This window comes from Crassostrea angulata, chromosome 2 (genome assembly GCF_025612915.1).
Source record: "Crassostrea angulata isolate pt1a10 chromosome 2, ASM2561291v2, whole genome shotgun sequence".
Taxonomy (NCBI): Eukaryota; Metazoa; Mollusca; class Bivalvia; order Ostreida; family Ostreidae; genus Magallana; species Magallana angulata.
The window spans coordinates 59,734,253-59,806,341 of NC_069112.1; the positions used below are offsets into that span (position 1 = coordinate 59,734,253).

Below are 72,089 nucleotides of genomic sequence, written 5' to 3' on the forward strand. Positions count from 1 at the left end.
GGCGATAAATGTAAACACGATCTGGAAATGAATAATTCCTTTAGGAAGTTATATCGTTTATAGTTAAATCACTCTGAATTATTTTTAATGTTTAAATTCTTAAGCATTTATAGCTAACTAACATTTATTATTTCGATATGTTCAGGTTAATATCGGACAGAAATATGCGTCCTGTTATTGGGCATCGAAGAAATCATATGAAACGTGAAGCAATGTCTGTTTCTTGTATACCAGCTGTATACATGTTTATCTTCTAAAATGCCGAATTGGTCGTTTATAAATTCAAGCTTTTATTACTTTGCAGACTTTAAATGAAGTAAATACAGAAATCTATTTCTGACGTTGTCAAATGTTGCATCGAATATTCTTGCAGTAACTCCGTACTTGTGTGATAAAACTCATCCCATACCATATGTTTATTTTATTAAAAATCATAAATTGCATAAACAATTAACTAAGCTAGGGATAATTCAATATAAGATACTTAAATAGTAACGTCAATTCTTGTGATAAGCTATTTTACACTTACATTACGGTTCAAGTGCTATTTTGTTTATACAGGTCAGCCATATTGGTCCTTATTTCAAAACGTATTTCACTAGGGTTTACCTGATAGGTTTATCACCTGTAATTTTATCCAATAAGGTGTATGGTAACATTTCATGGTTGGCTGATCGTTTCTTTTGTGTACTCACACTATATAAAGGCTTGTTTCGAGTAGTTCGGCGGACTGCTCGCCTTGCGTCCACTGCTTATAGCAGCCTACTTCCCGGGTAAGCTCATCTTCCCGTTCGAAGCACTTTATACCGACTTCGGTATACATTTTGATAAGGCAGTGTTCAATAAAAACTAATTCTTTTCTCTCAGAAGTTTATCTTATTCAGACTAGGCGCCATAGTGTAATTAATATTTTGAATTTCGAGCCCGATATAAATTATCATAAATACGTGTAGGAGTATTTTTTCACGTTTCTTATTTAAACTCTGAAGTGAAATTTGTAATATTTTCATGGTAATTTTTGTCATTTTCATACCTATTTTTCATTGATTTGTTCAACTGGAGGTACCAGTTTATCATCTACATTCACCTGTTATAAAATAAATTTGTTATTAATTTAAAACTTTGATTTTTGTTGACTTCATTTATTTTTGCTGACTACTAATCACCAATTAGGGATAATTGGTAGTCACCCCCGTACCCGACTGTCCCAGGAGCAGGATTTATCCCCCTCTTGGGGTAGCAGTCTTATTACATTTTTGGTGGCCAGTGTGGGGGGTGACACTGTTATTCATTAAAATTTGTGATCAATTTTTTTTTCCTTAAGTCAGCATTTTGTTTTTCAAAAGTTTGTCAAAGAAACATTCAATATGAGTTCCAAAGTGAATTAAAGACTTTTGAGGAGGAGCAGCGTCCTTTATTCCCTCCCCTTGGGATGACCTGTCCAGTGGAGGAGTGTCCAAACAGGACTCACTTCAGGAGATTCGGCCAACTCGTAGACCACTGGATTGATATCCACAAGGAGAAGAGAAAGTTATCCAAATGCAAATCGTGCAAGAAATGCTTTAAAACCAAGGCGTCAGCCAGAAAACACATCAGCGCCACGCATCGTGATAATAATGTCGAAGGTCTATTGGTAGATATCATGGTACAGAACCGTTCCTATATTACACCCGGAAACACACTCCTTCCGAGGAAAATGACCCAGACTGAGGAAAGGTTAAGACAGAGAGAAGAGGAAAAAGAAAACAGGAAACGCTTACTAGAGGAGTGTGAGAGAAATCCACTGTTTGATGAAGAAAGGGTTACCAGAACAAACGCAACTGTGAACCGTGATGAAGTGATGGTATTCGACGAAAATGGAAACGCACAACGTTTGAGGCTGTCCTTGAAGAAGAAATAAGAACATTTAGACAAGTGTTATTACGATGAATTGCTTATGGATTAACTTTTATTATGAGTTTTCCATTATGTTTTGTTTTGACAAAATAAATATATTTTTGTCTTAAGGGGGGAGGAATGTGATAAAACTCATCCCATACCATATGTTTATTTTATTAAAAATCATAAATTGCATAAACAATTAACTAAGCTAGGGATAATTCAATATAAGATACTTAAATAGTAACGTCAATTCTTGTGATAAGCTATTTTACACTTACATTACGGTTCAAGTGCTATTTTTTTTATACAGGTCAGCCATATTGGTCCTTATTTCATAACGTATTTCACTAGGGTTTACCTGATAGGTTTATCACCTGTAATTTTATCCAATAAGGTGTATGGTAACATTTCATGGTTGGCTGATCGTTTCTTTTGTGTACTCACACTATATAAAGGCGTGTTTCGAGTAGTTCGGCGGACTGCTCGCCTTGCGTCCACTGCTTATAGCAGCCTACTTCCCGGGTAAGCTCATCTTCCCGTTCGAAGCACTTTATACCGACTTCGGTATACATTTTGATAAGGCAGTGTTCAATAAAAACTAATTCTTTTCTCTCAGAAGTTTATCTTATTCAGACTAGGCGCCATAGTGTAATTAATATTTTGAATTTCGAGCCCGATATTAATTATCATAAAGACGTGTAGGAGTATTTTTTCACGTTTCTTATTTAATATCTGAAGTGAAATTTGTAATATTTTCATGGTAATTTTTGTCATTTTCATACCTATTTTTCATTGATTTGTTCAACTGGAGGTACCAGTTTATCATCTACATTCACCTGTTATAAAATAAATTTGTTATTAATTTAAAACTTTGATTTTTGTTGACTTCATTTATTTTCGCAGACTACTAATCACCATTTAGGGATAATTGGTAGTCACCCCCGTACCCGACTGTCCCAGGAGCAGGATTTATCCCCCTCTTGGGGTAGCAGTCTTATTACACTTGGGTACGAATTGACAAAGATGTAGCGCCGACATTTTAGCGCGCATCAATGTTATGCATCGCGTTCTTGATATAATAATTATTCTTAAATGGTTTAACTTGTAAAACTTATGACATTGACATTGAAAATACATTGTTACGCCAATTTTCGTTTCGCAAAATAACTCTGAAATTTATACTCGAATCTGATTGGCTACAGGATGCAGGATAGGATAGGATAGGATAGGATAGGATAGAACTTAACTTTTATATTTCTATCATGTATCGTGCATCCTGCATCCTATCCTATCCTATCCTTGTCAACTTTCATGTTAGCAGCACTGTATCTCTGATTTCAGACAGGCAAGATCATATGAGACAGCAGAATGTAACAGATAAGTCAAATCTTTCCTAAAATTTCCTTTTTTGTTATATAACCTATATTTTAAGTACATAGACTCTGAAATTTTCATAGGTCTATTGTATTTAAACCATTTTTACCATATGGGAATAGCCATGGAAATGCCATTTCCGCACAACTTTCCATTTCGTACACTCTTACAGGTTTTTCTGAAATATGAGGTACATTAATAATGCCCTCGTTTCCGATTACAGAAATGTCGTTAGGCATTGTACTATTTATTGGTGTAAGGGTAGCACTTTCCATATCAAAATCTTGAAAATCCATTTCTGTATCTGTCAATAATTCTTCATTTTCTTCAGAAATAGCAATGTGTTCATACAGCAAGTTATTTCTTTTCAACCATAAAAGTGCCTTTTTAACTTTTTTGGGGGAAACAAAATATTTAAATTTTTCAGATTCCACATAACCTTTGTGTTCAAAATTTACAGCAAAAAAACATCCATCATTAATACCTTCGGGTAGTTGATTTGCAATAACTTGCACATTTGTTGGCAAATTTAGAATTAACCCTTTTTCAGCCATTTGACCCCCTGGTTAAATAATGACTGTCATTAATATCTGAATCAGTGCAAATAATCTTTTTTCAATTAATGACAAAGTTCGCAGTTCTGAAGGAATTTCAAAAGCTTCCGTGCATAAATATGGAAATTTTTTTTTCTTTATTAAAGAATGACAAGTTTGACACAACACATCACTTCCATTAGTTATATGTGTGAAGTTTTTTAGCTCTGCATTCTTAAAACTGAGTTTGGTTCTGAAATAAAAATCTGTCACAACAAGCACATGAAAATATTGGACATTCTCTTATTCTACTCTCATAAGCTTGTACACGATTTTCATCATGCAAATAATTAATATCAAGTCTTGTAGGATATGCATCTGAATGATCTGATATTGTAAAAAAAACATGAAACATTATCAAAACTGTTAATACTGCCACCACTGCTATTCAAGTCTTTCAGTATCAAATTGTGCGCAGATCTTTCACTATTTTCAAAAGAGACATTTTCATGAAAGTAATTTTGAGGAACATGAACTTCATGTGCAACTTTCTTTCTCTTTTTTTTCTTTATCGAACAAATTTTTTCGCTTGATTTACAATAAGTATGAAAATTTGTATTACTACTACATGTACTACTAAAACTGGAAAAATCAGTATTTGTTTTGTTACATGCATATCCATATTGCCTTTCTTTTTGCTCTTCACACAAGTTATTCACTTTATCTTCATTTGAGAGAAAAGAACTTCTTGAACTTGTCGCAATTGTACTGCAATCAAAATTGTACCAAGGAAAAAGCAACGGAGTTATTTCATACCTCATATTGCTAAACAACGTTGTTACATATTGGAAAAATTCTTCAAAATTTTCAAACTGAAGCATGACAGCATTCCCATTTTCATAAGGAAAACCTAAAAAATCTCTTTTATGCGAGTCAAAAACATAAACAGTGTTGTCACATATATTACTATAAACTGCCACAGTATTTCCACCAAAAGTAACCAAATGAAAACTTGTTATTCCATTAGCCTCTAAGAAAGCATGTTCAAATGACATTTCACCAGCATCTACATTAACAACGCCATTAACAACGCCATAATATCTGTCAAAAAATACTCTATCTCACCAGGTAACCCGTTCCACGAGTAAAATGTTGGTGGTAAATCTCTGTGAGATAAATATCCATATTCACGACCAGAGGACAAAATATGACCATAAAAATGTGTACCGTTCGCAACAGTTTGATTCAAATCACTGGGAGATAATTCCGATAAATCAGGCATATGTTAAACAAACATGAGCAGAGCAACTAAAGCTATCGCAGTACATTGTACACCATTATAAGGTTGGAATTCGACACAGCCTTGATGGCAATTTGCTTACAAACTTCTCACCATTTTTCCTGCTTGTGGAAACCGCAACCACGTGCGTTGTGAATCGTAAGATCACAGTCTTCCTCCAAAAGTACCACAGGAAGCGCGGGAAAAATTGCCTTGGTGAAAAATAGTGAATACCGATCCCGATACATTGCCTTGAAAACAACGAAAAACTCCGAAAAGTTCCGAATAGATTATAGTCTCGATAAAAAGCAGACAGGCATTATCTACTATACATTTGCGAGAAGAAATATAAAAAAAAAGCCATTTAACATTTACTTTTAATTTATACATGGAAATTTACTTTTAATACAAATAGTAATAAATATAATATTAATTCTAAAAAAAAAAAAAAAAACTATCCCGCAGAAACGCAGTAACACTTTCTAAATGTATATCAAATAACGGACCGCCTCCTGGCGGCCCGTAATAAACCATTCGGAACCACCTGGTGGTACCCGTACAGCTCAAATTTGAGAACTGGAAATAATAGCCCTATCGGTCTCCTGCAATGCCCTGCAATTCGTTTGATGTACATTTTAAAGAAAACAGAGATAACGGCCCACCATTCACTACAATATCGTTGTGAAAAGATAAAAAAGGGACAAATTATAGTGAGCAAATGTACACATTTAGTTATGATAGAAGACCTCAGACGTTTGTTATAAATATATAGAAAGTTGTTTTTCTATTTAACGCGTGTGTTTCGAAGTTCGTGTTATCAAAATCGAGTGGGATATATACCCGTTAAATGAGCCCGAGCTCCGTATCAACGCTTTTATAAATTTTTTCTTTTTATTATATTTGATCAGTGTTTATGATCTAATAAAGATTTACTATAGTCAGGTACTCTTCAGACAATTGCTTAAAAAATAAAGTCTATTCATGATCACAAATACAACACTAGATTTCTACACAAGAGCAGCATCATTTCCCTCCATATGTCGACGAGAGAAGGGACGTAACTGTTACAATCAATTTGTTGCAACGAAAGTGTGTTTTTGTGTGTTTGCTACGGATATGACAAAAACTTTTTACAGCGATTTTTTTTTACAACTTCAGTGTTTATAACTTATATCAAGTAATATCAAAGTCAGATATCTTGGATACATGTACGGGGTAACCTATTTCTATTCTTTTTTACAGCGGTGGTCATTTTTCTACGGGGGCCATTTCTCTTCATGTATAACATGAAGAAAAATAACCCCTGGGTCTTTTTTCATTTGAAAAATCAAATTATTTTATAGCAAGGGGGGATCATTATTTGGCGTCGAAAAATGACCCCTGGTCATTATTCTTCTTTACACCGGCCGTCCATTCTATGTTCAGAACAAAAAAAATCTTGAGACCTCGAGATATAAGAAACAGTAAGTTATCAGGAAATGACACGTTTATAAATGATATACATTTGGCTGAAGATGTGATGAACAGGATTCGTTTTGTCAACTGCTTCAACGCTTCATTATAGAATTTTAATCTAAAGACACTATCCAAAATTTATATAAGAATTTCTTTTCTGGGTAAATGATTACCATGTCGTCTCCACTGTCCTATTTAAAAGAAAACGAGAAAAAAAAAACCAGTTGTTTTTATTGACACAACATTGCTAAAACATAACAAAAACAAACACGAATTGATTCGAACGAATTTTGTAAATGTTGATACATATAAAGGTACATGAAAGATTCACAGTCAGTATATCCAGTGTATGTGGTATAAATGAGATAATAAGATAGAGTCATCACACAACATACCTCTATAACAAATACATGTGAATAATCATTTCATGCATGTCTTTTACAATTATAATTATGCTATGGTTATCATTTAATAATATGCTATGAAATGTGTGTGTTGTGCTATGAATATTTGAAATGAAAGGCTAAATGATACGATATGTTATGGTATAAAATGAAATTTGAATAAAAACCCTCAGTGTACAGAAGAGTTCAAAACATTTGAACTAAAATGATAAGAAGCTAAAGTGTGTCATTGATCTGTAATATAAAAGCGAGTTAAATCATGCTGTATTCTATGCTATGTACTGATATGATGAATTGCAATCATGAGATTATATGTTATGGTATCGGATTCCAAAGCAGTGGTATAACATTTCAGTGCTATGTCACATTGTATGCTGTGGTATATGTTGTAAAAGATACATGTCTGCTTGAACTGACTGAAGGCATAAGTAAGACTTGTCCAGCTGAATAAATAAAAGATACATAATAAACTAGTAGACTAATTGTTCTTGAACAATTAGAGGTCTTTCCACCTCATTGTTTCTTATGATTGAAATAAGATTGCTTCAATAAAATAAAGTATTTTTATGCGTTACTTCATAAAAGTGTGTCAAACGATTAAGTTTGCAATTCTTTATTCTTAACCTTGACCTTTGACCTTTATGTCATTTTGATCTAACAAGGTAGACGCTTCAATACCAAGTGGTCCGATGTATCTATGATTTTTGATTCAAAAGGTATTTGTGTTTTTATTGAATGTTTGAAACTTTAAGGGGCAATAACTGCTAGAAAGGGACTTTGGACCTTTTCGGTATGAATGAATTGAAGGAGCGTCTAAGTGTTCTGAATACATTAGTAAAAGTTTCAAGTCTCTATCTCTAACGGTTAACGAGGAGTAGCGATAACAAGCATTCTTTACAATAGGGGCAATAACTCTATAATTGTTACATGGTAAGGGTCAAAGGGTTATATTTTGAAATGTCTTAAGATGTCCTAATACATCCATGAAACAGTTTTTCTCTACCACCCTAAACAAAAGATATCTAAAAACGCATTAATTAAGAAATTTTCAGATGACCTTGACCTTTGACCTTTATGTCATTTTGTTCGGCCAAGGTAGACGCTTCTATCCCAAGTGGTCCGAAGTCTCTATGACAAATAATAAAAAAGTTGGAAGTGATTATATAGAAATGTAAATACATTCAGGGGCAATAACTACTAGAAGGGGGGCTCAGATCCTCTCGGTATGAATAGATTGAAGAACCCTCTAAGTGAACTGAAGTCATAGGTAAAAGTTCCAAGTTTCTATGTCTTATGGTTTCAGAGGAGTAGCGATAACAAGCTTTTTGTACACAAGGGCAATAACTTTGTAAGTTCTTGGAGTTATCAAGCAAAGGGTCATTTGGTACCATAACTTTTAATGACCAATAACATAAAGAAAAAATTGTTTCAATATCTTTTGAAATAAAAAAGCTGTCCCTGGAAAAAAAGAGAAGAAAAAAAATAAGAATAATAATAAAAAACATAAGAAAAACAAAAGGTCTTTCACCTGAAAGGTGGAAAGACCTAATAATAAAAAACATAAGAAAAACAAAAGGTCTTTCACCTGAAAGGTGGAAAGACCTAATAAAAAACATAAGAAATACAAAAGGTCTTTCACCTGAAAGGTGGAAAGACCTAATAAAAAACATAAGAAATACAAAAGGTCTTTCACCTGAAAGGTGGAAAGACCTAATTATTCGGGATGCACAAACAAATGCATGTATTTCTATACGGTAACTTTTCATCTATAACACGAAATTATTTGGTGATAAGACGGGGACACCAAACACGTCAACTTCACAAAGAGTGAGGGCCTCAGTTATCTTGGAGATCTTAACGAATCTTCCCCGTGGTAATGTGGGACAGTCGATGACGACCAGCTGTGACGCGGTACCGGGACCAGCAAAGGAACCACAGGGAGTGTTGACATCAAATTCTGTCAGCCCTACAGTGACGGTAACATCCTGCAGCCGGAATGACACATCTAAATAAAAGTCAAATTATGGTCATTTAGGATATGTACATAACAAAAGAACAAGCTTCTACACCAGTTGCACGGATCAGTTCATTATGCTTTTTGAACAATACGCTTCACTTTTTACACAGTTCTGTTAATAAAATAAAAAGTTTTGTGAATGGTGTGCTTGCTTTTATAATGAGGTGGTCGTGGCCTGAAGCCTTTTACTTTTTGCGATAAAAAGTTTAAAAGTAACATACATGTGCATCATTACAGGCATCTTCGCCAGCCAAGGGTTTTCGGTCCACTTTGCTCCCCATAAACCCTTGGCGGATTTCATTACGAAAACTCGGTGACAAGCTCCGTTTTATGATTGGCTGCAGCTGCGAGTAGCTGATCCAATCGCAGTGCTTGTAAATATAAACTTTAAAAGAAAACACATGTGTGATCTTTGGTAAAACTTTCGGTGCTTTTAACAAGTTGAGGCACAAGTTCTCGAGTACAGTGCCTCCCCAACGATGGTCTAACCAGATCGCTTTAAAAACCTATATATTTTACTGGGATTATACGTAGTTCTGCAAACTTGTCAAGGCTCGCGTAAATGCATGGGAAGTAAACATGGCGAATGTAGAAGTTGCCTATCCTGTTAGTATATTCGTTCCTGCTTATGGTTATTGCTTTTAAAGGTTCAATGAGCTCTGTTTTATCTTATTTGTTTGGTTCACATTATTCACGACAACGATACCTGGTTTTATGACATAAAAGCTTTCATATAAATTGGAGACTTTTTCACTCCCGGTACAGATCCTTACAAAACACTACGAATAAAACATTCCGTGCTTTCCCATGGTTATAACTTAATTCGTATTTAATAGCATCGTTAATTATGCTCCGATATTCGGTAGTCAACATGTTTTCAAGTTATATTAATGCCGTAGTGTATATAAAACCCGTTGTTTAATTCGATTAAAATGTAAATATGCAAGGGGCGCAACTCAAGTTGCTCACTAGATAGCGCCACCACATCACCGAGTTTTCGTAATGAAATCCGCCAAGGGTTTATGGGGAGCAAAGCGGACCGAAAACCCTTGGCTAGCGAAGATGCATTACAGGAGAATATAATAATCTTTGTGAAAAAAAATTGCTTTTCACTCCTAATGTCTGGACAGTTATCGACTGTTATAAAGTTGTTCAACTCATTTTTTTTCTATTCAGGTATTAATTCTATTATCTCAGGCACATGTTTCTATATGCAAGTCTAACCGAACACGCCATCGGATATTTTATCTGAAACGACATCTTGTGTACAGTCAGACATTTCGTTTTCTTTTCAGGCTACGTGTATTTTGCATGTATTCACACATTTCTTTTGATATACACAATTAGTTCATAGCTTTTTTTCATTTTATGGACACGTATTATATCTTTACTGTATGCAATGGATTGAACATGCATTTCAAATTTCTCTAAACCCATTTTTAAGAAAAACTAGCGATTTTTGTACCATATACTCTTGAATAACATACACAGTAACGGTTTTCTGATGTCTGATGGCCAGTGATCGGCCAGATGTAAACATTTTTAATGGCTGTGTGCGCATGGTTTTGCGCATTTTATTTTCAAGAATTCGTAAGTGCAACGTTATAACTTTTTTTCTTGTGTTTTTATTTAAAATTAGCATCATTATTTACGTATATGAGTTGAAAAGTGGTTTTTATTTCTCAAAATTATCATCTGTATTTTTAATGAGTATAAGAGTTGAAAAGGTGATTTTATGGCCTTATATGTAATTGGGTAAAATCAGTATGGTGCTCACGAAAGCATCGTTTCCCAGTATGGTAAACTTCTGCACAATACCGAAACAAAGTTAACATTCAAAGCTGCCATAACTTGTTTTGTTACGAATCTTTGACAGGGCATCAGTGGCAACATTTAAACAGTTTAAATGCTTTATTTGTTTTCAAAAGTTGTATTACCCAATTAAAACTCCAACATGCAAAATAAAGAGAAATGCATCATTGAAAAAAATTATACATTACCTGAACCAAACCAGGAGCTATAGTTCTCCGATGCATACTGTGGAATCATTAATTTTCGTGGGGGCCAATTTTCGTGGATTGCTGAAATTTTATAGGTTCGTGGGGACGTAATTTCGTGTATTTTCTTATACCTACAAAATGAAATATTACTTTATAACCCTTATATATTATTCGTGGAGGATGTAAATTCGTGGATGAGAGGTACCCACGAAATCCACGAAAATTGAGCCACAACGAAATCTAATGATTCTACAGTAATAAATTCGAACTACAATTTCCTTTATTAGCCAACCCGCGTTCTTAGTTTCCCCGTTTCTATTATATGTGTATAACAGTGGAATGGACCTTTTCCGAATGGACATACAATGCAAACATACATGTACTATCGACCAAAGTTTAGGATGTATCAAACAGTGGATTTTAATTTGAATTCTAAATTAATTTATGGGAAAAATGAAATATTTTGATTTTTTTTTAGATATTTGAATTTAAAAGTTCCATGGGATTTTACTTTGGAAAAATATATCCCACAAAAAACCTTCATGCAAACCTCATTTGTTTTCGCGATAAAGCATATATACAGCAGCCCAGATAAAAACTTAACATGCCTAATGCCAATTGTTGTCAAGTACCTGTTCATATATTCTAACAACTACGTAATTTCATTAGTAAGCCTAAATGAATTGTAACCTGCAAATTGCAATGGCAAAATCAATGAGCACTTTTTAGCTCACCTGAGTCAAAGGCTCAAGTGAGCTTTTCTGGTCACAATTTGTCCGTTGTCGTCGTTGTCGTTGTTAACTTTTCACATTTTCATCTTCTTCTCAAGAACCACTGGGCAGATTTCAACCAAATTTGGCACAAAGCACCACTAGGTGAAGGGGATTCAAGTTTGTTCAAATGAAGGGCCACGCCCTCTTTAAAGGGGAGATAATTGAGAATTATTGAAAATTTGTTGGTATTTTTTTTAAAAAATCTTCTTCTCAAAAACTATTTGGCCTGAAAAGCTAAAACTTGTGTGGAGGCATCATCAGGTAGTGTAGATTCAAGTTTGTTCAAATCATGGTCCCCGGGGGTAGGGAAGGGCCACAAGAAGGGGATCAAGTTTTACATAGGAATATATAGAAAAATCTTTAAAAATCTTCTTCTCAAAAACTATTAGGCCAGAAAAGCTCAAATTAGAATGGAAGCATCCACAGGTAGTGTAGATTCAAATTTGTTCAAATCTTGGTCCCCGGGGGTAGGGTGGGGCCACAATTGGAAGATCAAGTTTTACATAGGAATATATAGAGAACATCTTTAAAAATCTTCTTCTCAAAAACTATTTGGCCAGAAAAGCTCAAATTAAAATGGGAGCATCCACAGGTAGTGTAGATTCAAATTTGTTCAAGTCATGGTCCCCGGGGGTAGGGTGGGGCCACAATTGGGGGATCAAGTTTACAAAGGATTATATAGAGAAAATCTTTAAAAATCTTCTTCTCAAAAACTATTAGGCCAGAAAAGCTCAATTTCAATCGGAAACATCTTCAGGTAGTGTAGATTCAAGTTTGTTCAAATCATAGTCCCCGGGGGTAGGATGGGGCCACATTTGGGGGATCAAGTTTTACATACTAGGAATATATAGAGAAAATCTTTAAAAATCTTCTTCTCAAAAACTATTAGGCCAGGAAAGCTCAAATTTGAGTGGAAGCATCCTCAGATAGTGTAGATTCAAGTTTGTTCAGATCATGGTCCCCGGGGGTAGGATGGGGCCACAATAGGGGGATGAATTTTTACAAAGGAATATATAGAGAAAATCTTTAAAAATCTTCTTCTAAAAAACTATTAGGCCAGAAAAGCTCAAATTAAAATTGGAATCTTCTTCAGGTAGTGTAGATTCAAGCTCGTTCAAATCATGGTCCTCTGGGGTAGGGTGGGGCCAAAATCGGGGGATCAAGTTTTACATAGGAATATATAGAGAAAATCTATAAAAATCTTCTTCTCAAAAACAATTAGGCCAGAAAAGATCAAATTAAAATGGAAGCATCCTCAGATAGTGTAGATTCAAGTTTGTTCAAATCATAGTCCCTGGGGGTAGGGTGGGGCCAAAATGGGGGGATCAAGTTTAACATAGGAATATATATATTAAAAATCTTCTTCTCAAAAACTATTAGGCCAGGAAAGCTCAAATTTAAATGAAAGCATCCTCAGGTAGTGTAGATTCAAGTTTGTTCAAATTATGGTCCCTGGGGGTAGGGTGGGGACACAATGGGGGATCAAGTTTTACATTGGAATATATAGAGAAAATCTTTAAAAATCTTCTTCTCAAAAACTATTTGACCAAGAAAGCTCAAATTGGCTGGTAACCATCCTCAGATAATGTAGATTCAAGTTTGTTCAAATCATGGTCCCTGGGGGTAGGGTGGGGCCACAATGGGGATACATTTTTATACATAGAGAAAATCTCTAAAAAAAACTTCTTCTCAAAACTATTAGGCCAGGAAAGCCCAAATCTGAGTGGGAGCATTTCCAAATCGTATAGATTCAAGTTTGTTAAAATAATAGTCCAGTGGTATTGTGAGGCCACAGTGGGGGATGAATTTTTACATAGGAATATATAGAGAAAATCTTTAAAAATCTTCTTTTTAAAGACCATTTGGCCAGAAAAGCTTTTACTTGTGTAGAGGCATCCTCGGGGAGTGAAAATTCAAAATCACAGTCCCTAGTGGTAGGGTGGGGCCGTGATGGCGGTTTGAATTTTTACATATGAATATATAGAGAAAATCTTTAAAAATATTCTGGGAAAGTTAGTGTGAAAGCACAGGTTATGCAGATATAAGTTTGATGAAACCATGATACCCTAGAGAAAAGTGGGGCCACAAAATGGGGGGGGGGGGGGTATATAGTAATAGAGAAAAATCTTTACCAAAAGAAAGAGGTGGATAAAAATTGGCAGATTTTCAATTCTTTTTAGCAAGATCTACTGTACTTAGTTGTCAAGATAGTTTGATACTGTAATGCTTATTTGATCAGAATTAAGGCAATTGTTGCTCAGGTGAGCGATGTGGCCTCTGGGCCTCTTGTTAAGATTGGTCAGCTAGGACAGTATAAGATGTAATGTTGCAAACAAATTATGTGATGGCAATGGAAGTTTTAAAACAACAAAAATATTTCAATCGCAAAACAATTTGGAAAAAATCACAAACAGCAAAATTTGCAATGTCATAATACAGCGTACAAATATGATATGCGGTTCTAGATGACGAACTCGTTCGTGTATTATGAGAGCGAGTTTGACACCCAAAAATCTACAATCCTTCATTTCGTGTATTATACATGTACTTACAGCAATTGGATTCTTTAATGCTTAGGTAATGCTTAGCGAACTGATTCACGACCAAATAATTAGATTATCGGACAACTAGCAACACCAGAAACAATTTAGAAATGCATGATTTAGTCCTAAAGGTGTTACAGAGCATGATGTCCGGAGAATGAAAACTCCCTCAAAAAGTTTTGGATGGAACAATAATGGTGGTTTTGAAAAAATAGTTTGAACAGATAAAGTGCTACTCTACCCGGGTATCATGATTTTAACAAAGTTAAATCTGCACTACTTGAGAATGCTTCTACACAAGTAACAGTATTCTGGCCGATTGGTGTTTGATAAGGTTTTTTAAACAAATTTTCTTTGTATTCCTATATTAAAATTTAACCCCCTCATTGAGGCAGACTCCTACACAGGGAACGTGGCTGGCACGATTTTCATGCGTGTTACTTTTCGTTAGAAAATCATGCAAGAATCCGATGAAAAGTTTCTCATGCGAATAAGTTCCCATGATATTTGCATGAAAATTGTGTAATTTTAATGCGATTTTTTGGGGCATGTTTTACATGCAATAAGATATTTAGTGTCAAAATTATATAAAAGTATGCTAAATTCACATGAAAATTGCATGTTTTTTCATATAAAAATTATGACAAATCAATCCATAACACTTTTAAAACATTCTTTCATTCATATATATTCACATAGTAGTATTTTTTTCAAACAATTATTGTAAAAAGAGTTGACATTAAGGCAATAAAAAATTTAAGGTATAAATCAAACATTAGAATGAAGTTTAAATTTTATAAAAAATATACATGTGTTCAATACTTTTTTATGTCTTTGTTCATGTAAACATGTAAAACTTTGCCATTACATGAGTTATGCCCCCATTTTTAGAGGGTCAGTAAACATGAGGATTTATTATATGTATGGTACATACTGATTGGATTGGTAATCATTGTAGATACATACTTTAAGTCTTAAGTATTTTAAGTACAATTAAAGAGTTTGCGTGTACATGTATCACACCTGTCAAATGCAGTTTCTGAATTCTATATAGTTAACTGTACATCTATGTTTAGAAATGCTTTTATATCTATGCTAGACAATGAAAATTGGCTTAAAACTCTTAACAATGTGATACACGTTTTCCATGATTCCAAATGAGAAATGCACAGAGCTGTCATACTATTTCAGAAGGAAGGAGATTAACATCAGCAGTACTTAACTTGTTGGCATCATTAGTATTATAACCATAAACCTGTGTTAACTTTTAGAAAAATCATTGTTAAAGTACATATGTATTGTCATTTTAAAAACAAAAGCGATTACATACGAATCACCGCTGTAAAATTAATTTTCTGTTCCTGACTAAACCCCCTTACATTTTATATAACGTGTGTGTCGGGTGTATTCCTCATACTCATTAGTACAGTATATAATAAAGGGGGTTAGAGCCAAAGGATTCTCGAATTCCTTATAACATGTTATAAAAACTGTATCTTTAATGTTGTGATTTTGAAAATACGTACGAGCGTATTCAAAATCTCATTCAATCCTATCCAAATATTCTGACTCTATAAACTGAGGTGATATATTGTCCCATTCATGTATGTCATCAGGTAATTGTTCACGCAATTATTTCTTTATCGTGTTACTTTATTGCAAAATAATACCAATTATACATTTTCTATTTGCAGAGAATACAAAAAAACAACACCCAGATCGACAATCATTTTATTTTGGGAAGGGGGGGGGGGGGGGTTAACCATTTTAATTTCACTTATTTGATCAAAGGTTTGGACATAAAAACCAAAATCAAAACTTCAGTATTCTCTTGATTTACTATATTTCGATTCAATTTACAATGCTTTTACTTTTTACACTTACCTCCGTATTGATCAATTCCTCTGTTGAGTATTCTGACAGATGTGATGTAATACACCGCCTGTAGATCCACCCTCCACCAGGGATTGGTGTCGCCATCACCTGTGTTTGTACACTTGTCTAAAACATTATTTGTTCCTCTGTTGCCATCCACTGCATACAAGGCGATATAGTCAGCTTTTGTTGATGACTGGTCGGCAGGTTTATCTAATGCCATATTCGTGAGAACTGTCAACGATATTACAAGAAATAATACATTTTTGATAATGATAAGAAAATTTTATTCACTATAATAATTGTTAGAAAAGTTTCCTTTAAAAGATAGAGCTGTAATTGAAAATATGCAATTTCAGTTGAAACCCAATTGACTTGTATTCAACACTTTTCAGCATCAAGATGTTATGTCATGGTGCTTCCTATGACGTATCAACAAGTTAAAAATTCTGAAAAATGGATTTATTTAATTTGAAGGAACAAGTATAACAGGAATATTTTTGTAAATTCACATTTTAAATCGTCCTACTTTTGTTATAGCATTTTTCACACAACAAACATTTAGTTAGTTTTGAAAAAGCGAAATGTTTCTTTTTATGGTAATAAAAATAATTGAATCATTTTCGAAAAAAAAGGTGTTCAATTGCGTCAGTGTTGAACATTGTAAACTGGTTATGAATACAAAAAGTAAGGTTTGAATTAAAACAAAACAAAATAATAAAAATATGCATACCTGATAATACACTTTATATATTCACGGTAGAAATCCTGTTTCCTTTAAACTAAGCTATAGCGTCATCGAACGTTGTAGAGCCTAAAGGCCCCGCCTACATTTGTGTACTGTTTATTATCTGCATTTGACTCCTATTTACAATTTCGCAACAAAGTAAAGGTGACAGGAGGATATTTTTTCATACAATTCACTGTATCTAGGGAATGTGAGTTTTCTGTACATGTAACTAGAATTCCCACGTTTTCATTCAGCACAGATACCTTTTACTTCTTGTACGGCCAATCACTATTTTTCTGTGAAAATTAATAGCCAGTGCATTTATCAGCAAAGTGGTTTCTCTGAGATTCAACACTTTTATTTGCCAATTTCTCTTGATTTTCAGCTTTTTAGACCTCCCAAAACTTATTTCTCTGTAAATGGTTTACCTTCCATACCGAGCGTATATTGCAACATCACACGTCAGAAGCTTACTGGTTTATAGTCTACTATGCCCCATCCACCTACTCTTTGTATTATTTAACTCCCTTCTGTTACTTGCAATTTCATTGTGTAAAGTCAACACAGCAGTCATAGTCGCAAGTTTCGTATTTTGCTTTCTGATTCTCATGTACATTACATTAATGGCTTTTAAATTGCATATCAATTTTACAACTATTATAATTTGAGAGAGAGAGAGAGAGAGAGAGAGAGAGAGAGAGAGAGAGAGAGAGAGAGAGAGAGAGAGAGAAAGAGTGAGTTTACCTTCATTACAGAGTTCCCCTGTGAATCCACCTGCGCATGTACACGTGAAAGATCCATCGTTGTTACTGCATCTTCCTCCGTTGTGACATAGATCGTCCAGACACTCATTAATATCTTCAAAAGTTTATGAGGTAAAATATAATAACTTATAGTTTCATAAGTCGGACATTAAAAGAAACATGGTATTAAATAAGGAGAATGTATATTACTGTCTTACAAAGCGCATCCTAATCATTGTTTAAGGAGAAATTATAATGTTAGGCTATGTGTTTGAATATACTAGCATCATAAATATAATTCAAATCTAAACAATACTAGCAATGCTCTAATGTATATTTTGAACTAGTCTGTTAAGAAGGTGTTTTTACTTCGCATAATTCGTTATTAGTCCTCTACCGGTTTCACCGGAGGGGACTATAGCTTTCCTCTGCGTCCGTCCGTCTGTCCGTCTGTCTGTCCGTCCGTCTGTCTGTCCCACTTCAGTTTTCCACACTTTTTTTCTTTATGCATTTGAGGAATAATATGAAACTTGCTGAGCAGCTTCAAAATGTCAAACTACAGATCAAGTTTACACTTTTGTAGCGTCTGATTGACATATTTTCGAGAAAATTAATTTTTTATATTCCATTTTTTTAATTTTCGGGTTCGTTATCGGGTTCGGTGTGTACCTGAATAAACGAGGTCAGTATGTAGTCAGTAATAATATCGTGCGTTACTTGTACCATTCCTTTTCCTGTACCATTCCTTTTATCATTTCTAACAAACAAATAAATTCTATAAAATAGTGTCAAACATTGTGTTGTAAATTTAATCGGCAGGGTTTTTTTGTAGTATTATTACAATCGGGTTCGTTGTCGGGTTGGGCTGTTTAACAGTTTCGTTTGATTCGGGGTACAGAAGACGGTAAGAAATGATATTGTGCATAACAGTGCATTGTTTTCACAAATTTTTACCAGCGAATACAGAATAGACTTGGCGAAATTACAGGAGATGAAATAAAGAGTATTATTTTACCTATTTCCTATTTAATTTCTATATCAACTATATAGTTTTAATTTCCTCTGTTCTTTTATCTCTGATTAAAGCATGACATCTCGTTTACAATAGCTCTGAAATAGTTGTGTGCTTGGAACCTTTCATAGAATAATACAAACCGGTAGGGGACGTGTATTGCTTATGCAATACTCTCAGAATGCTTGTTTTTCTTGATGTACGTAACTTTGCAATAGAATATCTTCAGCTGAATAATTTTGGCAAAAAAGCCCCCCTTCCCAACAGAATAAATATAGTTAACCGTAGATACACATTTACATATATCCTATTTTACAGCGAGAAATTTCACAAGAAAATCTGTTTTAATTTTCCCTTTAAGGATTTACTTAAGCGTCTACTTAAAAGAGAAAGAACATATAAATGTACCAAATTTTGTTGACAATCTCGACATTTTAAAACATATGTTTCCACATTTAAAATGTAGGACGTAACACAATTTCTAGTTCCTTACCTTCATTACAAACTTTCCCCCTCCATCCGGCGTTACATGTACAGGTGAATGAGCCAGGTGTGTTTGTGCACTCGGCTCCATTGAGGCAAGGGTCTTTCTGGCACTCATCAACATCTTGAAATATTTAGGTGATATTTAAATGATTACAATGATTTAATTAACTGCAAATTTTCTTATTGGAAACGCGGACGTGTCCTACATGCGTTGACAGGACAGCTGATGCCTAACTTTGTCGTTTAAGTATAACATAACATACTAGAGCCGGAGTATCAATTGTTGTCTTCTTTAACCATATGGTTACCTTGACAATATTTTGCATCTCACGTTTTAAAGCTGATTGAACAGAAATAAAAATTGATCTTTAAAAAAAAACAACCACCAAAATAGAACTACAAGAACAAACATTTTAGGCTTTCAGTGCATTGTTTTTTTATTGATAATCATGTTAACATCAAACATTCTTTACCTTCATCACAAACTATCCCGGTCCAACCGGCGTCACATGTACAGGTGAATGAGCCGGGTGTGTTTGTGCACTTGGCTCCATTGAGGCAAGGGTCTTCCTGGCACTCATCAACATCTTGCATGAGATATTTAAATGGTTACAATGAATCAATCAACTGCTAATTTTCTTAATGGGAACGTGGATGTTCGCTACATGCATTTACATGACAGCCGATGCCTAACTTTACCGTCTAAGTAAAACATAACATACTACAGTAAACAAAATTGTTTTCAAAAATCATACCTGTAGAAATGAATGCATTGTTTTTTCCATGGTTTACGTATTTCATTTTGAAAAGATATGTCCTTTAAAGATGTTATACATTCTTTAGTACGTAATTTTTTGCTCAGTTGTACGTGTTTTATTTCATGTTTTTTGGAACATTTCAATTGCCTATCATTTTATTTGCAAAATATAACTATGCATAATAACTCTTTCACTGCGTTATTCTAAACCGTTGGCATTGCTGGTGCCATGAACGTGGCTCAGTACTCGTGATATCGAAAAAATTAGTAAACCCGTTTCATTTTACATTGTGTGTTCTTGAAACCAAAAAAAAAATCAATTCATGGTTTCATTTACATGCATTTAAAATACCATTTATCATTCAAAACTAAAGCATGAATAATTTACTTCCTCCCGTATCATTTTAGCATATTCACCTTCACAGACAATGTTGTATTTCCACTCTCCGTTTGACTGACAGTTCAGACGCCCTGAACCAGACTGGGAGTATCCGTCAGCACACGAGCCGTGTATCCTCCTGTGTAGGCCAATGGCGTCCTCACGTTTTATTGAACTCAAACTTATTCCGTTTTGATCGGGTATTCCACAATCTTATGTATAAAGGCAAATAAAAAACAATGTAATCTTACACTGAAATTAATATGATTAATACCTAAGATAAGAGGCTACATTTTACTTTTACAAAAAAGGCACGACAATGTTGTTAATTTTTCTAGTCTATTGTGATATTTTCCTCAACTTACAGTTAGTTTGATAAATATTTATATCTATTAATTTATACTCCTGGAAGTATTATAGTATATTGTGTTAAATTAAAACATAAACATAATACATGATACGTATTTTGTTAAAAAAAATTTAGCTCTCTTTGACACTTGAGGTTTTGTCAATATGCCTAAGGAAAACCAATTATGTAAATGTAACACATGTTTATTTTTAATGGATACCATTAACACATGTTTATTTTTAATGGATACCTTTAAAGCAAGGTACCGGATGATTTTACCTGACAAAACACATTCAAAGAATTTATCCTCAGAATATCTCTTGTGTTTACATGTCTGGTTGATTTCACAGGTTGAGTTCGAACAAGCTCCAGCCAGCTCCTACCAAAATAAAACATTGATGAACACGAGAGTTTACTGTAAGTGTAATTTATTTAAACTACTTCAATTTTTGAAGTGTTTATCTAAATGTACTGTATATATGTTTGTTTGCTTGCTTATTAAAAAATTGTATGCAACGGAGTTTTGAACGTTTAAAAGTGGTCCGCTCAGATGACAAATTTTGAACCGCCTGCCAATTGATATGATACTCATTCTAAATCTTCGAAGTGTGTGACAGAAGTCGTAATCGGTTACACTTATTCCTCCATCAAATATTTTATCAGTCTATGTATTTATAACATGAAGGGATGCTCTTTGTACTAAGTACATGTACAATATGTTTTATTAGGGTCTTCCTTTTCCAACGGAAGAGTCTATTGTTTTCGTTAGGTTTCTTTTTCTCTATTTTTCACTAAATTATTTCTTAAGTTTTTTCATAAAACTTGAATATCTCGAATATGCTACAACGAATTTTTATGAAATTGTCACGAATAATACAAAATTTCAAGGTTATTTATAACGCACATTTTTGTTGATGACGTCATTTCCGGTCGGCTGTTATATTTGTTTTTATTTTGTAAAAAGTTATTTTGTTCTCCCTATTTCTCAAAAATGATTGAAGATAGAAAATTGAAAGTTTCAGGAATGATAGATTTTTGAATTCCTAGGGCCGATAAGGTAAAACCACGATCGTCCGTCACTTCCAGTCCGCTAAAACAGCATTTATGGAAAATACTGTTTTATAAATTTTTCAAATTTATAATTTACATTTTTTTCCATCGGAATATGTTTTAAACTTATCATATTTTAATAAAAGCAGGCCGTTCGTCAGTTCTTGTCGTCGCCGAAAGTGTTTCCAAAATTCCAATGTTTGGAATTTTAAAGCATATACGTTTTGTAGACATGTTTGTACTGAATACAAAAATAAAAACCGTTTTAAAATCGGACAACGCATTGCAGAGATATTGAAATTCAAAAATGACCTTATTCCTGAAATCTTAATTTTGCATTGTGGGACCAACACATTTTTAAATAGGAAATGAATATAGTAACTCGTACCAAATGTTAACGTTTCAATTCAACCCTATTATTAACTAATAATCAAACGGAAGACCCACTCGTCGTCGCAACAATATCGTATCTTGTTATACATGTATACTATTCACATGATGACACTCTGCCATACAGTCAACTGAATGGTCTGGCAATGTGACTGAATGGCACATATATGCCAAGCAGTCACATTTCAGTTCCCGTTCAATTGACGGAATGGTAGAGATTCATCCGGTGATTTTTTGAATATATCCAGAATATTTAAATAGCGAATTCACATATCCTATTTCATGGTCAAATGGGTCGAGACTACCATTTAAAAAATATCTATTTCAATTGTTGGGTTATTAGACGGATGCTAGAAGAAATGAAAAAATCTGGCTTAATTTTCAGGTTTGTGTGCGTTTTCGATGTAAACAAAATGTCTTGCATAAAAGACATTTTATGTTTCATATCACGTAGCCAATCCACACAATTTATTCACTTTTGTTAAACTGGTCGACAAAATTTATTGATTTCAGTTAAACATGCTTTACTGCGTCAACAGTTTTTAATCATCAATTTCATTTATGCATCAATCATCTTGGTATCGATATTATAAAGAGATTACAAAGTTGTTTTTTATTCTGCTCGACTGCTCACAGTACTTTGATGATTTGACAAATTTTCTGCCAGCTGCTTCGACCTGCGTGGCTGCAATAAATGGCTGCTTAATCAATTTTTTTCAATGTGACAGCAGTTTTTTTTTTATGCTGAAAACCGCATTAATGGTAAATAATTAAAGTGTCTGAACGTTACACTTTAAGGTAACTCCGTACCTACAAAATCATGGGTTCAAAGTTAAAAACATAACTTTTTTTTAACTTAGTGGACTTGAATTTCATCAAAAAATCAATAAAATATATATTTATCCATACTATTTAAGATGTAAGGTAATAAAAACCAAAGGCTGAAATTATCATCTGAAAATCACACTTTTTTTGTTTAAAAATTAAATACAAGTGGATGGATACTTGTTTGTATATTTAAATTTAATTGCTTACTTTGCTAAAAAACTAAAATTAATTTAAAAAAAAAGAAAAAAATTGTTTACATTAGAAAAATTATAGCATTTAGATATATCACTCAGAGAAAAGAAGAAAAGAGTTATTTCCCTTTGTCATTATTGAATTATGTCGAATACAAGGATGAAAAACGCTTATTAAATATCTCCAAGTAAACAATGATTTGAGTTTTTGATGTGCACCTATCATAACATAGAAATTACAAATCTACTTGCAAGAATTTTAATGAATTCATGGTTTATGTAAAATGTATGACGTCACAGGAGGGTGGACTTTAAACAGAATTATTACTCGCGAAGCGGTTATAAAATTGTGCTGATTTTTGGTCTTACGTCGTCCAAATCGGTTCTCACTAATTCAATCGATACCTGAAGTGTTCATGAGCTGAGACCAGTGTACGCAAGCTGAGAAAGGGGATATAAGCTAAGAAAAGTGTATATAAGTTTATATAAGTAGTTAAAATCGGAGACAACGTATACTGTGGAATCATTAGATTTCGTGGTGGCTCAATTTTCGTTGAATTCGTGGGTACCTCTCATCAACGAATGAACATCCTCCACGAATTTATAAATTAGGGTAATAAAGTCATATTTCCTCTGTATGTTTGAGAGAATACACGAAATTACGTCCCCACGAAGCTGTAAAATTTAAGCAATCCACGAAAATTGGCCCCAACGAAAGTTAATGATTCCACAGCATAGGCTGAAACATAGGTGCTGAAAAAGTCTGTATCTGGAATGGTATTGACACTGGAAGCCAGAGGAAGGAAGTTTTTTTTTGAGTTGTCCGCCCTTTGGGAAATTAAAAAAAAACATTTTTTGAAAATATGTATGGTAAATTATGAATTTCTTTAGCATATTCGAAGAAAGGGAAAGCTTTTGCAACTTTTTACCAAGAGAAATGTGAGAAAAGTACTTGAACTAAAAAAATATATTTAAAAAATGTAATTTTCCCCATAGACTTCTATGTTAACTTCAACATATGGTAAATTTGTTAATATTCATTTTTTTTTTATAAATGTCATAGGTGAATTATTATAATATCAAAATCACACTAAAAATTTAATGATCAAACTTGTAATTTATTAGATATGAAATGTGATGGTTATGGATAGACTCCCTTGACGTGTATAATGATATTAACATGTACTGATTGTTTGACTAGGTATATTAGTTAGTACGTTGACGTCATGGAGCGACGCGTTTCTTTGAACAACGCATGCAGCTGATGTTACGCGCAATACAGTAAAATTTAAATATATTCTTATTCAATCAATTGTTTAGAAAATTGCCTATTTAATATACTTTGTTGCTAAGATAGAGCGGTCAAAGCCCAATACGATAAAATCATCGGGTGTGCTCCGAATTGGCTACTTTTCTTACCGGGCGATAATTAGGGCACATGCCTAACACTCGCCGTATTTTTCACATTTATTCCATTTGGTATAAATAGTTATTCTCAACTTTGTACTCATTAAAAGGGTAACTCGTCAATTAACTATTATAACTAAATGTTTACCTACAGTACTGATCAGACCCAACTAAACACCAGAGTAAACCCCAACAAAACTCCGGATTCACTTTTTGGGTTTACTTTGGGTTTACTGTCGGTCCACTCTAGTAAGCCCGAAGTAAACCCAGTGTTTAATTGTGGTTTACTTTCTGCTACGTCGGGTCTGGTCGGTAATGTACATATGAGAGTGAGGAAAAACGTACCATTTGATTAATTTGGTATTCTATTTCTTTGTTGCAGTGAAAACGTTTCAGAAACATTTAGTTACATTCTATTACATCACATTCAGGAAGAATGTACAAAATATACATAAATGTGTACATTATTTAAAAACATAACTTTAACTAGAGACGAGCTCGTTGCAAGCAACGATTAGGTTTTCCGTCGTAGCTGCGTCATACTTGTGACGTATTACAAAAAATTGATAGCTGACCATAGTACAATATTAGATGTGTAAACACTGAGAAACAAAGTATTATATTTCTGTGACCGCGTAGATTTTACGGTGATAGAGAATTCGTCTGGATCTGCATCGGTCGTGTGCAGTACGAACCGGGTGAGGGAATGTTGGCGTAAAGTGTATAAGGTAAAAGGTTGGGGCGCGCTGTGGGCCGTAAGCTAAAACGTAGGGTGGGTTTGCCATATTCCCGAAGGTCCACCAGTATACAGTTCCAGAGAAATTGATGCAATTGATGCAGGATTCCACATTATTGGACGAGACTCAACGATGGCAACATTATAACAATTTAACAGACAGACATGTTACAAACAAGTCGGATATGGCCAGAAGTGGCCTCCGGACTCAAGACTCTGGGAGAGTCGGACGTGGCCAGGGCTGGCCGCCGTATTCCAGACTGCGCATTGACAATTGTACATAACTATTTATAAGAATCTTAACAATGAGTATAAATTGCAATTGACAGGTAATGATATAAGTAAGCTGAGTGAAAGGTTCACAGATATAAAATAAGTAAATAAACTCAATGAGTCTTTGATGTCCAAGAAATGAAAATCTGATAATTGCACAATGTTGTTTTAAGAGATTAACAGTCCTTGAGACATGACACTCTGTCTCTTTGAAATCACATATAAAGTCTAAAATTATAAGTGTCAGTCACTAAATAAAAAAATAACTTTGTAAGAAATAAACTGTGAGAAAAAATTACAAATTTTACAAGTAAAGTAAAAAAAAAATTATAATTGAACAGTGCATTTTGCACGATGATACTACATGTTTATAAGCAAATACAGATCTTAACACGTTGTCTCTAGTTTGATTCGCCGCATTTTATTCACAGAGTGGGACTGTGGTTATGCCCGGTACGAAGGTAAAAAGACCATTGGCAAACGTTTTACACGCATTTTTATCGAACGCAAGCGCCAATGAATCTCTTAGTATATATGCGGAGATCCTGGAAATTTTACAAGGGGTTTTGAAGAATAATTTTGTATTTCGAGGAGGGGGAACATGCGCGGATCAGAAAATTTTTCCGGGGAGGGGGTTGAAAAGTCAGACGGTTATTTGAGTTTGCCAAAGGATGTCCGAGGCATATTTGGTAAGTTTATAAGGTACACGTAATTGACAGAAATTTCGTCGGGGGGGGGGGGGGGGGTCTGGAACCCTTCCCCTTCCAGATCCGTGCACGGAGAAGACCGATGCCGGTAATTTTACTATAATTTTAACAATTTTTATTTAATTATTCATGTTCATAATTATCAGAAGACCAATATTACCTTTCAAAGCAGTTAAAACTTAAGATAAGAACCATTTAGTTTCGGTGAGTATTGCGTCCGCGTACGAAAATAAGGACAATTTTCAAGAAATTCGGATGGACGATCTGTGTCCTAGGTCGTCCATCCGATTCTTTTTCTGACTAAAAGCTACAGACCTGCAGTTAGAGATTGTCAAACTCTTATTGATTATGTCAATTTGTTTGTCTCAAAGAATCATTTTAATCAATAAAGTTTTACCTTAAAAAAAGAAAGAAATCGGGCACAATTTTCAATGTTAGCATTTTACAATTTTATGGTCTAATAAAATTTCAAGAAACAACTCTTCATTGCTTTATCCGAAATATTGCATGAAAAAAAATTTACATCGCATTTTTTAAATTACAAAAGGATATTCAAAATGAACTTGGATTAACCGCTAACAAACAGGCATAAAGAGAGACTGAGAACCAATTTCTTCTCTTTTTTTTTTTACATCAAAAGAAATTCAAAAATAAATCAAAATATATTTTTTCTATGCGTTAATGAAAATGTAGATCAGCAAGGGGTTCTTTGTCGTGCAAGCACCTACTTACATATATAATGTAACAGATTGTTACACGGGTCTACAACGATGACAAATATCGAAAAGGCAATATCGTGGGTGAAGGATGAATGTGTAGTTTGTTTTTTAAGTTTATTTTTGATACATGTAATTGTATTTATCTGGATCGGTTATATTTGTTAGTTTGTTTTGTTTATTAAAGAGGGGAATAAAGAAATGAGTAATTTCCAAGCACGTAGCATCGTGTTTGAAAGTGGGCGGTGGGGGGGGGGGGGGCAAACTCATCCAACAAATCCTGACAAGCAAAAAAAGAATTTTTATTATTTTTTTTAGAATTTTCCAGAATTTTCAAAATTTCACTCATAACTAGTGGGTATTGTTTTTTAACAAAAAACACATGTCTCCCCTTTATTATGTATTTGTAACAAAATGGAAGAACCTGAAATGGACCATCAGTTTTAAGAGATAGGAGGGAAATTTTAAAACAAAACATCTTGCTACATGTACTGATAGATGGTATATTGAGCTGACCCGCCTCTTTCTTGCCCTTCATGGCCAGAGACTTGAGGATATGTGATATATGTCATATGTGATATATGTACGTGTCATATGTGATGTAAAATAAAATTAATTTTTATTTCTATTTAGTATACATACTGTCAGCATTTTAGATTGGATCAATGTGATAATGTAACAGATACACACCATACACATTAAACAGAGCAAAGTTTATATGCAACTGTAATCCAGTGATCGCCTGAAAGTACTGTTGATGAATCTGTTGGAGTTGTGTTGACAATGGCAATCCGAAGATTAGAGTCTTTCCTTGTTTTTCTACCAGAAAGGGAACGACGTAATCCCAGAATGAAGAAATTAATGGGCATGGGTCCATCAATCCATGTAAAAGGCAAAGAACTTGATTCGGCATTGTGGAGATGGGCCAATATTTCGATAATCTGAGTATCCATTAGAAAAGTTGGTTCATGGCCTGGTATACCAATTATAGAATTATACTGATGAATAATGCATTTGTCCAGCGTAGGTTGAATTTCAACTTCTAACCAGTTGTTGGTATTATGAAATATCCATGCAGTGTTTGCTGCCACATAGCCACATGAGACACTGTATTGTTGGGTACCAAGTGTGGGAACAACATTGAAGCCAACAGTCTGTAGCCACTGTACAAGATGAAGTGTGTTGTTGTTCCCACACCACATATCCACTACTCTCGCTGCTAAACCAAGATGTTGGTATAATGTTGTCATAAAAGGTGTATAGGGTAAGGGAAACTGTGGCGTGAAAGAATCGGCTTCAAATCCAACAATTGTTTTCCTTTTGTCTGGTATCTGTTGTTTATCAGTAATAAGCTTTTTGTTTTGAAGGTTTTTATACCTTTTAACAATTGGCTGGACTTTGGTGTTTGCTTTTACACTTGTTTTTTTCTTTTCTGCTTTTACACTTGTTTTTTTCTTTTCTGCTTTTACATGCTGAACTTCACATATGTTAATGGAAATATAAATTGGCAGATGAAACGAAAAATAGGACGATAATACTCCACTTTTGAAAGATGGTATATTGCATATAAAAATGTTGTCGAGAGTTGAGCCGGCAATGGTTGTTGGGGAATGGATTACCTGCTGGAATTCAAGTGATAGAAATGATCTACCTATTTCACCAGTGCTGTTGTTAAAGTCACCAAGCACAACAATCTTAGGAATGTTGTTAGTTTTGCAAATATCAAGCAAACACTGTGGTATATGTAAAAACGATGCAAGAGAGGCATTGCAGTGCCTGTACACAGTAGCAACCATCGTGCTAATTTTGGGATAGAAAATGCAGATCATTTCATAGTCATCCTTAGCATCAGTTTTTACAATATGGAAGGTGGTACCAATTTTTATATAAACAGCAGCTCCAGCCCCTCTGTCCTGAACACTATTTACAGATTCTAGATTGAATCCATCAACATCATAACATGTCTGATTTGAGTCTTCTCCAAGCCATGTTTCTGTAGCACAAAAAACATTAGGCGAGTAGAATTCTAGTATTTTCTTTACATCTGGGAAATGTTTTCTAAGTGACTGTACATTGTGATGTAGAAGTAAGAAATTATCTTCTCTTTCATTGGGCTGTAGGACAGAGTCTGTGAGTGACAAAACCTCCATCTGATCCAAAGATTGTTTTACACTAGAATCAGCATAAATCACAGAAGGGTCATAGTCAAGTAAATGCAGTCCCTCAAGATGTGTGACCCTACTGAGTGCAACGTATGCCATTCCACCCTTGAAAACTCTTTTGAGCGACACTGCTACTTCCTTGAATGTTTGTCCCTGTACTTTATGAATAGTACAAGCCCAAGAGAGTGTAAATGGGAACTGGAATCTTGTTATATATCCAGTTTTATACTGCACTTTCTGGGACAAGATTCTAAATGGTACACATTTGTCATCGCACGGTTGTGTAGTATTACGAATTCTGTAATTATTACCAATGTGCTCATCGTCAAACTGTAATACAATGTATTCTGGAAATCCGTATGGCATACTTCCATTAACAATATCTATTACTGTTCCAAGTGTTCCATTTACTAGGCCATCGGTTGTGTCTATGTTCACTGTCAACATAACTCTAGCACCCATTGCCAGTTTCAGTTCAGATTGTAAGCAGGTATCTAAGTTCTCAAAGGGTGTCTGTCTTTGAAACACTTTACCACTTGATGAATGTAATATGTCAACTGCTGTCATGCTGATTATTGGTTTTCCAAGTTGATGTAGTTTGGAAAGGTTATGATGACGAACTTGTTCATTAGTAGAGAAGATATGAATTGCATCACTTGGACAATTTGAAGTTTCCAAACGACTTCTCAAGAGATTTTCCACATCTTGATTCATGGGATCATCACGATCCTTTGTTCGAATTATGTTTAAAGCTTCTGCAAAAAGTAAATCCTCTTTCTGTCTCATTATCTTTTGTAATTTGTGCACTTTAAACAAAGTCCACAGATCTTGTGGAAGAGCTCCTGCGTCAACGCAAAGAAGACTTTTGCCAAACACGGGTGGTATCTGGTAGAAATCTCCAACACATAGAACAGATATGCCTCCAAATGGTTTTGAATTCTGCTGCAGGGATTTGATTTGGTTTAGTCTTCCCGATATATATGACAAAACCGTTTTGCTGACCATTGATATTTCATCAATAATAAGTAGCTGAATGTTTGAAAGCCTGGCTCGTAGAGTATTTAAATCATTTTCACCAAGAGGTTGATACTGTGTTTTCATGTTCTTCTTCAATGCAAAGGCTGAATGAATAGTCTGACCATTGATGTTCAAAGCTGCTTTTCCAGTGTAAGCAACTTTAAGAATAATGGCATCATCTGGTGTTTCACGTATTTTGTGAAATAATTTGTTTGCCATGTGGTAAATGCAGTGAATGAGCAAAGACTTTCCAGCTCCCGCTCCCCCTGTCAGAAATATGTGAAAATTGTCATGAGAGTTTGAGTGTAACACCTGCAAGCACCACTCTTTTATAAAATTGAGCAGTTCCATTTGTTCTTTATTCAGCAATCTGTACATCTGCAAAAGCTTTTCATCAGTTATGGTATTGGGATTTGGCTCCGTGTACACATTCTGTGAGTATGAATTCTTGTTTGTCTGTGGTGTAGATTTCATTTCAGGAATGTCTACTGCTGAAAGAAATTCTTCATCATCAAGCAATTCCTTTTCTTCTTCATTTTCAATTCTTTCCTGTTCTGAGTTAGGTGCCACTTGAGCCCATGCTTCTTCCAGTGGAGGCATGTCTTTCATTAGGGACCAAGTCTCATCAAGCTGATCAGTTAGTTTTTGGAATTGTTTCATATTTTCATTAACAATATTACAAACTAACGTCAATCCTAATTTTCCTGTTTCATAGTACTGTTGGAAGGAGTTATACTCAGATGGAAGAAATCTATTTTCTCTGTGAGGACAATATAATCTCAACAAATTAAAATAATATTTCTCAGGATCTTTGGATTGTGAAAACTTTGGATATCTAATGACTGCATCCTTTTTGGTCCTTCTTGTAATTGTACCCATGTTGTGAAGCAGCCGTATTTTTTTCCCAGTCTCTGTCTTTGATTCCTCTTCTAAATCTGCCTCTTCTGTATGGGTGGAGTTTGCTATCACTCTATACCTTGATACAAAAGTTGCTAAACACATATTGGCAAATTCATTTGTCAATGGCCTTGCTAGATATCTATCCAAGATGCTTGTCATCCATATGTTGTCATCACCACGAGATGCATTGGATTTTATCACATGCATAGGAAGTGTTATTCTGGTATTTTCTGTATCAGTTGGAATCCATACAACGTCTCGAGAACAATGTTTAAGCTTTAGACCACAAACTCTGTAGACTGCTTCCATAACACTTATCTCCCGATGGGTGAGATATACATTTCCAAGCTTTCGGAGCTCTTGTATTGCCTCTTCATTATTCTGTCTTGCCTCTCTTTGGGCAGCTTTAATGAGCTCTCCCAATTCTTTTTCTGCCTTGGTAATATAGGACATTATGTACATAATACAGCTATACGGGTCTAGTATAAACTGTATATCCATGTTACCATTCCATGCATGTAGAAGAGCAGGATTATAAGGATTCACCCAACAGTCTTTGGCTTCTCTTCTGTGAACCACTGTAGGTCTTTGTGACAATACATTTAGTGCCTCTTGTAGGATCTCTTGGGTAATGTTACCATGGCTCAAAATGTCTGCTGTGCACAAGTCCGACTCAGCGGTAAGTAGATCCCAAAAATTTTTCAGAATGTCTTTAGCAGTGTTTTTTGACATTTTGTTTAAATTATTTGATTGTTTTGGTTCTATGTCTTCATCTTTGGGTGGACTGGCAATAAATGTTTGCAAGGAGCATGGGCGAGGGAAATTAAAACGACAATCTTTTCCTCCTTTTTTGCATGTTTTTGTGTGTGCTTTACTGTGTAGTTGCACTGAGGAAACTATATCAAATAGTTCCTTATTTTCTTCTTCATTTGGTATTTGACAAGAAATGTACTTGTCAATAAAAGCTGTGACTTCACTATCAGGGGATTTTTGCCATTCAGGGGCATTTTCAATCCAAACTAGTCCATGATAATGTGGCCAACCTCTTGCTTGAAACTCAATTCTTCCAAAAATGTCGGTTACCTTACCAATAGGATTGGATGGACTCATAATGACTTGATTAATAAAATCATGAAGTCTTTTATCAAACATCCGTGTAGCAGTTACAATGTTGCTATTCAATATGTTGTAGTACTGCTGCCAATCAGGGTCTTTAGGAACTTCAATGCCTTGCTGGAGACAAATTGCTTCCATAATTTCTGTCCATCTTCTTTCTGCTGCAGAAAAAGTTATGAAAAACGTAGGTATGCCAAGCTGTTTAAGCATGGCAAAAAGATCTCGCATGGTTTTTTCCCAGTATGCTGGGGAACCGCGAACTGCCTGCAAAAAGCGGTAACATTCATCTTTTTTAAGCATCTTTTTCATTTTGGAAGAATCCAAGAAGGTAGATGAGGTCAAATGGCTCAAATCAACTGATTTTCGCATTGCAATAGAAACAGATGAAAAGATTTCCTCAAGTTCTGCTGTATACTGTGCAAAAAATATATATTCTGGATCACTAGCAAATCTATGGTCACTTGAAAACAATCTACTGTTGAAATACCGTTTCATTGAAATTTTCGTATTGCGTTTGTCTGTGTATGTTTTTTTTCCATTTGGGAAATGAATTGGAAATGCCTGTCCTTCAGAATGGATGACTTTTGTAGGTGTGTTTCCTTCTGCCGGGGCAATACAAAATATGGAGTTTGGATTTTGATCAGCATAATACTGTGTTAAGTCTGATGGTTGAAGAGATGTATCAAGTGGTGGTGCAAAGTCATGAGCTTCTTCTGTTGACTCTTCTTCCTCTGTGTCAGGATCTGTTGAAAACAAAAAGGCATTATTTAACTGTTTACTTCTGATGCACCAACAAAGTGCCCCAAGACTTCTGTTAAAACATGGATTTCCAAACAACAGTTCAATAGTTTTTACCATCACATTCAGCATTGATGTTGCTTTCATTGTGGTCATTATTTCCAGGTTCAGATTCCCTCTCCTTATCAGCACCTGTTTTGTAAATAATTTACTTAAGTTTTATCATTGTAATATTTTTTCATATGTGTTCATTCAGTTTATGTTAACAATGTAAAGACATTCTTTAAAACACTTAAAACTTACCACTGCTATCTACAGCTGAGTAGTTTTCACTATCATCTAGATATTCTCCACTTTTAAATATATCATCTTTAATTTCTATATCTGAAAAAAAAGAACATTTGTACCATTTTTCATCATAAAGGAAAAAAGGAATTTCTTCGTACTCCATAAGTTGCTAAAAATGACTAACCTGCAAAGTGTGGGTTTGTTTTCTTTAGAAAATCAAGTGCTTTGAAGATTTTATTTGGACGTACTTCCTGGTAGAGATGATGGCCTTTAAAACACAACTTGCGCTTCAGTTTTACCTTGATGAACGATTCATCAGAAATGTTTCTAGGCAAAGTTGTCGTAACTTTCGTAATATCTGAGCGAACTGAAATTACTGGTCCATGAATTCCTTTTTGTGTATGTTTTGGCAAATTGACTATTTTCATAAATGGAATTACTGGAGATACCAGGTGTCTCTCCAGTTTATTAAGTTCACTTAATTCGGCTCTAACAGTACTTAAATCCATATTGTTAGCTAAGGCCTGTGCTGGAATTTTGCCATTTTTCATGGTCTTGTCACATAAAACACAAATATGTTCCATAGTGGTTGCTGAAAGACTGTTCAGTAAAGTAGATATTTGTGTTTTTTTGTATTTCTTCTTGACAAATTTATGAACCTGCGAACGAAACATAATCCGTCCACATACAACACATGGATAAATCGGATATTCTTTGCATAAGGTTCTAAATTTCTGAAGTGCTCCATCACCATTAGATAGTGATTTAGCTTTCTTTGTGTGATAGTTTTGTAAACTTTGTTCTCTCTTCCTTTTTCTTGTTTCTGGTATCTGATATTTTTGTTTTTCATCTTCTCTTTGTTTTTGTGCCTTTTCCTGAATCTTGTAGTTTTCCCTGGTTCTCTGTTTCTTTTTCTCAGATTTCTCTGGAATACTGTATTTTTCTTTCATACTCTGTTTCTTTTTTTCTGCAATCTTTGGAATACTGTAATTTTCCTTCATACTCTGTTTCTTTTTCTGAGCATTCTCTGGAATACTGTATTTTTCTTTCATACTCTGTTTCTTTTTTTCTGCATTCTCTGGAATACAATATTGTTCTCTCATGTACTGCTTTTTTCTTTTGGCCTTCTCATCATCTTGATACCTATTTCTTTCATACTGTTTTTTCTTTTCTTTATTTTGTTGGTACCAAATTTTCATTTGTTGCTTTCTTGTAAGTCTTTGTTTCTCAAAGTGCTGTTGTTGTGAAAGATAGTTACACAACCAGTCTGGCTTTTCTGCCTAAAGATAAAATTTTAATATGAATCTTTTTCTGTAATAAAGATGTTTTAACATTTACAAAGGAAAATCAAAAGTCTGGTAATTTTTACCTCAAAACTTGAGCTTTTGTCTTGCTCTGCTGCAGTTGATTGTGATTCATAATTTTGGGTGGAAAGACCTGGTGGGAAATAGAATGCCAAATAAAAAAAAATCCATTAATAATACAATAATTTAATGATGCTTAATTTTATATCTCTCTGTACTAATAAAATTGTAAACAAAATAAAATGATATACAGCAATCATTTATGATTTATACCTGCATTTTTCGCCAAATTTTCTGAGCGAATTTTCTTTTTCCTTTCTTTGTCTTTTTTTCTTTTGCTTCTCCCACTCATGATTATTCATCATCATTAGCAATTCTTAAAGTAGCCTGAAAAGAAATTTATTTTTAAAAACTAATGCATGACATTCTTATATGCACATAATGAACAGATTTTCTTTAAATGACACGAATAAAGTACATACATGCATTGATTATCAATATGTATTTTCATAATGAAACTAAATTTCTATGGAACTAAAACATAATGTATTTTCGATGACAGCAATGGGTCTTTAGGGTAAATACTCGCATGCATATACTTAGCAGTTGAATATTTGAATTAGAAGCTAATATCTATGAGTTTGAAATCTATACTAGCTTTTTGATAAATGTTATATTCACATAATTTAATATACATGTAATAACTCTCATAGGAATGTACTTATTTCATGAACAAGCAAGTTGTAAATGTTAAAAAAGCAAATGATAGGAATATATATAAACAAAGATCTAATATTCTTGACGTATCCCCTAAAAATATAGATATACACTGCATTAAAAGTAAAACAGAAGAAACATTTATTTTTTTAAATTTTGACTAATATTTTCTAAAATACAGTATAGCATAACAAAGGTATTTCCTAAAGAAAAAAGTAAAGTTCGACAAACAGAATCTTCGCTGCATACTCTGCACATGAATTAAAGGAAATGTCTGTAAAATTAGTCAGGTTAGAAGTTAACTTCTGTTATGGATATGTTTATTTGTCTTTTGATGATCCAGATTTCGGATTTGGAGAAGATTTAGCATCTTTAGAAGATACATCACTGCAATCTTGAGAAGAAAGGAAGAAATCATCCTCTTCTAGGTTTTCGATTTTCTTCTTTAAATTTTCAACTTCCTTTTTCATTTCCAAATTTTCTTTTGAAAGTTTAGAATTTTCAATTTCATTCAACTTTATGATTGTTTTAACTTTTCCTTCCATGGCTTTTAATTTTCTTCTTATTTTTTCTACAGCCTTAATAGCTTGTCCACTGTTTTTATTAGAAATGTCATAGCAGACAGCTTTTAGTTCTGTGTCTACCTCCTCTGTAAAGTCTGTTAGGAAAGTATCCAACCTTTGTATTTTTGACGGTGAAGCCATCCTGATCTAAACAAAATTACAATTATAATTTCTTTAAAAAAACAGTTAATGGTTTCGCTATGAACTGAATGACCTGAAACTACCAAAGGCAATGGAACAACATTAATTTGTTGACTACAGATGAGAGCTAAAATTTAAAAAAAATCAAGATTAGTGAATAATTTTTCTCTTTTCCTGTAAATCAAAAAGGGAAATTTTGAACATTTCCAATGTTCTCCATGATTCCTTTAAATGTGTTCTGTATGACTCCATGTGTATCTAGAGTAATGAAAATGGAATGAAGAATTCAGGAGGTCCGATACCCAATGAACGTTACAGAGCATTTTGGAACCATTTCAGATATGTAATCATTAACCTCTTCTACTGGGAAGGTGCAAATCGAAGTCCTAGACATATATTCTGCAAATACCTCATTAAAAATATCATATATGAATCTAAGTATCAGAGTTGTGACTGTTTATAATGAATACACACAGAGACACAGATAGGGTGTATTAAAAATGGGAGGTAATGCACTACATGTATCAGAAAAAATAAGGATACAAAAAGGAACTATGGTTGTAAGCATAACAGAAGTTACTATGGTGTCATGAATTATTTATTGAACACCAATTTTTGTGGATTCATGGTTGAGCAGATCAACAAAATTTAAAGTTCATCTAAGAATATATGAAAACAATTTCTATTGAAAGAGTTCTTGTCCAGGAATTAATGTGTCCTTCAAACACTGTGTGTTCGAGAAAATTCATAGAAAGTGGTGTCAATGAAAATTAATGATACCATAATGACAAGCTATTTAGTAAAAGAAACATGCATTGAAATATATCACATAAAAAGCATGATCTTTTAGCCAGGCTCATTGCTATATGAAATATGTAAGTAAAATGTAATACTGAAGTTACAAGGATTTATGGTTTAAAATTTCAGATAAGTTTTTGTGATGAAGTTACGCAGAAGATGTGAAGCAAGAGTGCATAACAAAACTAATAGTGACAGAGAAGCTCTCTATAATACTACAGTAATTTAAACAGCTACAATAGCAAGGGGTCTGTTACTAGTGCCACCACGAAGAGGATCCTCATTATACATTTGTAGCCAGACATGTATATTAAAGACAGATCATGCAAAGTGAAATCTAATAGTCTACAGTACACTGTGAAAGTTGAAATAAGTTACATTTTGGTAATGATTAGTTAACCAATAATAAGTAGAACATGTCAGTTACATGTGCTATATGTTAATTTCCAGACTGTAAATTCTTTGCTAATCTATTTTTTAATAAAAAGTAATGAAACCTTATTTTAACCATATCCAAATATTGCCTATTAGATATCACTTCTCTGTGCAAAGTTTGAATCAAATATATAATGATGCAAACTTTGCTTGGCACCAAATGGATTAGATATATGATAAGAAAGATATTAGATAAAATATGATACTCACCTCAGTAGTTCATAAAAATTTCTTCAATGTATTTTCTTTCCAAAGACCGTGTGGTTTCCGTTGTTAAGTATTTTTTGTGTGTTGGTAGGAAGTGCAACAACATAAGAAGTCACAGACACCCAAAATAGCTTGATAATATTTGTAATTGGCTCCCAATTTAATATTTTGTTAAGGTGACTCTATGTCAAAGACATGAATCAAACTATTTTTTTAATTAGGCCATAAACAATAAATTTGGGACAACATTCAATTGGTGTCATAGTTTTTGTCTCAAGTAAAGATTTAAATTTAAAAAGTGTTGAATAATTCAAAAGTTATTATTTAGACTATTTTAACCAGTGCATCTCTACTTGATGTCATTTAACATTAACAATATTCCAAGTTTCAAGCTCTGATCTCATAAGGTGTTCAAGTTAGGGCCAGAAAATTTTCCTTTGAAAGAGGAGACATTAATTTTAGGTCAAGGTCAAAAATTTTGGTTGGGTTCAGCTAGGTTATATACAACCTATCTATGAAACAATGAATGAATGATGAAATGCTTGACCTTGAAATGAAAATTATAGGTCAAGGTCAAAACTTTTGGTAGCGTGCACTCCTTCTCAATACCATCTACCTATGTTCCAAATTTGAAGTCTTAATGTCAAAGGGTATTAAGGTTATGACCCAGACAAAATTTTATTATTTTTTTCTCAATTTGACCTTGAGTAAAACAAGGTCAAGTTCAAATATTATTCAATAGTACACCTCAGTGTATTTTGATTGTTCTTTGTTCAAAGTTTGAAGTCCTTCTGTCAAAGTATATTCAGAAGTTGAACAATGAAGTTTTTTCTCACATGACCTTGAAATAAAAATTTTAGGTCAAGGTCAAACATTTTAGTAAGGTTCAACTAAGTTATATACCATCTATCTATGATACAAGTTAAAAGTCTGTATGTTAAAGGAGTCTTGTGTTATGGTCCACACAATATTTTTTATGAAAAGCTTGACCTTGAAAAACAAAATAGATCAAGGTCAAATTATTTGGTGGCGTGCACTCCTTCTCAATACCATCTACCTATCTTTTAAGTTTGAAGTCTTAATGTCAAAGGGTATTAAAGTTATGACCCAGACAACATTTTTTTTTTTTTTTTAATTTGACCTTGATTAAAACAAGGTCAAGGTCAAATATTATTCAATAGTACACCTAAGTGTATTATTATTGTTCTTTGTTCAAAGTTTGAAGTCCTTCTGTCAAAGTATATTCAGAAGTTGAACAATGAAGTTTTTTCTCATATGACCTTGAAATAAAAATTCTAGGTCAAGGTCAAAAATTTTGGTAAGGTTCAACTAGGTTATATACCATCTATCCATGATAAATGTTAAAAGTCTGTATGTTAAAGGAGTCTTGTGTTATGGTCCTGACAATATTTTTTATGAAAAACTTGACCTTGAAGAAAAATATAGGTCAAGGTCAAATTATTTGGTGGCGTGCACTCCTTCTCAATACCATCTACCTATCTTTTAAGTTTGAAGTCTTAATGTCAAAGGATATTTAAGTTACGGCCTGGACAAATTTGGATGAAGAAGAAGAAGAAGAATAGGAAAGTCGACAAAAACAATATGTCTCCCCTTTGAAAGGGGAGACATAATTTCATGATTTTCATACCATTTTCTTTACATGCTACAAAAATGGGGGTGGGGGCAACTCCATGATAATTCAATTTTTTATGTAAATTAAAAAAAAAATAGTTGTTGCGAGAAAAAGTGGGGAGAGGACATCTTTATGTCATATAACATGTGAAACTTATTTCATTCCACCCACAAGCTTGAAATAATGAAATAATTTTAATGAAAACAATATAAATAGACGTCATAAATCCCATATCAAACGACATATTACCACTTGATTCTGCGCGACTTTTTAATGAATTTATAAACAGCGGCAAATTCTAAAATGTATTTTTAAGGTAATGTTAGCTGCAAGTCTGTAGACCTTGTATGAAAAATTTCAGATGGTAGTCAATTTTTCCGGGATACAGACCGAGCGGTACATATATGCAGTTAAGGTAACTAAGAATGATTCCAATAAAATACTTTGTTGAGTAATGCAAGCTTTTAAGAAAGCAATACTTATATTTGTTTAAAATATAACACCCAAATACTTCGTCTTACATTCGCTATTTGTAGAACAAGCTGAATCAGTCTGACCGGCCTCACCATATACATTGTTGGAATGTAATTGTCCTAGCATTGCATTGCTCTGCATGTACACAATTTCTTTTAAAAATTAAACACTTAAAGTGTTCATCTATATGGCTACACATAAAGTACACACGTGATTCAAAATAAACAACATGGAAAACGGTAAAGAATTCAGTCATTGAGTCTACATTTTATAGAACTTGTAAAAAAACACATTGCGGGTCTGAATGTTTGTTGATATGTCAATCTATCAATATACAGTTTGTTAATTATTTTCGATTGCTAAGGCTACAGCGTATTTGATGAACATTGAACAACATTTTTTCCATGCCACTTTTTTCCATGGAAGATAGCGAATGTATACAAGTATAAAGCATTTATAAAATTTATTGAATTACCTCTTTAGAATTGTGTATGGAATAAATAATTTATAAGTTGCTGCTGAAGGTTGTTTGGTATTTTCGTCTGTAGATGTTTTGCAAGTAAAAAACATGAAACGCGGGGCAAGTCATAATTAATATCCCTAATAACCGTAACTTAAAACTAGCGGCTTTGGATTCAAATATTATCGTATAAGAATATTAAGTTCACTTTTTAAAATCATCTCCACGATGATAATTATATTATATCCATCGCAAATCAGTATTTTATTTTATTTTTTGCTTTAAAAGAATTGTTCTATCGTGAGCAATCCCGCGTTCGTTTAAATTGCCAGCGTACATTTGTCATGTCAGTAATACACATTGTGCTTTATCAGACGACCGTGTGTACGTATTGTAGAAAAGTTGAGTTTAATTACCATGCATTGGAACCATTTTATTAACACATCTCCCAGTACTGAAACAATTCAAAATGTGTCTGTTACAGTAACACAGTGGGGCGACGCGTTAAACGTGTACGTCCAGCTCTACAAGCACATGCACTATCGTCTAGGCGACGGCCTGAATACAGCTAGCGACTCTCCTATCGATCGGTTACCTGAGTCTCGTAATGCATCTAAATATAGACAGGGGCACAGTTATGAAACAAACAACAAAAATAAGGTCAAAGAGGTTCATCTATATGAAATGTAATTGTGCATATGAATAAAAATATTTGGGAATTTTATGTGGAATTATTTTTGCGCACTACATGTATCAGTTAGTGCATTACAAGAAGCCCTTTCATAACCTCATAAACGTGCGCACCCCCACAAAAATGGACCAAACTGACAACAATTGTTTCTGCAAATATTGACTATAAATTACGAAAACATTAAATTGAATACTATAGAAGGATTTAAAATTAATTTCTTTACAACTTTGCTTCAATAATGCATTAGAAATTTTTATTCCTTTTTAAGTTATTGACAAGAAACTTTGGACGCCTCTAACTCCCTAATTATAAGGGCCAGCCCTTTTTTCGGCATACCAAATGAAAGGTCTGAGTAAGATCAAGAACTTTTAAAATACATGTTATAACAAATTTTTATCAGGTAGAAAACTAACACGGAAAATACGCGATTTTTTTTGATTTTTTTTTTTCTTACCTTTGTTTCAACATCTATACTACCCCTTTTATTTGCATTTAAATAATAAATAAAATATATCTCGCACAAATTCAATTTATTAGCTTCCAAACCAGCCCATCTTTGAGACTCTGCCAGTCATCGTTAAATCTAAACCCCCTGGACAAAAGAAGTCGTTAAATTTTACTAAAAGGGGAATAACTCCAAACCGGATAGGGATTTTCCTCAACTAAAATATGCAACGACAACATCACGCGGCATGTAATCAGTCCTGAAAAGTTCAAAACAATCGGTGAACAAACGAGCGAGATATTAAGGATCAAAGTTGGCGTCTAGAAGAAAAAGAAAATAATAAGAAATTTGAAATTTTTTCAGAATAATAGTTAGGTTTTCCGCTGAGAGCGGACAACCTTAATTAGACAATTTTCAATAAATAACTTTTAGTTTGGCGGCTAGACAATGCTATCGTTCGCAGTCTTTCGGTATATTGATCTCGCCAAACTTGTCCAAAGAATGAAAATTTACCATAAAAGTTAAAACAACAGCAACATATAATGTACATATTACATGGTGATAACAGACTCAGAAATGTAACACTTGTCTAGCCTTGTGTCGTGCATGCAAGATATGAAAAAAGAGCAGTGTATTCATTTATCAATATTTAGTTCAGGTTTTTAAAAAAAATATTTAAAATGCTTTTTTAAAGTTATTCATATATTCCAATAATACCCTACTTAAGGTTAAATAAAATGTTTACACCACTGTTGTTTATCACTATATAAAATTTTAGAATGCTAAATCTAAAATGCATTTACAAAAGCATAGCATTTTTATTAACGAACTCTTTTTTTATAGCAGACATAATCATTTTGTGGAATCTCTCTGGTTTTTATTTCTTTTTTGTTTGTTTGTTTTTTTTTTACTACAAAAACACTTGAATTTAGCAAAACACTGGTTCTTCTTCGGAAAAAAAAGATAATAAAAATTAAATTGTTATTTATCATATGATTTGCAAAAATATATCTTAGCGTGTTTGCCAACCATTTTAAGTGAATAACTGTTTTTAAACACTTAATTTTTTTCCCTTAAATCTACATTTTTTTGCAGATTTGAAAAAAAAATGAAAAGTACAATTCTGATTTTTAATTAAAATAAATAAAATGAGTATAGTGATTTAACAGGGAAAAGAAGATATCACAATAATTGTCTTAAAATTCAAATAAAATAAAAATGATTCGATAGTATTGTCACAGACCATATAAATAGTAAATAGCCATGTAAACATGTGCTGCATATATATATGTTGTCTCGGAATAGAGTATGGATAGTAGTTAATATAGATTCAAACACAAATACCTTAGGCCAGTGCTCCTTTTCACTGTACACAAATCCAGCATTGTCCATGTATTTATTAGCTGCTGTCGTCTTATTTTCGTAATTGAGTTCACAGAAATTAGCCCCTTTGCAATAGTTGACAGATTTACACCGTGGTGTTACTAGACATTCTATCACACAGTCCAGGAAACTGAGTCCTGGGAAGGATTGAATCAGTTTTCTGTCCAGTCTGTGTCCTCGCTGTAGTTTAGAGAAGCCCGATTGTAAGCTGCAATAACATGGCACAAGGACGCTAATTAAAAACCACGGACATCGGACGATTTGTAATAGCAACATTTCACTGTTGAAAGATACAGCTTATTTCTACATTGGACAGTGCGAATGCGCACTTCAGAGTAATACTTTTCAATACCGTTTGAGTTTATATTGAGTTTGTATTTTGAAGTTTTGATTCATTGAATAATGTGCAATCAATAAGCACTTAAATGTAAAAATGAATAATTAATCGGTTATGAAGAATTTTAGAAAAGAAGCCATTTCGTAGCGTTCATCAAATTTAATCGATCTATCTTCGCTAAGGTTAAACATAAAACCTTGAACTATTAATTGCCTCATATAATTTTCTCGGTTTATATGACATTTCTCTCTATCTCTCTCTCTCCACGCTATAATTCTCCCTTTATATATATATATATATATGTTCTATCGCATTTTATTGTGACGGTTTGATTTATTTAAAGGTACGGAATACTTTGTAATGAATTTATTTTTTAATTTCCTAAAATACACAAAATGTCGACATAATTCTTTGTAATGGTTAATTTCAATACTTTCTTTAATCGTAAGTATATGAGATGCGTTTCATTTATTTAATGCAAAAATGAAATCGAGGTATAGTATAATTTCTTTACTTGAAAGTAATTTTTAGTTTAATTTATTTTAAATTCAACTACGCTACATGTTAAGGTATAAGACATCAGCTCCCTGATTTTTAGTTCTTTTGGTAAGGTTAACTGACTTGTGTGCGGCACTTGCTATATCGCAATTCAGGGCACTTCACACGAGAAAAAACATATTTTATTTCGTACATGTATCACACTTGACATTGTCAAAGTTGAATACAACCTGGCCTTTGAATTTTAATAAAACAGTTAATGAGAATGCGAAAAAGCAATAGAAATTTTAAACAAATACTTTTTGAAGTCCTCAGTTATTTATGATTTGGTATTGTATGAACGTATCATAACAGCGCGCTTGGAAGCAAAGCATAGAACGATCGTATGAAGCCTTTTTATAATTAATCAAAACGACAAATTCAGGAGGACTGGTGTGCAACAAATCAACCATTATTTTTACCTTTTATCATCATTATTTTTACAAATTATTTTTTAAGCTATTACTATTTTATGTATCCAGAACAGAAAAAACATCATATGCTCTAGAATTTGAATATTTTCCTATATCGATTTACGTATCTTTTGTTTACAAGAAGAGTTGTGCAGAACAAAGTGGTCACAACCGTACAGCCGTTTGGATTAACATTAGATAACTGCATACGTACAGCACAGCTACAAACGATCGCATAAACTAATATAGTTCCTTGAGTAAGACTGAATGTACTCAAAAATATTAACAGGTAACATTAATTTCATTCTTGAAACATCCCACAGTGTAAAAGAAACATGCTAGGTGTTTTACAGTCAGTAAATTTAAATGGAAAAGATAGATGGCCGGAAATGACGAACTTCGAACATTAAGATGATGGAAACCAGAAAGAGAAATGTAAATACAAACAAGCAAATCCTTCCAACACTGATAATAGAGTCCATAATGAGTCTAGCATGGTGATTTGCAAAGTTAACTGTGAATTCTACGATCGTATGTGTTTTATCGGATCTTTAATTAAACAGTGATGAAACGTAAACAGATAGTTAATGACACAGGTGCACGCTCTGGTAATTTAAATCACGAGACTTTCGGGGATACCTATAAATCACATCAATAATGATAAAATATGAGAGCTTGTTATATATGGACATTTAACAAAACTACCAAATCACACACATGATGCAGTTATGTAAATAAGGACAGTGCTTTTTTTTAATTTACTTTAAGGTTACTGGAGAGGTAATACATTATTTAAATCAAAATATAAATGACAATAGTAAAAAATGTTGGAATATTGTCATTTAACACTTTTGATATAAAAGTCCAAGAAAAACGAAACTTTTGTCAAGTTATTTTACATATGTAAACATAAATAAGGCATGAGCTTTGTTTGCATAATAAAGAAATGAGAGCTCTGTATCTCTGTTATAACCTAATACCTGACAGTTAAATTTTTGCTGACTATTCGAAAAGTATAAATTGTGCACCATAAACCTTCAAAAGAAACGTAAAACTTGATGAGAAAAACAATGAAAAAGCCAATTTAAAATGTAAAAAAAAGTTAATAACATTAATCTTTGAATGACTGTGAGCATGATATAAATCAGACGTATTTAGCGTATAGTAATGCTGCAAGTATTGTAAGTGCGTCATAAACTTTGGTACATGTATATCAAGAGAAGAATCACACATCTATCGAATATTGCCGAAGAGAGCCATTTTGTGTGGATCTACTAGTGATTTGCAGTTATCTAATTCACAAGATGTACGTCCCTCTATGTGATGTACTTATTTGAAATTATATATTTATTATGCCTTTTTTTCATATCTTCGATTGAGCGTTCATTTCAACTTAAGCTTACATTTTATCAACACAAATTAACGACTCTTTAAATAAAATTTCCACACATTGATCTCTATCTTAATGAGCAGTGTTCAATGATCCACACGCAACCTTATGGATTTGTCCCTGTCTCTGAGGACCAATGCAAATGGGAAATATCTATATTCCGGTAAAACATAATATCTGATTGACAAATGAAAGTTTATTAGTTTCCAAAGTGGAAGAATCCCAGAGATAGCTTTACTGTGTCCCGAGTTTTTGCTTCCACCACTTTTCGCTTAATATTTCGATAATCATAAATACCTTTGAGTTCAAACTACGTTCATTCACTAATATGAAAAATGTCCAGACTACTAGTATCCGTTTTGAAACGCCCTACCCCCTTTCCCCCCTGTACCGCTTCAGGTTTCAATACACATCCATCCCAAACTAAACAGTCTACGGGGATTTTGCATTGCATCAGCCATTAATAAGCCCGGGTGATAACGTTGAATTAAGCAATTTTTTTTCACAGATTGATTAATACTAAAAAATAAATGATCGAACTATTATTTAAATTCTGGGAGTTATGACATATTCGTTTTAAACATATATATACATGCATTAGTAATGCTTTTGACCTTTGCTTTCTTGACGGTTTGTACACTTGACGTTTCTGCAGTGGACACGCAAACCTTTTCGACACCACAACATAATGTGAACTTTGGGGAATTACTACAGTAGGAACAGGGGTTTTTTTTACGAACTTTAAACCTTGTAACATAGCTTTTTGATATATAACGGAGCCGAGAGCACACGGCGGGTGTGACTGGTAGGCAGAGGATGCTCACTCCTAGTCACTTGATCCTACCTCTATCTTTTTGGAGGTCTGTGTTGCTCTGCTTTGATTTTGTATTTCGTTTTATGGATTTTTGAGATGGTTTACGGTTTGTAATTGTCATTTTTTTTTTCATTTTAGCTGTACATATAGTTTATCTTTCTCTCTAATTTTGACATACCGTTACTATGGAAACAATCTTGTGTTTTTTATGTGTAGCTTCAAAATGATGAATTTATTATGATCTATAAAACATTTTTACTTTTATTCAATGTTTTTTTAGGTAATTAAATTTAAATTCCACTCCTATATACGATCGCTCTCTTTCATTTTTCCAATAAACGTAGGCGAGAAAAGTTTAGGAGAAAATGATGTTCTTGTTGTGGATCCCACTGGGCAAATCTATCCGAAAGAGCAGTAATTATTTATCGAATTCGACTAGCGTTTCATATTTATCCCCTGGTGTAAAATTTTTACTTTTTTAAAAGTACTCGATTTTTTTTTATTTATAGCGTCTGGCAGTTTTCCCACTAACGCGAACGACCCAACTATGAAGGAGAATTGATTTTAAACGACTCGTTTTTCATCACCAATCGAGTTTTTTTTAAAAATATCCTTATCCAGATTCTCCTAGACCTCTTAAGCACATACAGCGAAAGGTGTTTCAAAATATGGAATGCCGTGACATGTCATGCTTATGCAATAATATTTAATGAATTCCATCCATAACGATTGCGTTTCATGTCTAATAGTTTGTAAGTTTGATATCTTTCTTGGTAGATTTCCCTAACTTTAAAGGTACATATGGAAATTTTTATTTTTAGTGATCACGTTATTTCTTACGCGAAATAAAACAGAAACCACCCGTACACTTGTATCATATATGCAAAGAATACGTATATATTGCTTCAAAATGTTCCAAAATACGACCCGTACTTTCGAGTTCCGAGAAAAGCCGAGTCCGATCACGTGACAGTAAAATTTGCATACACAAGGGAAAATAATGGCGAGAAAGAGGGTGGGTAATGTGAAGAAGAGAGGAGACAGAACAACGAAACTAACTGGGTCTGAGAGGAAGGGAAAAAAAGAGAGAGTATGATAAGAAGTTAGCAAAAAGTAAAATAATTAAAGGCGATACAGTGGAAAGATGGAGGGCACTGAACCATGAGACCAACATCAAAACAGACGAAGAAATGTCAGACATGTTAATTGAACGGTGAGTACAGTCATTGGACCAATTCCTATAATTAAGTACAGAAACCGCGGTGCTGTAAATGTACTCGGGTGTTATTTTAAGACATAAGTTTTTGTCGAAATGCACCATCTATGGTCGAAGGCCCTTAAAATCAACAGAATCCGAATTTTGACGGTGTTCATTTCATGAATATAATTAATGTACATCTCGTTCTTACATGGTTTTTTGCACATGCTACTGTATGGAAGTCTAACATTGAACTGATCAATTATTTATTACAATTCATTTCAAACAAGTAAGAAATTAAATCTTGAATTTTTCGTTAATCCACCTTTACTCTGAATTTAAATCATCATACTATATACAACAGGTTAAGACTAATCACCCAAAAGGATACAATAGCTTCTTTGGAATACAATATCACAAATTGTTTATATTTGAATTGCAAAGAATAATTGTTTTTTTTTTTTTTTTTTTTTAGAAAAGGCTTCCTAGCTAAAAGTTGTATCTTTTCATATGAATACAGGCAGATTTTTTTTTTAATATTACAAAATAAAATATCTGAATTTATTTTCAATCCAAACTTATGTCCCATTTGAGATATTACTAGTGTAGCCCAAACAGAGTATCCGATTTGGGAGATTTGTCCTAACATGTACAAAGTAACATCGGGATCGAAATTCAAAGGAGTCAATGGATAAACAAAATATAAACAAGTTCCCGGATAATCAATATGTCAGGGCATCTACGATTCGTTTCAAATTCAGAGGTACTGTAATTGTTAAAAGGATTAGATAAATTTGATAAATACAAAGAGAGTATTGAACTCAAGCATGAGCGTGCTGAAAACAACAATGTCAACATGGCCTTTATGGAAAGGAAAACAGCCTCCCGAAATTTCATTCCGCCCTTGTACAGATGTAGTGATATTAAATATATAATATTTAAACGGTGTAACTGTTGGGCTGAGTGCAGATTATATGGTAAAAACAGACACAGTACTGTTTGAATTTTGTAAAAGAGAGAATAAAATTCATTGTCTGCTTCAAATCATAACCTACAGATAAACTAAGCGTCGCATGCTCAGTGTACATTATGAAATCATGTTTTCACTTTGTAAAAATGTTTTGTCGGAAATAGATTACAAAATGAACTTGTTATTTCCGAAAAATACCCTCTGTTTTCTTTCAATGCTTTTGAATCTTCAATATTGATGAACTGAAATATTTGCTACTTAACTGTTCAAAAGATGTGTACCTCATGTTAAAGTTTTTATTTTCCATCTAATAATTTGACAAGATATACATAAAACTAGTAGTATTTCTTTGATTAAAGCATTGTTGATACTTATCTGGTTTGCATAGTCATTTATTTATGGTTTAAATTACAATTAAATTGGATTTAAAAAGTAATATAACAAGCCGATTACATCCAATTTTAGAAAAAAAACATTTACATAAGATTACTTTTCCTCCTAGAAATCAAAATTACTTGTGATTACATAACCAGTATTTAGATGTCCCCCTCCCCCCCCCCCCCTCCCCCCCCCCCCCCCCATTTTCAATGTTTAATGTTTAGGAATGGAACACTGACAGAAGAAATCTTGTTGCATTAGAAAAAGTTTACTTTACTAAATGAAAAAAAATATATGCATATACATACATCTAATTCTACACATTTATGATATATAGGTATGAGACACTGCCATCATTCAAAGAAGACCAGTCTGTACAAAGCAAACAAGATGTTCATATCATTGGAAATTAAAGCCATCAAGTGGCAACAGCCTGTAGAAACAGTTCAACGCCTGCTTTCCTAAACAAAGTTATATCTACCCTGAGCCATATCCAAAGAACACAATCTGTCTCAGAAATCTGAGCAGAGTCTGAAGCGTGAGTATGCTGGATCTGCTTATGTCATTAATACATTAGGATGATTAAATATTACATCTTTTTTTTTAAATTACGTTATTTGTGAAATAATGGAAATAATCATTATCATTTTTTTATTTAGAGAATTTATGTCAGGAATTGAATAGCTGCAGAGAATACAGAGAAATTTAAGAGGAAACTTCAAAATGTTCATCTTATTTTAGAGTTATAGTTGATTACTCGATTCAACGATTTATTCATGATTTTGTTGTATTTGCAATTGTTTAAAAGAATATATTTATAACACACATGTAGGAGTAAAGTGGACAGTGTGGCAACCCGTCAAATTAAAATACAAGTTCCAATGACAACATCAGTGTGTGATCCATTTAAGTAAGATATTTGTACCTAGGTAAAATATATAAATTTACTTTTATTAGCTTACCTGAACTGAAGGCTCAAGTAAGCTTTTTTTAACGCATTTTGTCTGTCGTCCGTCTGTACACTTTCCAAATTTGTAATATCTTCTTAAGAACCACTGGGCCAATTTCAACCAAACTTGGCACAAAGCACTCTTAGGCAAAGGGATTCAAAGTAAAAACTAATGAAGGTACCCAGATGATTATGTTGAAAATTGTGCGAGGTGTAAGTTATGAATATTTCCGAACAGAGAAAACATTACCAATTATGAATATTTCCGAACAGAGAAAACATTACCAATTATAAATCTTTGTAAGAAATTTGTTTTCGTTCATATTAATTTCTCCAAGTAAAAAAAAAAGATGAAGCGTCAATAAGAGACCTTGCATATTTTCCCTTATCAATTGCATTTTTTTCATTGACATGTACATGTATGTGTATGTTCGTTAAAACTTATCAAAAGGTAACGGAAATACTAACCTGGGACAGACTATAAACAAACAAGCGTGCATATCCGACATGCATATCGAGATCAAATTGACTTTGTTTTCATACATTCACATTTACATAATATCAGGATATTTATATAATTACTAGACTTTGACCCATGCGTGCACGGGTTGACATTGCATATGATATCGGACATTTACGAAATCGATCATCGACACACCGTATTGTTGACATTTACATAACCAAGCTTTAAGCCTACAATAATGCTATTAATTTCACTACATTCTGCTTAGTTAGAATAACTGTGTCTCGGGACAGACCTGCACAACAGTTAAAATGCCTCCCATATACCCGTAATGGCCGGAATGCTGGAGAAAACGTACCTAGGAGAAAACGTACCCAATTTACCCGGGTACGTTTAATTTTCTCTAAGAGAAAATGTTCCCTATGAAAATAATAAATAATGGTTTTCATAGATATTCGTAAATGAAACAAAATAAAATATACAATGAACATCTGCGCGGGGAGGCAATACATAATATTACATAATAATAACTGCTGAGGTATTTAATTTATTATCACTATAATTAAAATCAAGAGATCTCGCATAGAGAAACTCAAATCGGTAAGGCTACCGATAAATGGATAATTAGAAGAAGTAGACTGATAACACTTTATGGCAGGTCATTATTTCGTATTTAATTAAAGTTGCTACAATTATTATAAAGATATTATTCATAACATGAATATATTTCTATACATCTATGCATTCAAGTAGCATTTGAAAATTATTTAATATGCCCAACCCCTTTAAAATTATAAAGTATTCAATTCATATATCTATAAAATTCTATATCAAATTTCTATTTATTTATTATGCAAAATAGTATTTAAAAGTATTCAAAAACTATTAAGTAGTATAATTATGATTTTCATAGAGTACGTTTTCTCTTGGAGAAAACGTACCCTAGAGATTGGGTACGTTTTCTCCTTGGTACGTTTTCTCCTGATACCCCGTAATGTAGCAAAAAATTACAGGATTGCTCTAAAACGATTTTGGATTAAATTAATGAAGCTATATTGAAAATAACAGTTAAATTATTCATAACAAACCATTTTGAGGTTGTAGATACCTTTCATCAAATCTTTTATTCATATTAATGAAGAATTACAGTGTACACACTTTTTTCACCAACGTTTTGCTCGCTTCGAATTTACACACCATGCTGACTTTCGAACTCTCGTGATTTTTCATATTAAATGGACTGAGTTAGAGTTATCTCCCGTATTTCCTTTGATAAATAGAATATATGACAATTTTTCAATGATTAACGTGTATTTGTATTATCGTTTCTGAGATTATCCATGCAAATGTGATATTGTGGAAATAAAAGATTAGCGTGAATGTAATGCGCATGCGCAAGATTGTAAAATCCAAAAAAATCAGATGATTTCCGGATTTTTTAAAGGAATTTTCGTTGATTATTAATTAGCAAAGCTTGATTGAGAAAAAATAAAAACAAATTGGTAATCTTCAAGTACCAATTATGTTTAAAATATATAAAACAAAAGACAGTACTCTTCCGATTTCTCGGTATTAAAGCTAAAAAATTCGAGTCTATTATTTTAATATAGTAGTATAGATAAAAATATATGCCTATGTTTCACAATCATGAAATAAATCAACGTAAAAAACCCAATAATGACGAGAATAGAATGATAAACAGCACAACTCACCGAAGACATTTTCTCTTCCTGTCACAAAAATGCGCACGCAAACATACAAACGTATGCAAATTTCATTTTCCAAAGATGGCCGAAAATTAACTAGGTAGTGTAAATTGGTAATGTTAATGAGGAATTTTCGTCGTTTTTGGAGTAGCACAGTAAAATGTTACACGTTGTTTTGTCGATAAATTTAGTGTATGAACACAGACACTAAAAAATATGATTAAGCGGTTCGTATGTACCTTTAAAGGACCCAATGAAGCCAACCCCAAAAGGTATTTGAGTGAACTGTTAACAGTGTTAAATCCAGTCTCATTCTTTTAAGAGGGACAGTATTTTAGTGAGGCTATCATGAAAGCTACCTGAAAGGCATAAATGGACAAAGAAAGAAAAAGATGCTTTGAAAAATTATTTCAAGAAGTATTACACACAAGAAAAACACCTGGACACTAGATTGTTTAAATGCTATTAAAAGGAATCATTCTTGAAAACATTCTCTTGGAGGCAGGTCAAATATGCAGTTAAAAACTTAAATGCGACCGAAAGTAGACGAATGAAAAAACATCTAAATTAGTATGGGTGGCAAGATGTTTAGGAATTAGCATTGCTTTACATAGTAATCTGTTAACAGGTTTAACGTAGTAATTGTATTTTCCAATTAATTAGCTCTTATCAAAGTTATTGTTGATAATATTTTTTTTAAACCCTGAAGGGGAAAAGGGTACAAAGTGTATACTGTTTAACCTTTGTGTGTCTGTCTGTCTAAGTGACTATCTGTATGTAAGGAAAAAAATTCTGTCATATGGTGGAATTAATTTTTTTTTACCAATTGGACATTAACTTCTATTTAAATGATGACTTGGTTGATTTTTAGCTTAAATTTTTAACAAGTTTTCGTCAAAGATTTCTAAGCAACTATTTATCACAGATGCTTTGAATTTTAAAACACTCATTGTTCTGACATGCCATATAGTTGGATTTATTTTCAACAAATTCGATATCAAATTCCTGATAATTGTTGACTTCCTTATTTTATATTTACATCAAAGCGGGGGTATCACTAGTGAGCATTGGCTTACTATAGCATTGAATCATGATTTTTTGAAGTATACACTCTCATAACTGCAGCGGTGTGTGCATACAAATTGAGTAATGAGCGTTAGCGCGTTATGAAAATTTATATGCACACACCGCTGCAGTTATGAGACTATATACTTCAAAAAATCATGATTTAATGCTTATATTTACATTTTTTTACTTCTTGCCTTGTCTGCAAATGTGATTCATACCTTAAAATTCCTATTTTATCCTAAGGGTAAGTTAATATTAATGGAAGAGCCACAGTAACAGCCACAAGCGTGAACTTTGATTTTCGCTTGTTACGTTGCAGTTTACAGCGTTCAACGTTTGTGACGTCATAATAAAACTTGTCTATTTGACCTTTGACTACTTGTTGCATTTAGAGGCATTTGAAGATCAACTAATTGTTAATGGAAAAACACAGTAGAATGTAAATATACGTTGTTAATTATTATTTTTTTTTTATTTCTTGTCCTTTTGTCTCATTTTCTTTCCAACATTTAACTTTGGTTCTGTCTTTTGGTCTTGATATTTGATATTATGGTTTAATGCAAGAATATTCTGGGCTATAGGTAACATTGAGTGTGGATATTAATAACTTTTATGTGCATGAAGCAAGAAAAAAGTACAAGAGCAGTATTACATCAGAATTGTTTGCATAAGTTCAGATTGCTAATATTGTAACATTATTGTAAACCTGTGCACGGATATGAATTAGTTCAGAGAGAGAGAGCGAGAGAGAGAGAGAGAGAGAGAGAGCGCGCGCGCGCGAGAGAGAGTTTACTGACAACAAAGAGAAATAACTAGTGTATCAGGTAAATGTTTTTTAAGATATGGGGGGATATTGAACAATTTTGAATCATTTTAAACTAGTTAAATATTTATTGCTAGATAACTATATCAGTGAAATGAACCAAATTCACATGACAGACAACATATAAGGAGCCGGTCATTTTGCACCAAATTTTTTTTAAAGAGTTATCTCCCCTTGATAAAAAAAGAGAAAATTTTAACTTCGTCAAAATATCTGCGGTAAATGATTCATTATTTCATATTTTAATAAAGAGAAAGTTTATGCATGTATTAACCAAGAGAGTTTTGCGAATTTTAAGTTACTGTTTACAATATCTTAAGAAAACATACGCTGCCCATAGATCCAGGTGTAATTAGTTGGACCATAATCAAAATTTTGAAAATTCCTTTGGTGGAGTATTTTTATTTGATAACACCTTCAAAATGATATCAGGATTAAGAATATCGGACCATTCATTAATTAGGTACAAAATGTGGTCGTTATACATTGAATACCTTAAATTGTAAATTAGATACTAAAATGTCATTGTAAAGTTTAACAAAACCCTCCAGTTTGGATGTTATTCTCATGTGAATATTTATTTGCATTATATATACCCCCTTTAATATTGAGTTTCCTGTGTGTGAACCGGCAAAATCACGTGACAATGTAGTGACTTCTCAACTTCCGATGTGTATAAAGTTAAATAAGTAAAATAAATATTGCCAATAACTTGGACAAAGAAAGATACATTTTACATGTATGTTTAAATAGTGAAATACATACTATTTTAAATATTACTGTTAAATTCATTAATGACTGCTTTGAACACAGATGTCAATTAGTCTAAGGAAATGTTAAACTGATCTATATAGATCAGTAAAAATATATATACTGTACATGCAATTATTGTAAACATACAATGATGTTCTTATATATCCATTGGGCCTTTGCCAATTATTGTAATTGTGTTTGTGCCAATAAAATATTTCTATTTGTATTTGTGATTAAATGTAGTGACATTCAAGGGGGAAAATCATTTCTTTCCTGTCAACCTCTCGTCAAAAAAATCTATAGTGAAGATAAAAACATCTATAGAATCACAAGGATAAATTTAACTCGTTAATATTGCGTGACATTATGTAGTGATTTTCAGGTGTTAAACCTTCTGACGTAAGAATCGAGGATTTACAAGTTTGAGTGTATGTGTGTGAGATCTGTGTGTATTATGATATATTACATAAATATACTTAGCTCTATATCGGGTTTTTAAAAACTATGCAAGTGAAAAATAATGACGATTTGTAAGAGAAAAAAGCATCAAACTGGAATATTGTCTATTTTATTGAACCTAAATGTTGTTGACTTACAAATGTGTAAATATTGTAAAGGACACATGTCTTCAGAGGAAAAGTTCCCAAAGGAAAAATATTACAGTTGATGAATACAGAATCAACAAAACTTTTAACAGCAACATGTCCACAGGTTGATGTTAAATTATGTGAAGAAAGGCTAATGCACATAGCACCTGAAGAAGGAACAAGAATTGTTGTTACAAATGTTACAGTGGATGAATACAGAATCAACAAAACTTTTTAACAGCAACATGTCTACAAGTTGATGTTAAATTATGGAAAGAAAGGCTAATGCACGTAGCACCTGAAGAAGGAACAAGAAATTGTTGTTACAAATGTTACAGTGGATGAATACAGAAACAACAAAACTCTTAACAGCTACATATCCACTCGTATTGAAGTCAGTATTAAAGACCATGTCTTTATATAATATATTTCGTTAAAAGAAAATGTTAAGGTATTATATTTAAATCATTGTAACTAGACACAAAAGAAAGTAATAAAAGAGTAAATAGCTTATTCCTTAGAAAGCTTCTCAGGGAAAATAGAGGCCGCCTGTTTTGATGAGCATGTTTGTTGCTAAATTTATTTTATCATAATCCACTATGTATCTTCAATTTATAAATACAGCAAAACTTGATATAACAAACACTTGAATATATAAATTAATTACAGCAATTATTTAAAATGTTTACATTTTGTCCCAGCTAACTATATTAAAGTTTGTGTATAGCCCCAATCAGAAGTCATATCATATATGAGTAAAATACAGATATATCAAAATAACAGCTATAATGATGTACACTCGTTTTTTGCACTACCACTGCTGAAAAAATCGGATATTCAACTTTACAATAAACTTTGTCTTAAAATAAGGTATTAAGCATTAATTAAAACTTTTGCCACTTTATTGTATTAAAATAGGTTACTGAATGGTGGTAATGATAACTAACAAAATGAACTCTGTGACTCTTGTAGCGCTGTGTAGTATTCCAAAATGATATTATGAAACCAGGTGCATAATACGGGCATACTAAAATCCAAATTGAGAGTTTATAAATAAGTTTCATATTTGGCGATTCTGTATCTGCATCGATAGCTCTGGTACTCTATATCGAGTCATGTATTGCATATTCCTTATAACCTTTGTAAACCATTAACTCATGTATATTTTTATACATGATATATCAATATTGCACGCAAGCGATGCGTCATAATATAGCGGGACAATCAAAGCCTGCATCCAAATACTCAAGTCTTAAATGAGGTTAATTGATTCTGGCACAGTAAAATCTAAACTGAAAATATATAAACAAGTTATCAACAAATTGTCATATTTGGCATCCTGCGTCCGTAATAAAGGCCCTGATATTGCATGTTAGTCCTGTAATGCTGTTTAACCTGTGTAACCTTTATGCCATGTATAAATGAATGTGTTACGAGTAAGCGATGCCTCATACCTTGGTGGAGGACTCGGAGACTAGGACTCGGAAACTCAAAACCTGGATCACAATATTATTTCTGACAGTTTTGTTACTTTATTTAGAAATAAAATATAAATCTTAATTTTTAACACTAAATGTTCAATCATGATCGTCGTAAACGGGCCGAACTAGTCAGAACTGTCCATCATAAGTAAAATGTTATATATACCCATGTAAAATGATGTTGAGCAACCTCTTTGATTTGGGCTGCTTTTAATTGTTGTAATTCTAACTGTACGATCATGATTGTTAAAATGTTTGGTGAAAGACGTACTGGACTTCGTAGCTTCAGTAGCATCTCCAGGAGATAACAAAGTTTGAAGACTTACACGCTCTTGTACAATACTTTATGGCCCTGATATTGTTTATATTTACGAGTTTATTTTCATATTTAAAACAAACACGAATTACACGATATATATGTAACACAGGTAATATCAAATACGTCCTCACTCTTTAACATCCACACTCATCTGACGCTCACGCGTTCCTTTGGTAAGGGCCTACTAATTATCTCTCAGTCCGCAGACTCATCAATTACTCAATTAATTGCTTACTTTCATCTCTCAGAACTCTATCATGCACAATAAACAAATGACATCTACAGATATTAACTTATAAATTATGAACTGATGCTTGCCCTGTCTCACTTTCCAAACGAGCGGAAATGGTACTCTTGGGAAGCGCCCCGGCTTCAACGCCTGCGTCGCGCACCTACAACCTTATCAAACCTTTCATACCACTTCTTTCACCTAACATTTGTTAAAGATAATTAACCCAAGGGATTGACCCTGTAACACTTTTATATTAAAGTTTTTAGAATTAGAAATATTAACTACCATAACGTAGATTTTGTCATCATACAAAAAGTCAGTACATAACCACCACTCTCTTTGATGTGATGTGAAGAAATAAATGAATTTTGGAGCGAAATCTCAACCAATAAAATCAAAGAAGACAAAACTAATCAAAGTACTGGAGTACAGAGGGGAGTTGATTTTATCGATTATCATTTATTTTAAAATCAACTAATCTTGCATGGCAATTAGTTTCTAGTCTGTATTTGAATTATGCACTTTTTTATTATATGAATTTTTACGAGAATTTTGAGAAACCCTATATGAATTATGTTGTTTAATATTTAAATGTAGATTTCAAACTATGTATTAATAATCGAAACAACTGTAAAACTCGTATGGACCCAAGCATTATTGATATCGAAAATAAGTCTCGTTCAACGAGACGCTCGGGTGTCTCCGTTAATCCCCGACAAGCAAGAGAGCCTCTCTGCTTGTCGGAGATTAACGGAGACAGCCGAGCGTCTCGTTGAACGAGACTTTATTACACTCTGGCGTAGGAACATATGAGACTACAAAAATATCTAAATTGTTCGTATTATATAAAATCTGACTAATTTCAAAGTGTTTATAGATAACTTTCCTTGAAAAACAATGCTTCAGCATACATTACATCGAATTTTTCTATTATTTGCAAGAACTAAGTCTTGTCAGCGGTGATGATTTGTGCTTAGGTCCAAACACTGTTTCACTGTCGGTTTGCCAGAGTAACTGCATAGGAGAGTTGATTAAAATCAACTCCCAAAACCCAATTAATGTCTGGATACTGGTTCAATATATCATTGGCCAGAACCTTAATTATAGTTACTTCAACCCTAAGGCATCAAATATGTGTTTAACTCCCCTTAATTCACTGGGGCGCCCTGTGTCATCCCCTGTGGAATGAGGATTTCCTCGGATCTCAGTAAGACGGAGGAAGGTAGTGAGCGCCCTCGGTAAAACCTGTTTTATTTAAAATGAGAATTAAATATTTTTTTAGCCTGTATGTAAGGTCAACATGTTGTGATACGTAATAATAGTTTTTCATATTTGGAGTATTATGGGACTTTACTGTAAATTTTGATCTGATACTGATCGGAGGTCAATTTAGAAACCATTTGAAGTGACTTTAGAAGTAGTTTGGAAGTGACTGAAATAACATGGATGTTTGAGAATGTATATAGTTCGTTCGTACCTGTATTTTATTCGGAAAGGACCGAAATGGTGGTCCAATACTCCGAATTGTTAGTCAGAAATTCGACAAACTCAAGGTTGACTCGGAGGTTCTACAAAGGGGGATGATGACAGACTGCACCATGAACCCGAGTAAACGGACAACCAGTCACTGCCTGGTACTTCTTCAATTGCATATACTACATTAAAAATAATATTAGAATTATTCTTAAAGCTAAACACCGCTCGTAAAAAGGCACTGTCCGCCATATTGCTCTTTTGCCACCGCTGCCCCTGTAAGCCCTTTATAAGGCAAATACCTCTGAACAGTTCAAAGTATTTTGCTGTAGAAGTCCCACCTGTGTTGACGCACATTTTGCCTCGCCGTGTTACTCGGTAGCGAGAAAATTATCAAATTATACGTACTTTGTTCACGCCAGGAGAAATTATTTTGATAAACCTGTTTACCAAATTTCATTTTAATATAGGCATCCTCGGAAACTGCAAACAATTGGAATTTTTATACGCCAAAGGGGCATAACTATGTCGAAATTGCTCGATCGTACCAAAAATTAAACTTGACCTATATAATATTATGATAAACATGTAAATAAAATGTCATTTCAAAATATGCATTCTCTGCGAAGAATATCAACGGAATCTGTTGGTGGACCGACCGACCGAACGACCGACCGACAGACAGCAGCAAAGCAATGTGCCCTCCCTTCTTCGAAGGATGAAATAATTGTTTAGCTCTTGGAGCTTAATCTCCCGATCATTTGGAAATACTTATCAGAAGACTTGAATAATCAAGTTTGTGGGCAAACACAAAGTTGCGAATGCTCGTTTGTTTGAATGACTTGAACAAGAAGCAGTTGTTTTATAAAACAAACACTAGTCTAATGATTCAAAATTAAATAATGATGCTAACTGGTGGTGAAATAATAGTATTAAAAAACAATATTTCTTGTAGTTTTTGTATATAAAATTCTTAACACAACCAAAGCGTTCTGTTTTCATCGCGTCGTCAGGATGAACTCCTAAATAAAACAATTGTGACCGCGTAGATTTTACGGTGCTAGGTAATTCTTCTGGAACTGTATCCGCCGTGTGCAGTACGAACGGGGTGAGGGAATGTTAGCGTGGGTGTCGGTATCCTTACCAGTAGTTTCCTCTGCAAGGACTGCCACTTTTCGGAGGTCTTCCAAGGACTTTGGGTTCTGTGGGACCACTACTACCCTCAGCTTCTGAAGACCCTTTCGAGCGAAGTATGTGATGCTGTCCTCTTCCATCGAGCAGTCAGCAGCCAGATTCCGCACTCGGTAAAGGTATTTATCCACAGATTCGACGGCTCCCTACTTGACCCGCTTCACAGCTTGACTTATTGGGACTGTCGGTCGGAATCTAGAAAAGAAAGCATCTCTGATGCTGGTTAGTGAGGTTTTTGACAGGCTGTCGAAGTGTGTAAAGAACTGAAGGGCTATTCCCATCAAGCTTTATGGCTTCGGCCTCGTTGATAGAATGTAGGGCAATGTAGGCCATAAATGTGGTCCACCATTCTGACACAGGGGTACTGCCATCAAATTTGTCCATTTGTGGCACTGGGGTCCTGGGTGCTGGCTCCCAAACCTGCCTTGGTGTAGCTACCGGTTGAGCATGTTGAGGTTTCCTGTCAATTTGCTCCTCCAATTCTCTTCTCCGGCGATACTCTGCGTCCCTGGATGCTTTTAAGGTCTCCTGCTGTCTCCGCAGGGCCTCTACTTCATTGATTGAAGCTGTGGTTTCAGTGACCCCTTGTTCTGGTTGTTCCTCCTGTTGTCTGCCTTGCTGAGAAGAACTTCTCAATTCCATGTTTGATGGGCCTGGCATGGTAACAGTGATGATTTGATATTGATGAATCTGGAAAAAAAAAGCTTGGATCGTTTCACTACGATCACAAAGCACAAAGAAACCTTAGGTTTGGCATACCCGATAAAATAAAGTTGACATGTGCACTATATAAGATGAGACTTCAGAGTAACCAACCAAAAGCTAATAAAACATTTAATTCTGTAATAAATAAAATTATTATAAAATGTTTTTAAAAAAAATGAAAAAAATAACTATTTGAATTAATATTAAAATCAAATACATATTTCAGATATAAATAAGTATATTGAAAACCTCTAAGTTTTCCGCCATGACAAAGTCATTTTCAACTTTAGATTGAAAATTAATAAAAGAAAATAGCTAACGAGGTTTACTCATCAAAAATCTTGACAAGTAAAAAAAAGGGGGTTGTAGTTTTACTTTACAAAAGGCAAGTTCAAGAAAACACTCTGTAATAGTAATTGATGATAAGTAATTGTCATTTGCCTTTGTTTTGCCCGTATATCTATCAATATCATAGGCGTCGGAACCGGGGGGGGGGGGGGGGGCTTAGCTATACAAAGTTATACCTAAGTATTAGAAACATAGCATGATAGAGAGTTCAGCCCCCCACTTTTTCTCGCAGGAAAGATTATTGTTCCTAAATTTACCTTGAAAGATTGAGAAGTTGGATTCAGAAGCATACTAGCCCAGCCCCCCCCCCCCCCCTCCCCCGATTAGGAATTTCATGATTTTGGAAAAAAAAATTGGGGTAAGTATTACGGATTAGGATTTCCATGATTTCGAAATTACTTTTTCCTCATTATTTCTGAGGATTAGTCTAGCCCCTCTACTTTCAATTTGCTTCCGACGCCAGTGAATATATCCAGCGAAATAATGCCTCTATTGCAGTAAACAGAAACTAGGAAAACTACACGTGGTTCTATTTTAGGTCGTAATTTCATTCAAAGCTCCATTATTATTTAATATGATGCATTATCTTATTAAATGGATTATAATTACTAATTATCCACCAAATAGGGGTCAATAACAAACTTATTTTCATAGTTAGGTTTATTTGTTTTCACGCTTTCGTTTTTTCTGCCTTGCATTTCCGGCAGTTCATACCTGGGTCACCTTTTTAATTTGTAAACAATTCGGTAAATAATTGTGCAAATGTCAAACAACTTCACACACTGATAGAATATTTATTTCTGTATTATAATTACCTAGCTAGGATTTTTTAAAAGCTTACCTTCGTCTTTTAGCAATATTTTTTCTAACAAGAATAGAATTCCTGGGTCCCCCGCCGGTCAAGCAGTATACTAGTATCAAGTCTATCGACCAAGGCTATTTAGGAACTTGACCAAAGTATTAGTGATATAAACATTTGGTATAAATCTTATGAAAATCCGTCAAAATTTGTAGGCATGAGAGCGCTTACAAGGTTAATTTTTGGATAAAACGGAGTCATTATTGTGTTCAAAGTCCCATAACTCCAACAAAAAGAATCGACCAATGCTGATTTTCGAACTTGACCAAGGTATTAGTAGTATAAACATTTGGTATAAATTTAATGAAAATCCGTCCAAATTTGTAGGCATGAGAGCGCTTACAAGGTCAATTTTTGGATAAAACGGAGTCATTTTTGTGGTCAAAGTCCCATAACTCCAACAAAAAGTATCGACCAATGCTGATTTTCGAACTTGACCAAGGTATTAGTGGTATAAACATTTGGTATAAATTTAATGAAAATCCGTCAAAATTTGTAGGCATGAGAGCGCTTACAAAAAAGTGTGACGGACGGACGCACGGACACACAGACCCACGGACCCACGGACGGACGCCCGGCATTTCTATGTCCCCGCACCGCGTTGCGGCGGGGGACAAAAATTATTCGATACTGGTAAATATTCGTTACCGGTAAAACGACTGTACAAACTTTAATTTTTTCCAAGAGATCAGGTAGGGACTAGATCTCTCTATTAATTTCAGATGTACTTACTGTGTTACATTCTCAAGAACTTAAAAAACCCTGGCCCCCTCCCCGTCATTTCAAGATTCCATTAAGTCTAACCTTAACATCTAAAGGGTAGTTTTTAGATGGCCAGTGGAATGTACAGTTGTACTCGTATAGAAATGTGATGTCTATTGCAACAGACTCCGATGATAACGATGAAAAATTGCACGATGCATTCTTAGTGAATTCCGAATTATTTCAACATAGATAATCTTAGCGTGACCAGGCTACGCTCAGGTCAAACCGGGTCCGTAGGACATCTATCATTTTCAACATACCCCATTATAAATTAAATCTTTGTAAGAAATCAGTTCTCGTTTTTGTGGATTTTTTCGAGTAAAATATGATAATTTGTGAATGAGATTATCTTTGAAAATTTCCCCTTCATCTATTTAAATTGTACTTCTATCACAAGTTTATATATTTTGATTAAAATTTCGTCCAAATGTGCTGCTTAATTATATCGGGACAGAAAAAAGCAGTTTATAGACTAGATACAAGTCTCCATCAAACTTCAATATGTGATATAGTGAATAACGCTAACAAGATGGGGCAATTTTTGTGCAATTAAAATCATTCAATATCATAACATATATTAACAACACTTACAGCATTTCTCAATACTTACACATGTAGCCTGAACTTGAACTTGTATAGCTTTGTCAACATTCTGACTAGTTTACCTTCTCTACAGAAGAGCGCAACAGGGGAGACAATTCTAACAGTAGTAATGAAATGCAAATGTAATGAATAAGAATTCTATGAGAAACAATGATATCCACTAATTTTTTTTAATTAAAAGCAAAATAGGGTGGGTTTTTTCATGTTTAATTACAAATATTGACTTCAGTGGATTAAAATAAAATTTCAAAAACCAACAAATTTTTATTTTATTTGAAAATGGGATGTTTTGGTTAATTTATTACTTTTTAGTCCTTGAGAGTCCAAAGATGGATTTTATATATTTGTAACAATACATCAAACAGTTTCTTATAACACAAAATTTCAAAAAATTATGTGCCATTTTCTGAGAAATTCCTTCTGAAAAATTGACAAAAATGTATAATTATTATTTCTTGGCATCCTGCCAACATTTACACCCTTGGGACTTCATGGTGTAAATAGATATATGAAAAAAAATATGCAACGATTAAAGGTTTGAACTTCCTCTTTAAGAATATAGTCTTATTTTTTTCAAACATTGTTTATACATTTTGTAATTATTTACTGAATTTGACAATTTTTCTCTTAACTTTTCTGGATTTTAGAGGCTAATTAACCAGAATGCAATACTGGCCGTTACTATAAATAGAAACATCAAGTGCAAAAACAAACATCGTATATCTGACTCTAGATGGGTATCCTTTAAATCTATGATAAAATTCTGTTCATTCTTGAGACTTGCTTCCGCAGCTATTTTCCATATTTGCATGGTTTTCTCGTAGACATGCTCTTAAATGACCATTGACTTAATATGTGTTTATAGTTTAATAATTTCTCTCTTTTCGCGCTCAAATGTTGGCGCTCGAGTCCCATATATACGGAACATGACCTTGAAATAGATATTATATTGTGGTTGATTTTTCGCTTAAAGTTTTTACTCTAATATTTTAAATATTGAAGTATGCAATATTTGTTGTTTGGTATACTTTTAGTAACTTGATATTATAAAAACTATTTTCACCAGTTATAATGTAATAAAAAGAAAGAAATATATTAACCATAAGATTTTTTTAAATCATGGTGACATACATTAGCATAACTATTATGTACATTTTTTGACACAGAACCTATAATACATTTAAATCAATTTACGCGCTTTTATATGTGATTCATAAAATGCAGCTGACGTAAAATAACTGTTCTGAAATAACATCCATGTTGTAGAATCTCTCTCTCTGTCTCTGTCTGTCTGTCTCTCTCTCTCTAAAATATGTATTTAAATAAAAAATATAAATTTAATTTTTGAAATACACCTTTAATTTTTGAAATAAATTTATAATATATAATTTACAAATGAAATAACAAATAATCGATATCGTAATGCTTCTCGTAAAGTTACGGATATAACCGAATATTCTCGAATACAATCATTGATACTGAAAACGAGGTCAGTTTCGAAGAGCGGCTAGCGGCCATGATGGTGAAGATGTTAAGTCTAACAGTACTGATTTTGCTATTAGTCATAGTGCAAGTTGTGGGTGGGGAATTAATCCTAGATTTAAGCCTAGATGTGCAAAATGTATTAACGTGGCTTCGTTTGCAAATTGCATTAAACCTGCGTTATGCTACGAGGTATATGGAGCACCTAAACACGTGGTGATTGCGCGGTGCGAGCGATCCCACTCCATCTACTTTTACCCAGCCATTTCACGACACCACGCTGTGATCAAATCAGTTGATGGAGAAACATGCAGTAAGTTTTTAATTTAATGACTAATTGGATGATTTTTTCTTAGTTAGACGGGGGTTTGAATAAAGGAATATTTGACGCAGTTCAATTTGGCGCTTTTTTTTCATGTCATGTCAGGTTAGGTCAAGGTTAAGATGTAGAAAAGTTAATGAATGTAATCAATTAAGTGGGACAGACTGATGATTGAGATTTAGATTTCTTTTGCTACAATAAGGTTGTCAACCTACGCAATCCAGAGAGAGAGAGAGAAAAAAGATATTTGTGGCATTAGGGTCAATAGTGAATATTAAGATTAGTGGTAAATTTTTATGTCATGAGACAAAATTAAGAAAATTGTAATAACACTTTAGTGAGGTTTTATAGTGTTTATAATTTCGGTTATTTTAATATCACTCGATCTGTTCTTATTAGTAGTTTATGCACAATCTCTTGATCTATAAATCTATCAAGTGTTATGATTTAGTATACACTCAACAAAACTTCTTAGTGTTCACCATATAAAATAGAATAATTTTGAAATTAGGAAATAAAATGATGTGAAATTTTCAACATTTCGTAAATGATATGTCTTCAACATAGGTCTCGGGGTTTAAGGGTACAGCAATGCCAATCTGACGAATTGCTTTCAGAACAATAGCCATATTCTGATGCTTGGTACATAGACAGCAATCCCGAATGATAATGGAAGTGGCTAAGATATGTTTAGGTCGTATCCTCTGAAATGACGCCAGTGAAAGTTTTATGGTTAGATTTTCACTTAGATACTTTGTGTGAAGGTTAGACATGTAATCAGTCAGCACACGCTTTTCGGCATGTTACGACGGTTATCATCTTTTGATAAGAAGTTGATTACACTATTTTAAATCTCTTTACCTCTCTCATTCGCTGCTGTTTACTACACAGTAGTGTCTTTGACTTTGATTTTCCTGCAGCATTAAGTTTATTTCTACTCAGACCTGTCCACTTACTAAGCAAATTTCCGCATTTGTATTTAACTCTTGTTTCAATGTAGATACTTCTCTTGATTTTTTTAAAGTGCCTTTGCAACTGACTTTCTTGGCCCATTTCTCCTATTTGGAAATGCCATCTGAGCGACAAGTCTGGGGCTAGGATGGTCAGGTGATCGAGGATCAGCAGTCTGTCTAGACTGCCATAGCCACTTGAACTTTCAACTTCTGGGACATTCTGTTGTAATAGTTTTGCCATTGCTTCCTTTATTTTCTTCTGCCATGGCGTTTTACAGCTTCGTTTAGTTTTACATTGCGCCTTATACGTTCTCTTCGTGTAAGTTGACTTAACAGCACGTAATTTTTTCTTCTTCTTTCCCTTTCTTATTTAAGCTATTCTCACTTTAAAACTCTGCAGATAATCACCACGACCCCTTACTTCATGGCATTCATCGCATCTTTAACATCATTGCATCGCAAGAGTTCTTCCTTTCGCTCACACCCTGTCGTTAGCCCGATACAAAACGTCAAACGAATCCAACCGTTCATATTAATAATCTTTCTCTTTCAAGTGTCACTGTGACAGTAAGACTGTTGCTCCGTCGGGTGCGCAGAATTCTGCGTATATACATAGACCTCGCATTCAGTCAAGCGTAACCAGGTAGGGAGATCAAAGACCTGGCGAGGGGATTACATAATCTACACTGGTCGTACTAGAGACTTGTGTATAGCAGGTGGTAAGTCGAAGACATCAGCGTAAGCGGTTAGCTAGGGACATCAAAGACCTAGCGAGGGGATTACATAACCTACACTAGTTGTACCAGAGAAATGTGTATAGCAGGTGGCCAGCCGAAGACATCAGACGATCAAGAGAGCAAATTACATAACCTGCTTCCAACTGAAGTCCTTACATCTTCAAAAATTTGACAGTTGTACGAATTAAAAAAAAATATTTATTATTAATTTTAATGTATATTTTTTTTCTTTTTGTTCCTGTTCCAAGTTTTATTTTAGCTGATTAAATAATTCAGTACATAAAGAACATGCATGTAAAAATTATAGATTTGCTTTAATTTTTTATATCCCATCCCCGTGCGCGAATCCACTCGATACTACAGTGTCACAATGTATGTCTAGAACATTCCATACTGAAAAATCTTTTTATGAAGATTTTATAGCCTCTTTATGTATCTGATAGATACATCTTTTCGAGCGATCAATTCATTTACTGAAACATGTTAAATAATTATAAACTTAAGATGTTTTTATCCCTGCCATAATCACTAGTTTTGTTTTCAAAATAAAATCAAACACTTTTGTTTCACGGTGTATTTCACATTTACGATGTCTACATTTATAAACAGACATAGCAGTAAGGCAGTGTATTTTATTTTATTGACGGTAGGAACGGGGTGTTACCAAATGTATAGAGGAGGAGACCGACAGTGGATGTTTGTATGATGTAATGGCAGGCCATACTGTCTTTTCAAAGAGTGCAGGATGTCAATTGTAAGCATTATCAATTCAATTTTACAAACACTCTAAGAAAAACACCAAAAGTTTAAATCATCATTGTCAGGGGAGTTTCTGCTAAATGAAAATTGAGGCTGGGTATTTTGAAATGATTGCAGTTATCCTACATGTAAGTTTGGGCTTGGTATTTCAAGCTTTTTTTGAACTTATTTAGATTCATTCGAATATATTTTATGAAATCTAACGTACAATTGGAAACAATTTGCAAAATTCTGCATGGACCACTAAGTCGCATGGCAGTTATGGCCAACGTTTCCCATGACAAAAAATCATGAAATGGTTTATCCTTACATAAAACATGCCAAACATACAGCTGATCTAATATATAAAACTCTGACGTGTAGAGTCAATCGTTTAATGTCAACAAGAAAAATGTTATGTAGTGCACAGTCAGAAAATTTCATAAGAAGATCAACGACCTTCTTTATAGGTTTCCTGGTTGATTTAAAGAGGAAGAAGGTGTCGAGCAAGGTCTTCCAAATTAGGGGGACAATTTTGGAACTTTTGACTGAACATACACTCAACACATCTCTCTTTATAAGAGCTTTGACATCGAAATAAGTATCGAAAAGACGATGAAGCATACAAATGTATAACATTTTCTAGTCAGGAGAACATAACATAAATCCATTTTTAACCGGATTTTCCAACGGAAAAATCCGGTTATTAAAATGGTGAAAATGGCGGGCGGGCGGCTGCCAAAAGGGTACCCTCATTGTACGGATAACTCCTCCTACAGTTCTCAAGATAGGAAGTTGTTCTTTTGCAGATCAATTGTACATATATCAGAGGTGTGCATATTGCTAGGATTTTGATTTCAGATAATTTATCGAAAAAATACCAGCTTTTGAACTTATAGTCATTTTTTGGCAAAATATTGCATATAGGGTACCCTCATTGTACGGATAACTCCTCCTACAGTTCTCAAGATAGGAAGTTGTTCTTTTGCAGATCAATTGTACATATATCAGAGGTGTGCATATTGCTAGGATTTTGATTTCCGATAATTTATCGAAAAAATACCAGCTTTTGAACTTAGTCATTTTTTGGCAAAATGTTGCATAAAGGGTACCCTCATTGTACGGATAACTCCTCCTACAGTTCTCAAGATAGGAAATTGTTCTTTTGCAGATCAATTGTACATATATCAGAGGTGTGCATATTGCTAGGATTTTGATTTCCGATAATTTATCGAAAAAATGCTAGCTTTTGAACTTAGTCATTTTTTGGCAAAATGTTGCATATAGGGTACCCTCATTGTACGGATAACTCCTCCTACAGTTCTCAAGATAGGAAGTTGTTCTTTTGCAGATCAATTGTACATATATCAGAGGTGTGCATATTGCTAGGATTTTGATTTCCGATAAGAACTGGGTACGCTAAGTATAACATATCGGCCCTGTCGAAATGTGAAAAATCAAACACATGATATCTTTAAAATGTTCGCCGGAATAATTCATGTAGGACACCCCATGCATGATAGTAACATTCGTTTGCTAAAATTCACGTGCGTTTGGTAATTGTAAACTTCGAAACCGGACCTTGTTTACCGATTTTGTAAAATATATGGGTTTTTGTAATGTTTGATCTGATATTTCTATAAGGCCGCATTCGAGTACATACACCAATATTTCAGAATAGCACAATTTTAGACTGCTTATTAACATAGAAAGGGAAAAAAATATGTACAAGACTGCGGCCACTTTCGTTTTTTATTTTTTTTTTCTATTTTCAAGATGCACAAAAAATGAATATTTCATTGGTTAGCTAAGACGTAAGATGAGTTTCTTTAATATGACAATGCCTAAATAAATACTTAACTGTAAAAATAGACTTATGTTGACAATCGACTTTAATTAAAGAAAAATAAAACCGTTCCATTGACAAATTGGAGTATTTTTATTAGTTTATTAGTCCTTAGACACAGTGTTTTTGAACTAACAATTACATACCGTGTATTGCAGATAAAATTGTCAACATTGTTGTGTAGTAAAAACAAATATACAATATTGATTTCAGGATGGATATAAGAAGAAATATTTTTTTTAAAAACCTCAACATTTCTTATAATTTGCTATTTAATGAATATAAAGTTATCTGTGTGTCGTTGTACTCTACATAAATGACGTAACAAGTGTAAACAAATGACGTCATAAAGTAGCTGAGAGAGAGAGAGAGAGAGAAGTCTATACAGATACATTTAAAATTTCAAAACAGTTTTATTATCAAGTCAGAAGTCAAATTCAAAACATTATATTTGTGTAGATTTGTATATTCGGTACAGAGTTATTAGAAATATATGCTAGTAAATCAGACACTGAATGTTTGCCTGTTGAAGTAATTAAGGAGGCCGATTTTGGTTTTTTTGCGGAAAAACTACAATAGCATAACTCTTTATTTTTTAACCATATGTAATTTAAACCAACTCTAGATTATTTGCAAAGGTTCATGAAAATCGACCGGCTGGTTCTTTTCAGGGACCATCTCAAAATAGAGGTACATTTACTATATGAATATATAGGAAACTGTCATTTTCCGCACATCAAAGCAGTTTAAAAAAATATTACAATAGCTTTTTTTCTCAAATTGTTATATATGATTAGTAATATCATCCTCTACTTTATATGTAAAATACACAAAATTCTACCGTCTGGTTTTTAGTGGGGGCCATCTCAAAATATTAGAATGCACTAAATTTTGCTATATATTTGGATCATCACGAATGATGATTGGTATAATGGATTCATTCCAAAAATGAGGAAAATGTCCTCGAGGATAGCATCATTCTGTATATAAAATTTCAACAGTGTACAATTTTTACTTTCTCTTTAATGTTATTTCTTATAACGTACTCCTACAAAGCCTCATTTTATCATGACGTCATAAAAGCGCAATGACAATACTCCCCTACCGCACAACGTAAAAATCGTGTAAAAAATAAAAATGTCCTTTAAAAATCTAAATATTTTTATCTGTATTTTGTTTATTGTGTTCAATTTTATATATGATATCGAAAAAAAATCATAAGAAGTATAAATCAACTGTATTATATTAGAATGCGCAAAAACATGCGCAATGCAAACTAAAGTCGGCCTCCTTAAATCAAACTTAAAAAAAATATTTTCACAAGAAAAATATAATAGTGATCATATTCCTATATGCATGCATTTTAAGGGCCCAGTATATTTACTAGTACATGGATGTCATTAGTCTCTGTAATGGGACATGTGTCTACGGGTTAGGCGCGTACATATTCTACAGTATTTAAAAAAATACAACATTTTGCGTAAGAATGTAGGAATTCAAAACTAATGATAGATCTAGCTGTGTTAAGCTTTTTAAATGACAACTTTAATTCTAGAAAATACATTAAATACTTTTTTTACATCGTTCACGGATGTCTTGCGTTAATTATTTCTTGATAGATCTAAACTATCTATTACGGTAGAATGTTGGTAATAATTGGTGTTGGGTTATCATTATTAACAAAAAATAATCAGTTCAGATTAAAACATTGTCAAATATATATTCATGTCGCTGGAATATTTACTGGAGGAATTAAATCGCCGAACAGGGGTATGTCCCGATTTTTGATCAATTGATCGATTTCATTCATCTTGAAAAGATATAACTCGCGTGTCTTACTAAATGTACATTAATCAATTAGTAGTCAAGTGTGCATAGTGTTTCTTCGATAAATTTCTTCTAAAACATTCAATTTAAAGTATAATATGTATAGTTGTTACAAAACAAATGTAAAAAATAATCATTTGACCCCCTCCCAATGGATTTATTCAAAACATTGGAGATCTAATCCTTTGAGTGTTAGGTAATTTAAAAGCAGGTCTTCGCGCGATAACTTCACATGAATTCATAATGTTTGCGTGCCGATTAGTGGACGGGATCATGAGAGTACTCCAGAGCACACCGTGTGTACACATGCAGCTTTATAAATATTTGAATAACAAAAACTGTTTCTATTACTTTCCTATCGTTGGAAATGACAAAAAGGCCTTTGAGTTTCCATCTTAATATAACAAATACAATTTAACTGCTTTATCTTTCAAGCTTACATGCAATTATTTGATACATGTACACTTCAAAATAATTTGAAATAATGAAATAAATAATTTCAAATAATATACATGTACATGCTCCAGGTATTATGGTGTTCCGATGGGGCCACTTCGACTTTCGCCTTGAGGGCGAAGATGCGAGAGTGTGAAGTGCGAAGGCGAAGGAGCGAAGGCAAAATTGCGAAGGTGTGAAGGCGAAGGAGCGAAAGTGCGAAGATGCGAAGTCGAGAGTGCGAAGGCGAAGGAGCGATAATACTATCGCTCTTTCGCCCATGCAACTTCGCACTCTCGCACTCGCAACTTCGCACTTTCGCCTTCGTCTTTTTTTTATTGCTTTCAGCATGAGGTATCGGTCGATTCCAATGGAATCGAATTTGTTGCAGGCACCGTACTCGCCCGAGGTTTGCCGATTAATCTCAGATGTTATTGATAACCATGCGCTATAGACCATCGTGCTTACTATGAAAGTTAATTAATATTTTGCTGTGTTATGTGACATATATGTTTACCGGTGCTCACTATGCCTAATCATTATATATTCCTCATAAAATGTAATGTCCGCAATAATGTGTAAACATACACTTCCAGACTCCCGTCACTTATCAGCTGTCTGTTTACCTTTAACCAACATCGTGGTTCAAACACATTACCATTTTAATTTAATTATGCGACATTCCTTTTTCATGCACGGTTGAGCTGGAGAGGGGCCCGGACCCCCCCCCCTTTCCCCCACGGAAAATTAATTTCACACAGTAATGGAGAGAGGGTCGGACACCTCCCCCCCCCCCCTCCACCCCTGGAAAATTTAGTATTATTGATTTCACACAGTAAAATTACCAAAAATATGCCTCAGACCTCCCCCCCCCCCCCCCCGACTAGTACAATTATACACCTGATCCCCCCCCCCCTCCCCACTAGAAATAATAAAAAAAATATTGATCTGGGCGGGGTGTTGAAAATAAATTCTCAAAAGTTAATCTTCTGCCAAATATGTTATTTTATACAGCTAAAAATATCTT

General features: G+C 33.6%; 1 protein-coding gene across 1 annotated transcript; it reads right to left on the reverse strand.

The window, feature by feature from the left end:
- Nucleotides 1–8,692: 8,692 nt before the first annotated feature.
- Nucleotides 8,693–42,826, reverse strand: LOC128174596 (neurogenic locus notch homolog protein 1-like). The gene is made up of 8 exons (XM_052840110.1): nt 42,322–42,826; nt 20,870–20,969; nt 20,280–20,453; nt 19,579–19,692; nt 19,113–19,226; nt 17,609–17,722; nt 16,144–16,368; nt 8,693–8,931 (listed from the first exon to the last, which is right to left on the reverse strand). Exons 1-8 carry the CDS (start codon nt 42,634–42,636, stop codon nt 8,693–8,695), a joined length of 1,395 nt encoding a protein of 464 aa, XP_052696070.1. The 5' UTR covers nt 42,637–42,826.
- Between the last annotated feature and the right edge of the window lie 29,263 nt (nt 42,827–72,089).

Bases quoted from the DNA above. Each gene is read 5' to 3' on its own strand.
- LOC128174596 (XM_052840110.1), bottom strand. From the start codon at position 42,636: ATGTTGCTATTACAAATCGTCCGATGTCCGTGGTTTTTAATTAGCGTC. The intron at 20,970-42,321 runs GTATTTGTGTTT...TTATTTTGGTAG, and splicing joins AAAAGGAGCACTGGCCTAAG to GAGCTGGCTGGAGCTTGTTC. The intron at 19,693-20,279 runs GTGAATATGCTA...ATCTCATGCAAG, and splicing joins ATACAACATTGTCTGTGAAG to ATGTTGATGAGTGCCAGGAA.